General features: G+C 39.2%; 4 protein-coding genes, 1 long non-coding RNA gene, 1 other non-coding gene and 1 pseudogene across 10 annotated transcripts in view; 2 read left to right on the top strand and 5 right to left on the bottom strand.

Annotated features, from left to right (window-relative positions):
* The window catches only part of LOC148879077 (uncharacterized), a 4,721-nt gene extending 487 nt beyond the window's left edge, over positions 1–4,234 (top strand). Inside the window, exons 3-6 of the mRNA XM_088960474.1 lie at positions 1–32; positions 120–326; positions 521–721; positions 1,255–4,234. The exon at positions 1–32 is cut by the window's left edge and continues 27 nt beyond it. Coding sequence (XP_088816600.1) covers positions 1–32; positions 120–326; positions 521–721; positions 1,255–3,941 — 3,127 coding nt within the window. The 3' untranslated portion in view covers positions 3,942–4,234. The remainder of the gene's footprint in view (positions 33–119; positions 327–520; positions 722–1,254) is intronic.
* LOC148879076 (uncharacterized) lies at positions 316–4,991 on the bottom strand. The gene is made up of 2 exons (XR_016104102.1): positions 4,510–4,991; positions 316–4,300 (listed from the first exon to the last, which is right to left on the bottom strand). It is a non-coding gene; the product is annotated as an uncharacterized LOC148879076 (long non-coding RNA).
* A 9,853-nt stretch (positions 4,992–14,844) lies between these two features.
* LOC148879075 (small nucleolar RNA R71) lies at positions 14,845–14,951 on the bottom strand. The gene has a single exon (XR_016106054.1). It is a non-coding gene; the product is annotated as a small nucleolar RNA R71 (small nucleolar RNA).
* Positions 14,952–49,378: 34,427 nt separating this feature from the next.
* Positions 49,379–50,837, bottom strand: LOC148879074 (calmodulin-like protein 11). The gene is made up of 4 exons (XM_088965922.1): positions 50,652–50,837; positions 50,134–50,291; positions 49,961–50,041; positions 49,379–49,795 (listed from the first exon to the last, which is right to left on the bottom strand). The coding sequence occupies exons 1-4, from the start codon at positions 50,725–50,727 to the stop codon at positions 49,661–49,663; spliced, it is 450 nt and encodes a 149-aa protein (XP_088822048.1). The 5' UTR covers positions 50,728–50,837; the 3' UTR covers positions 49,379–49,660.
* A 14,962-nt stretch (positions 50,838–65,799) lies between these two features.
* On the bottom strand, positions 65,800–69,221 carry APG1 (S-adenosyl-L-methionine-dependent methyltransferases superfamily protein). 4 transcript variants are annotated; one of them, XM_088960472.1, is made up of 5 exons: positions 69,012–69,215; positions 68,189–68,890; positions 67,381–67,687; positions 66,221–66,374; positions 65,800–66,186 (listed from the first exon to the last, which is right to left on the bottom strand). In XM_088960472.1, coding segments are annotated over exons 2-5 (1,023 nt in total). In that variant the 5' UTR covers positions 68,749–68,890; positions 69,012–69,215; the 3' UTR covers positions 65,800–66,184. The 4 variants fall into 4 exon arrangements, with proteins under 4 accessions (XP_088816598.1, XP_088816597.1, XP_088816596.1 ...); XM_088960471.1 differs by having other exon boundaries at positions 65,800–66,374; positions 68,189–68,902; positions 69,012–69,221; XM_088960470.1 differs by having other exon boundaries at positions 65,800–66,374; positions 68,189–68,915; positions 69,012–69,217.
* A 752-nt stretch (positions 69,222–69,973) lies between these two features.
* On the top strand, positions 69,974–71,051 carry LOC148879072 (fasciclin-like arabinogalactan protein 2 pseudogene; annotated as a pseudogene).
* Positions 71,052–71,722: 671 nt separating this feature from the next.
* The window catches only part of LOC148879071 (protein LIKE EARLY STARVATION, chloroplastic-like), a 7,485-nt gene continuing 7,118 nt past the window's right edge, over positions 71,723–72,089 (bottom strand). For both annotated transcript variants that reach the window (XM_088960467.1, XM_088960466.1), the window contains exon 4: positions 71,723–72,089. This exon is cut by the window's right edge and continues 194 nt beyond it. In XM_088960467.1, coding sequence (XP_088816593.1) covers positions 71,908–72,089 — 182 coding nt within the window. In that variant the 3' untranslated portion in view covers positions 71,723–71,907.

Below are 72,089 nucleotides of genomic sequence, written 5' to 3'. Positions count from 1 at the left end.
GATGGGCAACGTAAATGCGTCTGGGCTAGAAGGTATGTTACTAGATATCTCCAATGATCTACTTCCATGAAAAAATAGGAACACTCATCTTTTCTAACCTGGTAATTGGATTAATACAGGGCAAGAAAACCCTGATTTTGATGCTTCCAACAAACCTTTAGAAGCATCAGTGGCCTCAGTTAGTGCAGAAGATGTAAAAAGTAAAAATGAACAGATTAGTTCACCAAAGGAAGAGGACTCTGATCGAAAACATGCAGGCTTAGCTTCTGAGAATCCATCAGGAATAAGTGATCCACAAGAAGAGAAGAAAACATCTGGTGGAAAAGGTTTGTAACTTCTATTAGGATTTCCAGCATCCGCTTTATATAAATTGGATTTTTTTCATCTATGCAACTTAATGGATTATAGGATTGCATTTCCACAAAGACTTCGCATATTGTAAATTATCTATCTATCTATCTATCTATATCCATTTATCTAGATTATTTATTTGTCTAAATCTGGATTTCTATTAATTTAGAACAAGAGAAAACTGAAGTTCAAGCTCCCAAAGTATCTCCTTTATTGGCTTCAAATGATGAAAATGGCATAACCAGTGGAACACAGTTAGTTTCACCAACAGAAAATGGCAACATTCATGGTCACACAGGTTTATCTACTGAAGAGAACCTGTCAAGGAGAGAGGACCACCAAGCTCAAAATCAAACATCAATAACAAAAGGTTAGTATCTCATTGGTTTCTTTCTGTTCAAGAATCTTATGGTGATGTAACTACCAGAGTTGTTTTCTGTTAATTTTGCTAGGAAGATTTGAGTAGTAATAAAAAGACTGTTTGATAATATATTCTTAACCATCTCTGTAAGAGAATAAATATGTACCTATTCAGAGACTAGATCACTTGATCAAACAGGCTCTTATACCATCTAAGTAACCTTTTCAACCTAAAAGCTTAAGCTGTTAGGTGAGGTCTCCAAATATTTATTCTCTAGCAATCTCTACCATTTCATCCCATCCTAAATGTGTATGTTTTTATCAAAATAAAAATGGAAATTCTATAGGATAGAAACATGTATTTCATACCATGAAATCTGTAAGTATTGAACATGAGCTCTATGATGTTGCACCATGTATGTTTACAAAACCAATGCTGTATAATGTTGCATTATTGGTGGGTTGCAATTGGATATATGTATTTACATAAATATGTAGCTATGTACGTTAGTTTCTATGTATTGATTAGTAGATTTTCAACAGAGGGAGAAGTGGAAGGGAATTCATCTTTAGATACAAAAGTTACACCACACAGTCCTGAACCAAAGATATCTGAAGATCTGAAGTATGACCATCAGGAATCTACCATAGCTCATGCTGAAGGAGAACTATATTCAGAAGATGGTTCCAAAATGCAGGCTAGTAATGCAGACGTTCTCAGACTGAACGAATCCCATGAAACTAGGGAGGAAGGACCACTAGAGAATGAAGCAGTGCAATATCTGGATGGAAGCATTTCCCCCAACAGAAACTCAGAAGCAGCAGAAGACGGGGATGGCATAAAAATGGAAAGCATGGAATCCCAAGAAGAGAAAGTTCCACATATGAACAATACCAATGGAAAGAAGCTTGAAACTATGGAAGTTCAGAGCAAGGTGTGTCATATAAATGCACAAGTTCTGTCCAGTGATGTTGATAATAAGGGAAATGAAGAACAATTACCTGTTGAAATGGATTTAGTTAGAAATGATGCCATGAATTTACAATCGGAAGCAGTTCTGGTTACAAAACCACCAGAACCATTCCAGCTAGAAGATGCTGAGCCTGACGACAAATATATAGTTCTAACTGATGATACAAGAAAGATGGAGAATGGGTCAGGATTTGAACTCAAAGCATATGATCCTGACTCATCTCTTCTCTTGGGGGGGTTAGTAGAAGAATCAAAAGTAGAGGAGATGGAAACTTTTAAATCTGATTGCGGAGTGATGGGTGCAGCATATGATCCTAACTCATCTCCTCTCTTGGAGGGGTTAGTAGAAGAATCAAAGGTAGAGGAGATGGATACTTTTAAATCTGAGTGTGGAGTGATGGGCGCAGCATATGATCCTGACTCGTGTCCTCTCCTTGAGGGGTTAGTTGAAGAATCAAAGGCAGAGGAGATGGATACTTTTAAATCTGAGTGTGGAGTGATGGGCGCAGCTTATGATCCTGACTCGTCTCCTCTCTTGGAGGGGTTAGTACAAGAATCAAAGGTAGAGGAGATGGATACTTTTAAATCTGAGTGCGGAGTGATGGGCGCAGCATATGATCCTGACTCATCTATTCTCTTGGAGGGGTTAGTAGAAGAATCAAAGGTGGAGGAGATGGATACTTCTAAATTTGAGTGCGTAGTGATGAGCGCCAAGTATGAAGAAAACAGAATTGGAAGCAACTTTGATGCACCGTGTAAGTTGGAGATTGAGAAAGATTTCCAAATGGACGATATAGAGGTGAGTGAGAATGATTACCAAGTTGATTTTCCTGACCACAATTTGACTTCAATTTCTCAGGAACAATGCATAGGTTCTGAGGAATTGGAAGTGGATGCAGATGGCAGAGTTCCAACGGAGATGGTTACTATCATGGATAGCAAGCATGCGGAGGAATTTCCTACACTCACCTCATCTTTGAGGGATAAAATAGAAAATGAAGATGCCAAAGAAATGGTGGAGAAAACAGAAAATTCAGATTTAATGGAAAAGAATACAGTTGAGGAACAATCAAAGACGCCAGTTTTATCTCAATTTCATCCTATTGAAGCAGTGGAGGTTCTGCTCCCACCATGCCCTGTTTCTCCACCTCACTCCGAAGATTCAAAACAGGACAACCCAATGGAAATCAAGGGTACAGAAAACGGAATCAGATCAAGTGAAGAACTAAATCTACAGAATTGCAAGGAGGTTGTTATGAATCAAGTTCCCCAGCACGATTCAAGAAGCATAAATATGAAAGCATTGGTCTCAACACCTGAATTGGAAAAGGAAAAATCAGTGCAAGACCATGTGAAGTGCCCAGAGATGACTGCAATGGTAGCTGGACCATCTGATGCTTCAAACTGCTCTCCAAGACAAGAATCAGTATGTAATGCATCTGACCATGCTTCCAAATATGGTCCTGTAAGGCCAGTAGAAAGTGGGAACTCTGCTGATGAGTTGGATCAAGAGAATCTCAAGACCAAGTTTGATATGTCCTGTCCAGTTGTAGAAAGTAAAGTTCCAGCCAGGAAGTCACATGAACAAAGTTCTGAGCAGAGCCAAATACTTAACCAAACAAGAAGTGCAAAAGGTGAATTTTCTGCATCTACAAGTTGTGATATTGAAGCTAAAGAAACCATGCAGAGATTCAGTACTGAATCGAATCCAGAAAACATTAACTTCCATGAGGTAAGTAAACCTGCTATCTTTGATTTTGAGTTCCCCTTTGAAGAGAGGACTGAATCTGATAGAACTCCATTACTGCGTCAAAGGTCTGAAGTAGGAGATGTATTTGAGATTGAACTTAATAAGCATCTATCTGAAACATCTTTAGAAAAGGTTGATGTTAGCATTGAAAACCCAGTTCCAGAAACTGAACTGCCATCACCTAAAGATTGCAAGGAAGAATCTGATCATGACCCAGTACAGTGTCAGAATGTGTTAATAGACAAGCAAGACCCTACATTGGAAAAAACTGGCTCAGAGAAGTTGAGAGCCCCACTTCAAAACTTCCTGAAGGAAGGAGAAAGTCATGTGAAGGTATCATCCCAGAAAACAGAGGTCCCTGTTCCTGTTGCAAAGACATCAGAGGAAGATGCATGGAACTCAAAGCCTAGTAAAGTAATAATCACTTCAACTAGAGCTAAAGAGAAGCGGAAGCACAAGTCCTCTCTTTTCGGCAATTGCATGTGTTGTACAGCGGTGATAAACTAAAAGGCTTTCTTCAAACTTTTAATTGTTTCCAATGGTTCTGTGATTGGGGTGCTGTTGAAGGATGTTTTTGATGAAGGAAGATTATTGGTGGGTTGTAGATTTAAAAGAAAAAAAAAAGGAGAGGGAGAGGTCTTTTCTTTTTTTTTTTTTGTTTATTTATTTATTTATTTGTTTGTTTGTTTGAGACTACTCTGGCCAAGAAAGATTGTATTCTAAGCAGTTTTTCTGCTTGTGATTGTTGTAATTTCTGTTTTACAGATATCTAAGGCATTATTATTTTTTAGATTTTTAAACTGATAAATTTTTATTTTGGTATACAAAGGAGAGCATTATCAGCAACATCTTGGGGTAGAGCAGCCCTACAAATCATCACAATTACTCTTTCTCAGTCAAAGTTCCATTTTTGAGAAATACCAACTGAGTAGTAATAAAAGGATCTGAACCTAATTGTCCAGATCTCAAAAATACGAAGGTTGATCGGATATGGTTCAAATGAGAACCAGTCCGATACATATAACTCTATTTCTATTGATCAGAATAAGCATACAAATACAGAAAATTATCTTACCTCCTCCAGTAGACATGACCACGAAATTGATTTCTTGTTTGATGAGAAATCCAACCAAATCAGTGATCCTGCATCTACGTTCTTGGTCAACAAAGAACAGATCTCTGGTACGCCGTCTATGCACAAGTATGGAGTTTTTTTTTTTTTTGTCTCTTTCTCCTCTCAAGTCTAACCCCTCTAGAGCTTTTACGTTCAAGAAAAGTGATAGGGCGCCTTCTTGAACGTTCCCTTATGAATAAGCTCAATCACTAAACTCAAGGAGAAAACTTTCCTTTCATTTTTTCCCACCTCTTAATTAGTTCATCCTATCAATGAGCTTTCCAATTTAGTTGAGAAAAAATCTCTCCAAATCCCATCACCTCTTCTAAATTTTCTCCACCATTCAATTAAATTTGAAATTAAAAATCAAATTTAAACACACCCCTACAATTATGGGATGATTGTGGAAGGTTTCAAACTCATTCCCAATAACCTAATGTTGGGATCCCTAAAATGGTAATGACCTCCACTATTGAGGGCCACAATCTGAGTCATTCTTACAATCTCCCACTTGGCCCGAATAGTGGACATGGAACAAGATGCAAGCTTAATCAGAGCTATGGATTTGGATTATGGTTACATCACTTAGGTAATTGTTAAGTATGACATAGATCATGGTGGTTCCCTTATAGGTAAGGCTTCCTTCAATGTATCATGGCATCATACATCACAACCGTCAGTGTTAAATATTCGTAGTGTGTCCTCTCTTATACATCTGTCCATAACAAAATTGTGCACAATTGACAGATTCAAGACACAAGGAGATAAAGCAAATTAAATTGAACAAAGACATGTGTCATTATATCAGATTACATTAATAATTGAACTGACTACTCCCATGTCTTTTACATGGTTCAAAAATGCTTTTGGAGTTAACCCCTTAGTCATGGGGTCAGCAATCATTCTATCAGTTCCAATATGTTCAATAGTAATCTTCTACTCTTGAATTCTCTCCCTCACAACCAAGTATTTTAAATCTATGTACTTGTTTTGACTGTTACTTTTATTGTTCTTTGAGAAGAACACAGTTGCAGCATTGTCCCAAACCAGCAGTGAATTTCTTCAGCCACATTGCATGGGTAGTTGCATCATGACACCCTATAAATTCTGCTTCCATGTTGGAGGATGCTCTTAGCTTCTGTTTTGAGCTTCTCCAAGACATAGCTCCCCCTGCTAGCAGAAATACATATCTTGGCGTTGACTTTCTAGTGTAGGGGCATCCACCATAGTCGGAATCAGTATACCCCAAACAGCTCCAAGTTATCCCCTCTTCTATATGATAGAACAAATTCTTTTGTTCCCTGTAGATATCTAAACACCTTCTCAGTAGCTTTCCAGTGTTCCCTTCCTAGGTTACTTTGGAACCTACCCAATACTCCCACTATAAATGCAATGTTTGGTCTTGTGCAAACTTGTGCATACATCAGACTTCCTATAGCTGATGCATAGGGAATTCTGTTCATGTCCTCCATTTCATATTCTGTTTGAGGACTACTCTCGATGCTAAGCTTATCCCCTTTATTAATTGGCACTACATTTGGTGCACAGTGTCCAATACCAAACCTTTTCCAAGACCCTTTGAATATATGCCCTTTGGGATAAACCCAACACTTTATGGGCTTTATCTCGTTGGATCTCAATTCCTAGAATATAGGATGCTTCTCCCATGTCGTTCATGTCAAATTTCCATGTAAGAAATTCCTTAGTTTGGTATAGTAACCCCATGTCTCTGCTGGCAATCAGAATGTCATCAACACACAAAATTAGTAGGACAAAATTGCTCCCACTAACCTTGAGGTATGTACATTGATCTACAACATTCTCCTTATAACCAAATGAGGTAATTACATTGTGAAACTTGTAATACCACTGGCGGAATGCTTGTTTCAAGCCATATATCGACTTATTTAACCTGCATACCAAGTGTTCTCTACCCTCCACAGTGAATCCTTCTGGTTGGGCCATGTAGATTTCTTCCTCAAGTTCCTCATTTAGGAATGCAGTCTTAACATCCATCTGGTGCAACTCCATATCATAATGAGCCACCAATGCCATTATGATTCTAAATGAATATTTCTTAGAAGCAGGTGAGAAATTCTCATTATAGTCTACTCCCTTTTGAGTATCGTACCCTTTTGCTACCAATCTGGCCTTATACCTCTCAACTTCACCATTAGGTGTTCTCTTTGTTTTGAATATCCATTTGCATGGAACAATTTTAACACCCACTGATTGCGGCACAAGATCCCAAGCACCATTAGTAGCCATAAAGTCAAATCTCACTCTTCATGGCATCTAACCAAAAGGCGAAGTTAGGGCTATCCATGGCATTTTTGAATGTTAATGGATCTTCTAAGAGATCTACACCAAAATCAGATTCCTGGAGGTAAACGTAGTCTGAGAATGCGATGCTTCGTCTAATCCTAGTGGATCAACTTGGCACAAATGGAACCTCCTGCACTTCATCCTGATTTTCAAGATCATGCTATTCAGGGACAATGATTGGCGATTCAATCACAACAGGTTGTTCTATTATAGGTTGTTGTTCTTCTTGTACTTCACTAGAGTTTGTAGGCAAAACAATACAAGAGTTCCTAACCATTGTATTGACTTCTTTGAATTCAAGGTTTCTTGGAGTTCTACTCTCACTTGCCAAGTTATCCTCTAAGAACCTTGCATTTCTTACCCCACAAAGTGGCCACTTAGAGTTCTAGGGCCCAAATTTCCTAAATGAGGATTATACACCCTCACCTCTGCATTACAACCCCATACATGTACATGGTTTAAACTGGTATTCTTTCCAACCCATAACTCATAAAGAGTCTTAGAGACTGCCTTAGTGTGCACCCTATTTAAAATGTACACAACGGTTTTTAGTGCTTCTCCCCACAGACTTAGGGGCAAGATGGTGTTGTTCATCATACTTCTCACCATTTCCATGAGTGTTTGGTTTCTCCTTTTTATAACTCCATTTTGGTTTGGAGAACCGGGCATGGTGTACTGAGCAATGATGCCTTACTCTCTTAGGAACAATGCAAAGGGTCTAGGGTTTTGACCCACCTCTGTGTACCTTCCATAGTACTCACCCCCTCGATCAAACCGTATAACCTTAATTTGATATCCTGTCTGTTTTTCTACTTCATTCTTAAAAATCTTAAACGCTTGTAAGACTTCAGATTTTTCATGAAGTAGATATAGGTACATATACCTTGAATGATCATTAGTAAAGGTAATAAAATACCTTTGACCACTCATACAAGGGGTAGGTAATGGTCCACATATATCTGTGTGAATCAACTCTAACTTTGTGTTGTTTCTAGTGGCATTCTTTCCCCTCTTGATAGTTTGATTTCCGTTTATGCAATCTATACAAGTGGGAAGTCTTCAAAGTTCATGGGCTGTAAAATCCCATCATTTACCAACCTTTTGAGGCAGTCAATTGAAATATGATCCAATCTCCTATGCCATAGAAACAATGAGCCCTCTTTAGTGGAATTTCTCTTAACACCTATCGTATAAGAAACTAGGTTTTCTAGGTCTGATGAACAGTCTAATCTATATAGATTATCTTGTAAGCTACCAAAACCAATTAGTTTATTTGATTTGTAAATTTCAAATTTAAAACCACTAAGTGCAAGTCTGGAAACAGTTTTAACCTTGCCTTTTGCCAATTTACGGCCCTTTCCTTTGTTGCAGGACCCTTCTTATTCTTATAACCTTTTATTACAAGATTGATGGTTTCCCGCCTTTCCTGTTCCAGCCTCTCTTCTTCTTCTACACACATTGTGAGGAGTTGGTTAAAACTCCATGTTTTCCTTTTATGTGTTATAAGACACTTTGAATAGCCCATACTCGATTGGAAGAGAGTTCATGATGAAAGTGATAAAGAAAAGAGTCAGTGACGGTTACTCCTAGGTTGCTTAATTTGTCGCTCACGTCTTTCATCTCAAGGATGTGTTCCCCGATTGATTTGGACTGGTTGAACTTTAACTTATTCAAGAGAGTTTGTGATAATATTTTCTCGGACATCACAAACCGTTCTTCTATAGCCGCAAGGTATTGGCAAACTGTTTGCTTGTCACCTCTTATATTTCTACTTATGCGGGCTTTAATGATCATCTTGCAGATACGGTTGGACTTTTCCCAATTTGTTAGGAGAGTCACTTCAGTTGGAGATGATTCATCAGTGACAACGGGCTTATCCTTTACCCGCAATGTGAGATCTAGGTCTCTCCAACCTAGATTTATGGGAAGAATCTACTTCCATTCCGGGAAATTGTCTCCCTCTAAAAGGGGAATGGAGTTCAAATCAAGCATATCAATAGGAGCTGTAACATATTAGAAGTCACAATCAGGATTACATATGTCACCAACAAAACGTAATTAGGTTCTTACCTTTGGGCATTCAACCAATTGCTAAATAAAAGAAATGTTGTTTGGATGTGAATTTTGTCTCATACCTTTAGGCATTTGGAACTGTTCATATCCAAACAATTCGCTATGACACAATGAGGCGTTCCACAATTAGATTAAGTTTGTTTGCCGTTGGGCCCACACAAACAATGTCTAATTATTAAACACCTTTAATTGGCATGCTTGTCATAGTAGTGAATCGCCTAGGTTGCTTTGGCTACACCTAGGTTAGATGAAACCTACATATCTTGTACCATAATAGGGTGATTAGAACCGGGCCCCTTTAACATTCTCATGAGGTCAAGGTTGTCCTTGAATGACTAGTGCGGTCCATTACTGAACCGGACCCACTACTGGTGTAAACCAGTGCATATTACGACATTAGTGATAAGTGCCCAATTTTAATCAAGGCCCACCAGGTTTCTATGCATCAAATCCAACAATCACAAGGGCTCAAAACCATAACACTAACTAATTTGTTGGATTGATACATATTCAGTCAAGATAGCAGTTTCAACAGGCCCAAACAAATTTAATAAATTAATATTGATCATAAAACTAATTTAAAAGGTCACATCATGGCTGCACCCGCATCACATGTAAAAGTTTATAGTGTTTTTCCCCAATACTAATTTCAGCACAAGAAAAATTGCAATAACTGATTCAGTTTGATCTGAAACATCTTATGGGATTCCTTAATAACCATATTAATATTATTATCTTTTCAGCCTAGTGCTTTTGAATGCACGAACCAGAGCTGTATTCGGTAAGATAATGAGTAACAGATATGGTTGGTCAATTCAGACCATATCAAAGATCTATTGGAACTCCCATGAGCCCTAATATGACATTCCGGGTTCGGCCATTCACTATCAGCCCACATGGGCTTTTGGCTGATTGTGTTGAAATCACTTTGGAAAAACACTACGGCACTCTACACATGCTCAAATATGGTAACCAGACAAGGCTAAAAGAATGAATTCACTGTCACAAGGCAACAATTTACAAAAGGAATTCAACTGAAATATAACTGTTAATGGTGGATTTAACTGGCCCATACTCATGGCTTGTTACATCAATAGTGCCTCAAAATATGGCATTTGAATTAAAATTACATCACCAAAGAGCAAATACAGGGAAATGATAATTACAAAAAAAAAATTCAAGCCATGAATCAGTAGCCATAACCACGAAATTGATTTCTTATTTGATGAGAGATCCAACCAAATCAGTGATCCTGCATCCACGTTCTTGATCAACAAAGAAGAGATCTCTGGTACGCCCTCTATGCACAAGTATGAAGTTTTTTTTTTTTTTCTCTTTCTCCTCTCAAGTCTAACCCCTCTAGAGCTTTCACGTTCAATTGGAATACTGAATTCCTTTTGGCGTGCTGAATTCTCTCTCCTTCTCTGGCCTGCTGAATTCTCTCCAACAAAGAAGAGATCTTTCCTACACTTTCCTTGACATGAAAGTGCTCATTTGGAATACTGATTTTAAACTGATCTTGTTTCACCTTTCATTTGACAAATGAATTAAGTACTTCAACAATCGGATGATCATGAAGGAACTTATGTGGGATACTATATATAAAGGGGTAATAACATGCGCGTTTAACGGTTTAAGAGTTTCTGCACTTTGGAAGACGCAATAAGAACACCTATAATCAGAGGCCAGAGACCCTGAGCTTGGGAAACTGAAGAAGGATACTGTTGAAAAGTTAGAGTGGTAATTCTATAATTTTTCTTTATGTTTTGTCTTTTGTATTAAGTGGGTTGTCTTAGGAGTTGGTATTTGTAAGACAGCTCAAGAAGTTAAGAACAAGTAAACCCAAGACTCTACGTGAGCTTTCTTTTCATCTTTTCTTCTCTCCATTTCATATTCCTCTTCTCTTCTTCAGATTTTTTTTTGTTCTTCCTTTGATTTTTACCACCACACTTCCGTTGCTCCAACAGATACTTCAGTAATAACCTGTTTGGTAGCCAAACCAAATGGAATTGTTTCATTTTAGTTTTGCTTGTCAAAGTTCACCTTTACAGGCAACGGACGCAGATAAATCTAGCCCAACAGACAAGAGGGCCAGATCAAAGTTACGTAAGCTGAATTCATAGAACTAGGGATGCAGTTTGGGCAGGTTCGTGTTGGGATTTTGTTAAAATTTGGATGGGCCTAGCCTGAAGGCTGGAGGGTCAAGTAGTGTCAAATGCTAACTTGGGCCAGACCAACTCCAGTTGTACCCCTACATCTACATAGAGCCCTTAAGTTAACAGCCTTGGTCTTTGTGGTCGGTAGGCTCCTAATTTGCTGGCTGCTTCAACCAGTAAAGACTATCTGCAATTTCTTGGTCTTTCTGCAGTTGGTTAGGTAACAGTAAAATTATGTCAGTAGTTAAAAACCTTAACAATGTGAACACTAAAGGTGCTCGTATGTTGGCCCAGAAAGCTAAATGGATAGATCATAGATGACATGTGTTATTGGTGGGACCATCCACCTGTTTAGCTGGGATTTCCTCACAAAATCCTCCTCATGCCCATCTTATTGCACATTGCAGCCGTACATTAAATCTCCTGTATTTGTACATTTTTATCATGGGGACATGGGAAATGTTCTCAAATCTCAAAACAAGACTGCAAGTGCTGCGAGGTGTGATGATGTGAGGAGGAAATCCGGATTCAAATAATTCGTTCATGATCTTTTTGAGCAGTTAATGATATTTCAATTATCAGACAAAAAAATCTAAACCAATAAAAGATTGGTTGGGCGTAGCATTTACGTAGGCTTGGCCATATGAAGAACAAAATGTTGAATTGCAATCCATAGGCCCCATTTGGTTTGCAGGATTAGGGGTCTGGAATTGGAATTACAATGGACTATTTTGATTCTTATGTTTGGTTGGGAGGAATCGGAATACCAGTCCCATTCCTGTTGGAATGGCATTTCCTCATTTGAGAGAATGGCCATTCCCTGTCCCTCCCTTGGGAATGAAATCCCATTCCTGCTCATTTTAATTCATATTCTCATTCCTGTTTGAACCAAACAAATTATTGGGAATGGACCATTCTGATTCTGATTTTGGAGGATTTCGATTCCAATTCCGACTATGAACCAAACAAACCCTTTTTGATGTAATATTGAAAAATTATATGGTAGTCAAAGTAACATTATAAGTTGACAACAGTCCATATATTATTGAAGTAATATGGCAGTCAAAGTAACATAATAAGTTGATAACAGTCCATATATTATTGAAGTAATATGGCAGTCAAAGTAACATAACAAGTTGATAACTTCCTGGTCTAGACCTTTGCTGATGGTCTGACTGGGGGAAGGATTGCAGACTTCCCTTGTAAAAAAGTATGGATTACCTCTCTTCCCCTTCCAAAATTAACTTCTTGGTCTGGACCTCTGCACTTGGGAAATGCCTAACAAGAAGTGATTTGGCTAAGAGGGGATTCAGTTTAGAGGACCTAAGTTGTGGAAACTATGGTCTGGTTGAGGAATCCATAAACCACCTATGCATTCATTGTGATCTTTCCTAGAAGATCTGGTCCCATTTCTTTTCTGTTGTGGGTATATTCTTGGGAGTCCGGATCTCCTGCCCACAGCTTCTAATAATATTTGTACATATTTTCATACCTCAAACTTGATGATTTTGGGTAATAATGTTTTGGAATTAGCAAGATATTGCACTAATTATGATGAAATTGCCATGGAATATGATTTGAAGCTTAATTGTGCAATTTTAAGGAGGAGTTCGATTTAATTGATCAAGATAATCGTAGAGGAAGGACCAAGCAGCAATGATGTTCCATGATGTAGCCATGAAGGAGAGAATCCATTGAAATCGGATTTGATATGTATGCACAAAAATCGGGAAATTTTCTGTTTTGATATAGTTTCCATATTTTGGGCATAACTTTCTTCTTACAAATCGGTTTGAGGTGATTCAAATGGATAATTAAAACTAAGAGATAGGGCTACAACTCTTATTTTTATCACTCAAACTAATTCCGCTGCCAATCAAGTGCAATTCGAGCTTCAAGTTTCGAGTCTGACAGTTGGCAGTGCAGAAGAAATAGGAATTCAACTGAGATAAAGACTAAGAGACCTAATTTATGTTGAATTAGGAGTCTTCATTGAGAATCAATTGAGGGGAGACTACACTATAAAAAGGACCATATATTCAAGGCAAGGGGGCACATCCTTGGAGAGAATTCAGTAGAGAAGAGAAGAGGAAACAGTCTCAACACATCAGGAGAGAAGAGGAAGCAATTTCAGCACGCCAGAGAAGGAGCAAAAGAATCCGAAATCAAGAGGGATAAAGACTTAGTTGCTACACTTGTCTTCTACCTTCAAAGGCTAAAGTTTTCTTGTTATTCTATTCATTCTTTGATGTGTTATTGCTGTGTTCCCCCTTTAATTTTCTTGAGTATGTTGAATTTAGTGATGTCTGGCTAAATTCTCTTAGTTAGGGTCTAGATGGATTTTGATCTTAAGATTATATAGTTATTTATTTAATTCAAATCAAGACCTTTATTATTTGCATGATGAATTTTTATTGCTATGCTTAATGCTTTAAAATAATTGGTCAATCTTTTAATGATTTAATGATTCATGCATGACTGACCAAAGGATTGTTATGAATTAGATCCCTAGGCAATAAAAATCTAATGATAGACTAGGACATCAAAAGATGATTAGCTCTTGTGTGGGAACCAATGAAGCTCAGTAAGTCAAATCCCCTTCTACGATTAGAGGTTTCCAAAGAAATTAATGCTTATTTTTCCTTTTGACAACCACTTAGAAAATTGATGGTAGAATTGGATTAATAAAAGATTAATATGACTTGAGAAAGCTTATTAATTAATTTAGGGAAATCCACCATCACATGCAAATAACTTTAATATACCTTAGGGTAATTTCGGTCTTGAGTTGGATTAAATAGGTAACTATGTAACCTTGATTTAATGAAATCTAAACCCTACCTGCATTCATCCATCAATTCAGTTTTTACTAAGTTTCTGGATTTGCATTAATTCTTTTAGTTTTTATTCATTCAATTGATTCACGAGTTCAACTTAGGTTAGTTTATAATTGATTTGGTACTGTGATCTAATCTCTATGGGATCAACACTTTTCTCATCATTATACGCACATTTGACTAAGGTACACTTGCCTGAATTAACTGTGCATAAATCACACAACAAGTTTTTGGCGCCGTTGTCGGGGACTAGTTTATTGCATATCAAAACTACCTGAATTAACCTTAGATTGAACATCTATTTGTTTTATTTTCATATTTAAAATTTTCCATTTCATTTTTTGTTGGGTTCGGCTTTATAAAATTTTTTTAGGAAATTTTTAATTTTTTTTCTCTTTCTTTTTCTTTTCTTTGAAGGTTCCTAGTGCATGACACGTACTAGTGGTGGAGAATTAATGCCCATTGATCAAGAAATCGAAAGGACTTTGAAAAAGTGAACGAGGGAGAGAAAGAACAAGATGACTCAAGACCAAAATAATCCAAGGACATTGATTTCCTACGCTATACCTACTCTGGGTGGTACTATATCAAGCATTAGGAGGCCGAATGTGCAAGCAAACAATTTCAAGATTAAGCCTGGAATTATTCAAATGATCCAGATGAGTGTGCAATTTTCTAGCCCCAATGATGACCCTAACTCTCATATTGCTAATTTTCTTGAAATATGTGATACTTTTAAGCATAATGGAATTAGTGATTATGCCATTAGACTTAGGTTATTTTCTTTCTCCTTAAGGGACAAAGCAAAAGATTGGCTTAACTCTCTTCCTGCATGTTCGATTACTACATGGAATGACTTGGCACAAAAGTTTTTATCTAAGTATTTTCTACCTGCTAAAACGGCTAAATTAAGGAATGACATAACAAATTTTTCTCAATTTGATAATGAAACCTTATATGAGTCGTGGAAGAGATTTAAAGAACTGCTTAAGAAGTGTCCTCACCATGGTCTACCTGTTTGGATGCAAGTGCAAACTTTTTATAGTGGCATTAATCAATCTAATTGTTCAATGTTAGATGTAGTTGCAGGTGGTACTCTTATGAGAAAAACTCCCAAAGAAGCATATGAACTTTTGGAGGAGATGGCGGTCAATAGCTATCAATGGAGCAATAAGAGAGCAAATAAAAAGGGAGTTGGAATTTATAATGTTGATTCTATCACTGTTTTATCGGCTCAACTTGCTGCATTAAATAAGAAATTAGAAAATTTGGGGGTTTCAGCTATGAGTGTTTCTTCTGTTCCCTTCCCTTCTTGTGAGCTTTGTAGGCAAGGGGGACATGCTAGTGTAGACTGTCAAGTAGGAAATCTATTTTCTTCTTTTTATGAACAAGCTAATTTTGTTTCTTATGGTGGCAACAAGTCCAATTTCAATCCCTACTCCAACACTTACAATCCAGGATGGAGAAGCCATCCAAATTTTTCTTAGAGTAATAACCAACAAAGAGCACCTCCCGGCTTTTAGCAGCAACAACAACAAAATCCACAAGAGAAGAAGCCAAATTTAGAGGATATGATGGAAAAATTTATCAACAGTACGAAGGCAAGAATTCAAGGGTTGGAAACTCAGATTGGACAACTCGCTCAAGCAATTTCGGCAATACCATAGGGAGGATTACCTAGCAATACCGAGAAGAATCCAAAGAAACAAGTAAAGGCCATCACTCTGCGAAGTGGAAAAGAACTTAGAAAAGAAGAAAAAGATGATGAGCATGTAAAAGAAGAAGAAAGTCGAAACATTGAATCCAAAGAAGGAGACTACGAGTCATCAATGAAGAAAAAGGGAAGTTCTTCTACTATTAACTTAAAATCCTACAAACCCCCTCTTCCTTTTCCTAAAAGATTTCTTAAGGTTAACTTGGATAAGCAATTTGCTAAATTTCTAGAGGTGTTTCAAAAGTTGCATATTAACATTCCTCTTCTTGATGTTATTTCTCAGATGCCAAGTTATGCCAAATTTTTGAAGGAAATAATTTCAAACAAAAGAAAGTTGGAGGAATTTGATATGGTAAAACTTAATGAGGAATGCTTAGTAATCCTACAAAATAAATTACCTCAAAAACTCAATGATCTAGGGAGCTTCTCTATTCCGTGCACCATTGGCGAAATTAATTTTGATAAGGCTTTATATGATCTTGGTGCAAGCATTAATTTGATGCCTTTTTCTGTCTTTAGGAAGCTTGGGTTGAAGGAGCCAACACCTACCACTATTTCTCTTCAATTAGCTGACAGAAGTATCAAATATCCAAGGAGAGTAGTGGAAGATGTTTTGGTAAAAGTAGATAAATTTATTTTTCTTGTTGACTTCATTGTTTTGGATATGGAAGAAGATTATGATATGCCCCTAATTTTAGGGAGACATTTTCTTCCCACAAGAAGGGTTTTAATTGATGTCCAACAAGGAAAACTTAGCCTTAGGATTAATGATGAGGAAGTTATTTTTAATGTGTTTAAGGCTATGAAACATTCTAATGATGAAAAAGAAGTCTTAGTGATAGATTGCATTGATGATTTGGTAGAAAGAAAATTTCATGCATTTAAGTTAGATGATCCTATAAAAAATTGCATTGCTAACTCTTTTAATGTGAATGAACAAATTTTATATGAGAGGCATAAAGAGGTTGTAGGCTATTTGGGAGAAAAGCAAAGAAGATTCGTGACAAAAAAAGAAAAATTTTTGCCATTGGATATTTCTTCCTCTTCTTCAAAAGCTAAGTCATCAATCAAGAAGCCTCCTACTCTTGAACTTAAACCTCTTCCTTCGCATTTAAAATATGTTTATTTAGGGAATGCATCTACCTTACCTATGATTATTTCTACTTACTTGACAAGTCTTGAAAAAGAAAAGTTGATAAGGGTGCTTAGGGAACACAAAAGGGCGATTGGATGGAGCGTTGGCGACATTCAAGGAATAAGTTCATCAGTTTGCATGCACAAAATCATGATGGAAGAAGGATTCAAACCTACGGTAAAGCCCCAAAGGAGGTTAAGTCCTAATATGAAAGAGGTAGTAAAGAAAGAGGTGATAAAATGGCTTGATTCAGGTATTATTTTTCCTATATCTGATTCTTCTTGGGTAAGTCCTATGCAAGTTGTGCCAAAAAAGGGTGGGACCACTGTAGTCGAAAATGAAAATAATGAATTAATCCCTACAAGGATAGTAACAAATTGGGGAGTATGTATCGACTATAGGAAATTGAATGATGCTACTAGAAAATATCATTTCCCCTTCCCTTTATTGATCAAATGATTGAAAAACTTGTTGGTCAAGAATTTTATTATTTTCTTGATGGTTATTCTAGTTATCACCAAATTCCTATTGCTCCTGAAGATCAAGAGAAAACTACCTTTACATGCTCTTATGGAACATTTGCATTTAGGAGAATGCCTTTTGGTTTGTGCAATGCCCATGCTATTTTTCAAAGATGCATGATGTCTCTATTTTCGGATTTCATTGATGATTTTATGGAGATATTTATGGATGACTTCTCTGTTTTTGGATCTTCATTCGATGCATGCTTGTACAGTTTATCCTTGGTGCTTAAAAGATATGAGGAACCTAACCTTATTCTTAATTGGGAAAAATGCCATTTTATGGTTAAAAAATGAATTGTTTTAGAACACAAAGTATCTTCTAAAGGTATTAAAGTGGATAGAGCTAAAATTGAACTAATTGAGAAACTTCCCCCTCCAAAATCATTGAAAGAAGTTAGGGGTTTTTAGGGACATGTAGGTTTTTATAGAAGGTTCATTAAGGACTTTTCTAAAATTGCTAGGCCTTTAACTAATCTTCTAGTGAAGGACGCACCGTTTGTGATTGATAGTGCTTGTTTGCATGCATTTAATTGTTTAAAAGAGAAATTGATCCAAGCTCTCATAGTTTTGGCCCCATTTGGAATTTGCCTTTTGAGATCATGTGTGATGCAAGTGATGATACTTTGGGTGCAGTTTTAGAACAAAGAATAGACAAGAAATTTCATATTATTTATTATGCAAGTAGAACCATGAATGAGGCACAAAGAAATTATACAACTGAAAATGAACTACTTGTTGTAATATTTGCTATTGAAAAATTTAGACCTTATTTGATCTTGTGTAAAGTGACTGTCTATACTGACCATTCTACATTAAAGTATTTACTTGCTAAAAGATATGCAAAACCTAGGTTGATAAGATAGATTTTATTGTTATAAGAATTTGACATAGAAATCAAAGACAAGAAAGGCATCATAAACATGGTAGCTGATCACTTGTCTAAATTAGACGAGGAGTATGTGGAGAGCATGGATGAACACTCTTTGCATGATGAATTTCCTAATGAGAAATTATGTTTTGTGCATGATAATGGTGAACCGTGATGTGCTGATTTTGTTAATTTTCTTGTAGGTGACGAGTTGCCCCCTAACATTTCTTTTTATCAAAATAAGAAATTTTTATCTGATGTAAGGCACTATCTTCGGAAGGAACCGTATCTATACAAGATTTGTGTAGATGACATGGTGAGAAGATGCATAACAAAGGAAAACGTGCGGAATATACTTAGTTTTTGTCACGACAAAGAAGCAGGTGGACACCATGGACCATCCAAGACGGCATCAAAGGTTTTACAAAGTGGATTTTATTGGCTTACATTATTCAAATATGCTTATGCCTATGTAAGTTCTTGTGATCGATGCCAACAGACAAGTAATATATCAAGGAAAAATGAGATGCCCTAAACAATATTCTTATTTGTGATATTTTTTATGTTTGGGGCATTGATTTTATGGGTCCTTTTCCAAAATCTTTCAATAATGAGTATATACTTGTTGCTGTTGATTATGTGAGTAAATGGGTGGAAGCAATTGCATGTCACACTAATGATGCTAAGGTTGTAATTAAATTCTTGAAAAAAAAATTTTTACTAGATTTGGTACACCGAGGACTATCATTAGTGATGGAGGTAAACACTTTTGTAATAAACAGTTTGATAAGTTATTAATTAAATATGGTGTTACCCATAAAATTGTTACCCCCTATCATCCCCAAACGAGTGGACAAGTAGAAATTTCAAATAGGAAATTGAAAGGTATTTTGGAAAAGATTGTGAACTTATCTAGGAAGGATTGGTCAATGAAATTGGATGATGCACTTTGGGCCTATAGGACAACTATCAAAACATCCACTGGATTGTCTCCTTATAGATTGGTGTTTGGTAAGGCTTGTCACATCCCTATTGGATTAGAGCATAAAGCATATTGGGCAATGAAACTGCTTAACTTTGATTTGCAAGTTGCAGGTGAACAAAGAAAAATGCAATTGAATGAACTTGAAGAATGATGGCACCAAGCTTATGAGAATTCTAGAATTTATAAAGAAAGAACCAAGGCATGGCATGATGCACACATTAAAATTAAAGAGTTTACAGTTGGAGACAAGGTTCTTCTTTATAATTCTAGATTGAGGCTTTTTCTCGGCAAGCTAAAGTCAAGATGGAGTGGTCCATACATAGTAACTAGTGTTTTTCCTCATAGTGCAATTGAAGTATCTAATGAAACTAAGGGGACTTTCAAAGTCAATGGGCAAAGGTTGAAGCCTTACATTGATGGTGGACATAATCCTTTCTTCAATTCCACCATTCACTTGAAGGATCTACGAAAATGGAAACAAAGTCAAGCTAAAACTATAACTTAGAACTATATTTTTCATTTATGCACTTTAGGAATTCTAGTTGTTTCATGTTTCTTTATTTCCTTTTAAGTTTTGTTTTAATTTTTGCTTTCTTTTGTTATTATTGTTTCCTTCTTCTCTTCTGATTGATGAAAGGTAGGTTGCAATTTTGGAGTTTATGGATAAGAAATTTCAGCATGTATAGCTGAAACCAAGACCAACTCGAAAGGAAGTTTATTTCCCTTCTTTTTGCTCTTTAATTTACTTAACATTGAGGACAATGTTAAATTTAAGCTTGGAGGGAGAAGATTGCAATTTTTTTGAAAATTTTTGTGAACATGAGAGCATAGTATGATTGCACAAAAAAAAATTTTTCAAAATATGCTTTAGCTTAATTTTGTGATTGCTGAATTTTTCTTGATAACTAAAAGCTTATAATAAATTCTTGATTGAAATTGAATATGACTTAGAAAAGGAAGATAAATTCTAATCCTGAGGATTGATTGATTCTCATGTTGACTCTATTGTCTCATGAAAGTTGAAATTCTTGAGCACATTATGCCATCATCTTGTGAATTGTGTGTAACTTGGTGAATAATTATGTGAGTTATATGGAACAATATGATCATTATGTGATATTCTAGAACTTGTTTAATTAGCCTTTGAGGTGAAATCCTAGAAAACATATTACTTTGGAGATGATTTAGGCCATCTTTGGATCATTTGAGCCTTCTCAAGCCAACATTGATATATTTCAATCCTTAGTTACCCTTTTGAGCCTTTTCAAAAGAATGGCATATGCAAAGCATATGATTAGCTACCATTCGAATTTTTTTCTTTAATACATTGTACTTAACCTGTCAAACCCAAAAAACCATGATCTACCCTTCAAAGAGAGATTAATTTTGCACAATGATGTTGATAAATGAAAGAAGGGAAGATGAGAGAAAAAGAAACAAAAAAAAAGTGTTTATTCATTATCCAAGAAGATCAAAAGAAATAAGTTTGGGGATTGTAATACATGTGAAAAATAAAGAATATGGGGATATCTAGAGAGTACATTTATATGTGTATACTCTTCTATACTCTCTTGCTTTGTAATTCCTTATCCTTTCTTTGTTAGCCTCTGCATAGGCCTCACACTACAAGCTTAATAAAGACCTATTGATCTAAAATTTTATGATTGTCTACATTAGTGAAGAAGGACTATGAAGAGCAAGCTTATGAAATATTCAAAAATTTCAAAGATCCATTGGTTTGCATAATTTGAGCTAAGAAACAAGTAGACACTCGAAAATTGGCAAAACACACACAAACACACACTTCAGTTTTCATGATGAGATTTTGTTAGCATAAGATTCACGATAATTCTTGAGTAGTATTTTGAATGCTTTCTAAATTATATACCTTATACAATCTTTGAGACATATACTTTGGAAAATCAAGATAAGCAAAGCATGATCAATTCATGAGCTTAAGTATGATTTTATTCATATTTTGATCGATGACGATCAAAAGCTAAGTTTAGGGGTATTTTATAAGTCTATATTTGTACATATTTTCATACCTATAACTTGATGATTTTGGGTAATAATGTTTTTGGAATTAGCATGATATTGCATTAATTATGATGAAATTGCCTTGCAAAATGATTTAGAGCTTAATTGTGCAATTTTAAGGAGGAGTTTGATTTAATTGATCAAGATAATCATAGAGGAAGGACCATGCAGCAATGATGTTCCATGATGTATCCATGAAGGAGAGAATCCATTGAAATCGGATTTGATATGTATGCACAAAAATCGGGAAATTTTCTGTTTTGATATAGTTTCCATATTTTGGGCATAACTTTCTTCTTACAAATCGGATTGAGGTGATTCAAATGGATAATTAAAACTAAGAGATAGGGCTACAACTCTTATGTTTATCACTCAAACTAATTCCGCCGCCAATCAAGTGCAATTCGACCTTCAAGTTTCGGGTCTGACAGTTGGCAGTGCAAAAGAAATAGGAATTCAATTGAGATAAAGACTAACAGACCTAATTTGTGTTGAATTAGGAGTCTGCATTGAGAATCAATTGAGGGGAGACTACACTATAAAAAGGACCATATATTCAAGGCAAGGGGGCACATCCTTGGAGAGAATTCAGTAGAGAAGAGAAGAGGAAACTGTCTCAACATATCAGGAGAGAAGATGAAGCAATTTCAGCACGCCAGAGAAAGCGCGAAAGAATCTGAAATCAAGAGGGAGAAAGACTTAGTTGCTTCACTTGTCTTCTACCTTCAAAGGCTAAAGTTTTCTTGTTATTCTATTCATTCTTTGATGTGTTATTGCTGTGTTCTCCCTTTAATTTTCTTGAGTATGTTGAATTTAGTGATGTCTGGCTAAATTCTCTTAGTTAGGGTTTACATGGATTTTGATCTTAAGATTATATAGTTATTTGTTTAATTCAATTCAAGACCTTTATTATTTGCATGATGAATTTTTATTGTTATGCTTAATGCTCTAAAATAATTGGTCAATCTTTTAATGATTTAATGATTCATGCATGACTAACCAAAGGACTGTTATGAATTAGATCCCTAGGCAATAAAAATCACATGATAGACTAGGACATCGAAAGATGATTAGCTCTTGTGTGGGAACCAATGAAGCTCAGTGAGTCAAATCCCCTTCTACGATTAGAGGTTTCCAAAGAAATTAATGCTTATTTTTCCTTTTGACAACCACTTAGAAATTTGATGGTAGAATTGTATTAATAAAGGATTAATATGACTTGAGAAAGCTTATTAATTAATTTAGGAAAGTCCACCATCACATGCAAATAACTTTAATATACCTTAGGGTAATTTCAGTCTTGAGTTGGATTAAATAGGTAACTATGTAACCTTGATTTAATGAAATCTAAACCCTACCTGCATTTATCCATCAATTCTGTTTTTATTAAGTTCTTGGATTTGCATTAATTCTTTTAGTTTTTATTCATTCAATTGATTCACGAGTTCAACTTAGGTTAGTTTAAAAATGATTTGATACTATGATCTAGTCTCTGTAGATTGACACTTTTCTCATCATTATACACACATTTGATTAAGGTACACTTGTCTGAATTAACTGTGCATAAATCACACAACTTCCTACCCACATCCCTGCCCACGTCACCAATTTTGGACACATGTCCAATAACATGTGCCTCCTCTTCACATGTGCAGAATTGCATGTGAAGTAAAGAGGATGTAATGGGATGGATGTTAAGTCCATTCCGTTAGAACTCAGATTTCACCCATCAACCCAACTAATATTTTTACCTTAAAAAATCACTTTCCCCTTCCCAACAACCCTAATAGTGTTACGTTCTCTCCATTCATTCTTTATAGCATACTGTTCCAAGAAACTTCACAGGCAACCGGCGATGTGTTCATCGGCATCTTATTCTCTCTGTACTCCATTGGTTAACATTCTTCTTCTATTCTCCACAGCTTCCTATTCCAAGAGATTCCACCAACATCCAGCATCCAGCAATCAAGGACATGTTCACCGACATCCTATTCCAAGAGTAACCTCAATCAATACAAGAAAAAATTGAGCATTATTTTCTTATAGTTCTTCCAACCAAGTTCTTCTCACCGGTAGTTCTGCTCTATTTTATTTGATTCACTTATTTTCTGTTTTCTTCTGGCAAGGCATAGTAATCTCTTCAATTTATTCTCATATTATTTTTCCCATATTGATGATTTTCTTGTATTATTACACGAAATTCCAAATACATGACTTAAAGCTACGATATGGTCGAGATCCTGCAAGCTACAACTGATCTCATAGTTTTGTGGAGTTTGAGCAAAGAGTTTTATTATATGGGTTGTCACTACATTTTCCCAAGACTTGCTTCCTAATTAATTCAAACATAGAAATTTCTCAAGCTTCATAAGGCAACTCAACTCCACTATGAGTCTCTCTCTCTCTTCATTGTTTCATCTTGGGATGCTAGTTATTTCATTTTTGTTGCTAGTTTAGTTGATTATGATTGAATGATTTATGATATTCTTAACTAGTAGTAGTGAACAATTGGAGAAATTTAATCGTTAAGGGGAGTTATAGTCAAATTTTCATCTCTTGGTTGTGTACTTGTATACAAAAGTAGTGCTTTGGAAATTCAAGCTTATGGTTAGGTGGAGCTCGGTTATTGGGGAGAAATCTGAATTGCTCATTCAGATGGATTCAAAGGAGTGCCAATGAGTTTGATGATGAACTAGCCAAATCAAGGGTATCAATACAATGTTTATTCTAGGACCTGAGAACGCAATGAGTTTTCTTTATGATGACAATAAAAGAAAAATGACTTATGATATTTGTTTAGTTGCTTGAGGATACAATCCACATTGGAATTCATTTTCATTTTCCTCATTTTGCTAAGGGCATCTTGATGATCCTATGGTCCTATTGGATTACTATTAAGTTAGTTTAATTGATACACTTATCGGTAAAAGGAACATAATTCTTTATAAAACTTGAGGGAGAGTTGCGTCTTCTTTAGTTTTACATCCATGGAGAGTTTACATAAAAAATCAACTAATTGTGCGCAATCTAGATGCACCTAGCTGGACGACAGCTTGGACGGCAATTTGGACATCAGTTGCTGAACGAGACGGGCGGATTGCAAGAAAACAGATCAGAGAACCTGGGGTGGTTAACCCAGTGAGGTCACTCTGATGCTTAAGTTAGTATTCTTGTTGTGGTTGCGAGCTAAAAGCTTGAAAGTAAGAGAGCTAGAGTACACTTAATCGTGCGTACCTAGGTCTTGGGGTTTTGTGCCCTTATATAGTAGAGTGTTGTGGGTCACATGAAATGTTTTTGGGATCCACTCCCGTGTTATTAGGAGTCTATTCCACACCGGATAGTAGTTATCGTGTCTTTAGATGATGCTCATCGTGCCCACCCAAATCTGGTGGGTTGAGGGTAAAGCCGACAGTTGCGAGGCATGATCCCATAGGTGTCGGAGATAGCTGGCAGGCTTTTAAAGTCTACTATGTATCACCTCGGCAAGTTGGGGTGTCCCGAGCTGCTCCTACCTCAGTCATAGCCGAGATGCCTGAGGTACCCAAGGTGGCTCATCATGCCGAGGTGGCGGGGAGCGTTGAGTCATCATCTTGATGTCGAATCGCATCCATGTGTCCCTTGTTCAGTAGGTCGGACTGAATCAGCCTGCATCAATTGCCCCCCACTCTCTATGCTAGGGGGTCCCAACCTGGGTGCGGGGAGTTCACAGCTAGCTCTGGCAGGATCGACTCTATTTCCTTCCGGTTTGGTGCTCGAGCCGATGGTCAAACCGCTATGACCCACATGGCTCAATTCACGCTCAACTGAACCCGGCCTCGGTAGTCACAAAACCGGTTTCTACAATGACCATCAGATCATGCTGATCTGGACCGTCGGATGCCGGGTATGGTGGCAATAAATAGGGGGCCCCAAGGTCCCATTTTCATTGCCATATTTCGTGCATTAGAGTGCTTGAGGTCGCGCATCTGTCTCCAGGTCAATGTTACATGCCCTTGTATCCGAGGTCACCCACTTTCCTCTAAAGTTTTCGGTGAGTTTTCCTTGTCCTTACTTTTCCCCTTTTTGTTCGCTTGTTCTTAGTTTTAGTCACGTCTAGAATTAGTACGAGCAACCCGTTTGATCAAACTAGTGAGTCAGAAGGCACCGAGGTGGGGACCTTGGCACCCGTCAAAGAACCGAGTCTAGGCGAAGTGAGCACTATGTCGCATGACCCCGACTCTGATGCGTCTAGGGAGGATGCACCTCGGCAAGAGCACCAAGCTTCTAGAGAAGGAACTTCCACCTCTCATCGAAGTCGGGGGATAGATAGCTTTGGTCCTTCAATTATGACAGCTGACAGACTTCCCATGTTGGCAGCTCACTATAGGTTCCCGAGCGATCTTGTACTTAGCATTCTTTTAGGTTAATATCCTTGGGATCACAATCATGACGAGATCGTGGTGTTTGAGGAGCAGCTCGTAGAAGGGTTGTGTTTCCCCCTTCATCCTTCCATCATCAAGGTAGTCAAGTTCTTTGATATTTCTATAGATCAGCTCTACCTGAACTCGATTCGCACCATCATAGGCACCATCTCCCTCTTCCATGTCTATAACCGACCTCTGAGCCTTGACATCTTTAGTTCAATTTGCTCCATTAAAAAGAACTCCACCTATGTTTTGGCCAAGAACAGGCATAGTTACTATATGTTTCCTCGGCCTAGGTACAAGATTCTACACGAGGCTCCTAATAAAGCTCAGGCCTGGAAGAGACGTTACTTCATGGTTCGTAATACTGTGGGATGGCCTTTCCCAAATCACTGGAGGTCGGCCATACAAGACCTCGGCATTAGGCTGAACCAAGAGATAAAGGTGGTAATCCACTCTTGGGAGCAACTCAACCTACAGATGGCGGACTTCTTGGCCGAAGAGGAGTTTATAGGAGCCAGGCGAAGCCCTTCCAGTAGGTTGTCACCTTGGTGTATATGCTCGGTCTTCTTTTGGTTCGACTTTAATTTGCCTAATTGTTCTGTGTTGCCTTCTGTAGTAACCATGGACGACATTCCCAACAGTGACCTACTCAAGGACATGAGGAGGGGGAAGAAGAGGAGGGCTTCCAAGAAGGCCTATCCCCAAGACTCCCCCACCCCACATACCACTGCCCCTTCTGTCATCGATGCTCCTTCTACCGAGGACCCTCCAGTGATCAACCTAGTCAAGGAGGACCAAGACGAGGTTCCCCAGCCTATGAGGTGATTCCAGAGCCCGAGCTCCAGGCTACCCGCAGGGCCAGCTCTTCTGTAGAGGGCCCCGAGGACTAGCCAAGTATCATGAACCCGAAATGCAGCCTCTGCAAGAGCAAAGAAGCAGTTTACCCCGAGGAGATCGCTCACTTCTCCAAACTGTTAATTGGTCAGCTCGGGCAGAGGGCTGCTAGTCACTGCATGGTGGTACGTTTCTGCACTTTGGTCATCGTTCTCTATATTCTCTTTCAGTACTGAGACTTCATCGTCTTTCTTTTGATAGGTAAGCACTATGATCCATGCTCTGGTTCAGTAGTCCGATTGGCATTTGTCAAGGGCCTTGGAAGCCAAGAGTTCCTCCGTGCACTCTCAACACGAGCTCAACGAAGCCTTGGGTCAAATCCATAAGTTGGAAAAGGATGCTCAAGCTCAAAAGGACCTGATCGAGCACTTGATGCGGGAGAAGGAGGATTCGAAGAACAAGAAGACAGACCTCGAGAAGGAGAAGGAGAATCTGGTGGTCCTACCACATGAGCGCGGGGCGATCTATGAAGAGGCAATCAAGGAGGCCGGGTCTAAAGCCATCGATGCTTACAAGAATTCAGAGGAGTTCCGCGAGTTGAGAACTAAGATCGACTTGTCTTCCTACCGAAAGGGCTTTGAACTGAGCAGGTGGCTAACTCGGCATGAGTACCCCGACCTTGATCTTAGTGTTGTCAGCACACTCTGAGTCACTCGCGAGATGGCTGAAGTGGCGGCGAAGGACCCAAACTCGGAGGAGGGAAGTGACAATGAGGAGACCACTGAAGGAGATGTCAAAGATGCCAAAGACGTTGTTGTCGAGGACACCATGGAGACCAACCAGCCCGAGGATGTTGTTGGTGGGGGCGAGGAGTTCCTAAATGACTGATTCATCTTGCCTCTTTTCTTGGACCTTTTGTACATATACGATATCCCAAGCCTCTGAGATCAGTTTAAGCATCTGAACTCTCTTTATGCAACGGGATGTAACCGAACTTATCTTCAATGAAATCTCTCTTTTTATGTGGAGAAATCTGGATATTTGACAAAAAAATTTCTAAGTATGGGTTATCCCGAAGTGCCAAACTGAAAAGTTAGGTGTGAGTAGGGATAACCCAATATTAATGTAAGCTGAGGTTCGAACAATGTAGGGTATATGCCCAGCTTGTTCTCAACACCGATGAGGCTACACATGAACTAACTCTTAGTTTGCCCATGCAAGAAATGTGACTAGGTCTTGTTTTCCCATGCCGAACAGGCGACTGGGGTTTTTTTTTTTTGGCCCATGCCAAAGAGGCGACTGGGTATTCATTTGGTGCCAAGTCTTTTGCAACTCGGAACCTTGGCCCTTAGGCATTGGGAGCAACTGGTAGTCCACTCTCCATATCCTTGGCCAGCTCGGTTGCCCTTGGTACTTTACTAAGTTTCGTGAACTACCAATGTGTGAGCTCATAGGTAGTATCTCTTGAGGTTTTCGATGTTCCAGGCTCGAGGTACTTTCTTTCCTTCCATCATTTCAAGCACGCTCATATGTTCCTTCTCCAAACACCCATCTTACCCTATACAGTCCTTCCCAATTTGGTCCAAGTTTGCCTACACTGGGCTCTGGTACCACTACCTTTTGGAGCACCAAATTGCCAACTCGAAACTGGCGTCTTTTGACCCAGGTATTGTAATATCAAGTTACTCGTTGTTGATAAGTCACAGTCTGAATATAGGCTAAGTCATGCACTTCTTCAATCAGATCCAGGTAAGTTCAGAGCTCGTCGTCATTTGCCTCTTCATCATATGCATTGAGCTGCAAGGTCGGTACTTCGATCTCGACTGGGATCACAGCCTCTGTTCCATACGTTAAGTTAAATGGTTTTTCCCGGTTATAGTCTTGATAGTGGTTCAGTATGCCCAAAGGATGCTGGGCAGCTTGTCCACCTAAAACCCCTTAGCTTGTGTCAAGTGAGCTTTCAGTCCACGGAGGATAGCCCTATTCATCACTTTAGCCTGTCTGTTCGCTTTAGGGTGTGCAACTGAAGTGAAGTTCTTTTGGATGCCCATATCAGCGCACCAATTCTAATATTTGATGTCTTCAAACTGCCTCCTGTTGTCTAAAATCAGTACCTTGGGTAGTCCGAAATGACACACTATGTTCTTCCAAAAGAAGTTCTGCACGTTCTGGGCTGTAATCATCACCAGTGGCTCGGCCTCCATCCACTTCATAAAGTAATCCACCACTACGACTAGGAATCTTCTCTGCCCAGTTGCCAACAGAAACAGTCTGAGGATGTCTATCCCCCACTACGCAAAAGGCCACAGGCTGGTTAAGTACTTCAGATTGGTGGCAGGTTGGTGGAGGATATTAGCATGCCTCTAGCAGTTGTCGCATTTCTTGACGAGCTTGAATGCGCCTGCCTTCATGGTGGGCCAGTAGTACCTTTGTCTTAGTGCCTTCTGGGCAGGGGCTCTTCCCCTAGATATCCTCCACATAGTCCTTCATGGATATCGCAAAGTACCAGATCTGCTTCTGTAGGTTGCAAGTAACGTAGGTAGGGGAGCGTGAAGGATCTTCTATTCAGTTGCCCGTCAATAATAATGTACTGAGCTAACTGACGCTCTACCCTCCGAGCTGCATTGGGTTCTACTGGTAGGGTCCTATGGAGTAGATAATCGACAAGTAGATCGATCCAGCTCGGTTCTGCTTGTAACACGGGAGTGACCTCTTTTGCCCCCCCCCCCCCCGAGAATGCTGGGCCGAGGTAGGTCTTCTATGTACACCATTCTTATCATATTGTCACTGGTACTAGCCAACTGCAATAGGGCATCACCCTCAGTGTTCTCTAATCTCGATATCTGTTGAATGAACCAAGAGCAGAAGGCTAGCAGGAGTTCTCCCACTTTAACTAAGTAGGCGGCCATAATTGGATCTCGAGCCTTGTAGTCACCATTGACTTGGTTTACCACCAATTGAGAGTCACTCTAGATTACGAGGTGTTTTGCCTCAACTTCCTTCGCCAATCTTAGCCCAGCTATCAATGCCTTGTACTCCGCCTCATTGTTCAATGCCTCGAATCTGATCTAGAGAGCGTACTCCAGCTTTACTTCACTTGTTCCGTACAGTATCAACCCAGCACCTTTTCCTCATTAATCAAACGATCCATCTACGTGGAGGATCTAGGGCTCCTCGTCCTAGGTCGGCATTACTCTGACTGGGACCGATGCTACACTGGTTGACGCGTTACTGGCTTCAATCAGTTTAGGGGTTGGCGTGCTGAACATGCATTCTACCACAAAATCTACCAAGACCTGAGATTTGATCACTCAGCATGGCTCGAACCGGATGTCGTACTCTCTCATCTTGTTCACCCACTTCGTCAATCTACCAGACACCTCGGGCTTTAACAAGACATGCTTCAAGGGTCTATTGGTGAGGACAGCGATTGTGTGGGCTTGGAAGTACGGATACAATTTTCAAGCTGCAATTACCAGTTCATATACCAGCTTTTCTATGCCGAGGTACCTGGTTTCTACGGCCTACAAAACCTTACTTACATAGTAGATGGGTCGCTGAACCCGTTCCACTTCTCTGATTAGTATCGAGCTGACTACCTCGTCACTCACGAAGAGGTATAACTTCAGTTCGTCGCCTTCCTCAGGTTGGGTCAAAACCGGGGTGGTACTTAGGTATTTTTTTAGCTCATCAAACACGAGCTGACACTCTTCGATCCACATGAAGTCTTCGTTTTTCGTTATTCCCTTAAAGAAGGGTAAGCACCGACCCATCGATTTAGACATAAACCAGTTTAAGGCAGCTACTCGGCTAGTTAGTCTTTGTACTTCCTTAACTTTTTGAGGTGGTCGCATATCTAGTATGGCCTTAATTTTATCCAAGTTGACTTCAATGCCGCATTGGTTTACTATGTAGCTAAGGAATTTGCCCAATGTGACCCCGAAGACACACTTGTTCGGGTTGAGCTTCATGTTGTATTTTCTTAAAATTTGAAAAATGCAATTTAATTCATCAATTGAAGAATTTCAAAATTGGGTCTTCACGACCATGTCAACAACATAACATTCAATTTTATTCCCAATCAATGGTTCAAAAATTTTGTTTACAAGTTGCTGGAAGGTTGCTCCAGCGTTTTTTAGTCCGAAGGGCATCACTTTATAAAAGTACAGCCTAAGCTCGGTTACAAAGGCAACCCTGTCCTGGTCAGTTACATCCATTCTAATTTGGTTGTAGCCAGAGTAAGCATCCATGAAGCTCAGAAACCCGTGCCCCGATGTCACATCTACCAAGCAATCTATCCGGGGAAGTGGGAAGCAATCTTTCAGGCAGGTTCTGTTGAGGTCGGTGTAGTCAAAGCACATGCGCCACTTGCCGTTGGCCTTCTTCACGAGCTTGGGATTTGCCACCCATCTCGGGTAATGGACCTCTTCAACAAAGTCCACTGCAAGGAGTTTCCCGACCTCCTTGTCTACTACCCTCCACCGCTCCGAGGTGAGGTTCCTTTCTCTTTGTCTAACTGGCCTGACTAAGGGGTCCACATTAAGTTTATGAGTAATTAAACTAGAGACAACAATGGGCATTTCTACCACGAACCAAGCAAAAACATTTAAATTACCAAGTAAAAACTTACTAGTTGAGATCGGAGAGGTTCGTTTAGTAGAGTGCCGATCTGGATGGTCTTCGTCCGCTCGGCTTCGAAGACCAGTACATGGACGGATTCCTCCACCCGGGCAACTCGCTCCTCGGTATGTTCAGGTGGGGGCTCTAGTTTGACATCTTCTACCATCTTTACCTTACCCTTTAACACTACTACATAGCACTTGCACGATTCCAGTTGGTCATCTCGTACTACCCCCACTTCACAGCTTGTCAGAAACTTCATTGACAATTAATAGGTCAACACAACAGCTCGGAGGGCATGAAAAATGGGCTGACCTAAAATTGTGTTGTAGGGGGATGGAGTCACGACCACAAGGAAGTTGTATTTGAAACGCACTAAATTGGGCCACATTCCTACTGCAACTGCCACTATGATTCGGATGAGGGGCAGAGGGGCCTGACCACCTCGCCACTAAACCCCACCAGAGGTATTTTTGTTGTCTCTATGTCGCTTCGCTACAGCTACAACTTGTCAAAAGCTTCAAAAAATAAGACATCGGCTTAACTTCTTGAGTCCACTAGTATTCACTTCATCTTGAAGTCATTAATCATGAGCTTGACAACCAAGGCATCATCGTGCAGATATTGAATCCCACGTGTGTCATTCTCGGTGAAATAAATGGGCACTTCAAGCCGAGGTTTCTTTGGTGGGTTCTCTGTTTCTTGCTTCAACTCTCAGACCGAGGTCTTCCTTGTTGCCGTGGTACACCCCGCAACAATGGATCCACCGGTGATCATGTTAATCACCCAGCGGATCGGCCTATCTTTAGGTGGATGTGGTTGCCGAGGTGATGGTTCATTCCTCTTGCTTGATTCTGGGGCTTCTCTTCTTTGATTGGTTTGTCGGTCTATCATCTCTCTACTACCATGCTGAATATATTTCTTCAGATATCTGTGATGGATTAGATCTTCGATTTCCTCCTTGAGGTTTCTGCAATTTTTTGTACTATGCCCGATGTCCCGGTGGAAGTGACAGTAGACATTCAGATTCCTTGTCACCGGATCTCCCCACATCCTTGGTGGCCACTTGACATTAAGGTTGGAATCCTTGATTGCCATCAATATTTTACCCCGCTTCGCATTGAAGGGGGTGTAAGTGGTCCTTTCAACTAGCGGGGTTCCAGATCACCGACTTGACCCAGCACCCCAAGGTGGCAACTTACTCCTCTTGTGCAGGGACTTGCTCCTCCTCGAAGGCTTGCTTTTCCACTGCTAATGCTTGCTACTATTGGTCTGCTCGCTTTCTCTTTTCCTTTTTTCTCCCTACTAAGGCTCCTTTTTGAGCTCTAGGGTTTCCTTTGTCTACATGTATTTCTCGACTTCGGCGAGAAACCTCTCTATAGTTCTGGGGGGTTTCACTCCGAGGTGCCAAGAAAACTTCTCGTGTCGAACTCCCTTTATCGCCACAGTGAGTCGCACAATTGGGTCGATGTTGGGGATTGGCAGGCACTCTTCGTTGAATCTACTGATGTAACTTCTGATGGTCTCATTATCCCTCTGCACCACACCCAGAAGGCCTGCTACCAACTTCAGACACTTCTTACACGTGATGAAGTGGGCAGTGAATTTATCGGCGAACTGCGCCCAACTCTTAATCGAGTACGGCGCTAGATTCATGTACCACGTCATAGTTGTACCCCTGGGCGTCTTCGAAAAGGCTATGCACATGCAAGCTTCATCCACTCCGGCAAGTAACATTATAGACTGGAAGGTGTCAACGTTGTCATTCGAATCTCCCTTCCCACTTTAGGTCTCCATCATTGGTGTCTTGAACCCCTATAGCCTTGGGGCTGTGAGGATGTCTTGGGATAGAGGGGAGGGCCAACTCAACAATACTGGAGCCAGTTGTGCAGCAGTAGATACCGGGCTGCTCTTAGCTAATACCCAATGGGATCTTCGACGTCATCGCTTCCTTGCTACCTCCACGTTGGTACTGTTTACCTCAGTATTATCTGGTACTTCAATCCTTGTTCGTTCGCACTCTCAAACATTGTCGTGAGGTGGGAGCTAACTTCTGCCTCCCGTGTCTTCATGGTCTCGAGCATAATGGTGGTTGTTACGGGGGGCTGAGGGGTCTCTCCATGAGCCTACTCCTCTGTCCCTGATTCGATGGTTGTTGTCTTGCTGATTGCGGTTCTCAAGTCATGAGGGTTGCTGCTAATTGGTCCTTGTATGCCAACTCTCCTCGGGCCAATCTTTTTGGTTTCCCCTATGAAAAGGAGGGGGTGTGCGTTGACCATCAACCCTATCCTGTGGTGGAGTCCGACCTCGGGAAGGAGTTGGGACCCGAGGGTTCTCTACACCCTGGTGGGGAGATTGGTGCACATTCTCATTTTGACTGTGGTGCTGGTTCGGATTCTGATTCTGGTTCTAAGGCTACAGCGGTGGAAATTGCTGCTGGTATTGCTAGTAGAAATAGTACTGTTGAAACAGTTGAAGTCGTTGTATCTGTTGCATCTGCAACTACATAGCTCGAATGCTACTGACCAATTCGTCAAACTATTGGTTCCCAACTCCAGGGGGAACCATAGAGGGCTTTGGCACGGAGAAAGTGGTGCTTACCCGAGGAAACAAGGCGTGCAAAGGACTGGGTTGATGGGGCCCCCGAGATGGTCAGGGGGATAGTTATTTGGCTGATGGTCACGGAGGAGCCTTCGGGATACACTGGAATGCGGTCTTGTTCCCCAGTAACATTTACGTCGGTGGACTTATTGGTGTTGCTTGAAGATGCCATTGAGACAAAGTAGAAAACAAGAGATGAGTAGCAACTTAGCTTTTGTGTATCTATCCCACAAAAGACATCAATTGATTGTGCGTGATCTGGATGCACCTAGCTGGACGGCAATTCGGACGTTGGTTGCTGAACAAGATGGGTGGACTGCAAGAAAACAGATCAGAGAACCCGGGGTGGCTAACCCGATGAGGTCACTCCGATGCTTAAGTTAGTATTCTTATTGTGGTTGCGAGCTAAAAGCTTGGAATTAAGAGAGCTAGAGTACACTTAATCGCGCATACTTGAGGTGGCCAAGGTACCTGAGGTGGCTCGTCCTGCCGAGGTGGCGGGGAGCGATGAGTCATCATCTTGCTATTGGATCGCGTCCACATGTCCCTTGTTCAATTGGTCGGGCCGAATCAGCCTGCATCACCAACCTCACGCTAACAGGAAGTAATGTCAAGGTCACAACTAGAGGAGCTAGTTCTGGTCTTAACATCCCCTGTTGGGTTAATGGGTGAAATTTGAGTTTTGACAGGATGGACTTAATATCCGTCCCATTACATCCTCTTTACTTCACATGCAATTCTGCGGGCTTTAACGTCTATCCCATTATATCCTCTTTACTTTACATGCAATTCTGCATATGTGAAGAAGAGGCACATGTTATAGGATATGTGTCCAAAACTGATGACTTAGGCAGGAATGTGGGTAGGAAGCAGTGGGCAAGAGATCCGGACTGTATTCTGGGTTATGCCGAGCAATGTAAAGGAGCTGTTAAAAGGCTGGCACCTTCCGGTCTTATCAAAGAGAGGCAAGCTCATTTGGAGATCTATCTCTGCGGCAGTTATCAGCTCGATTTGGTATATATGAGAGGAGTGACAGAATCTTCAGAAGAGAGAAGAAAATCGCTGAGGTGTTAATCCAGTGTATTGTGGTAGGGTAGCATCCTGGACGTCAGTCCTTCTTGAGTTCTGTGATCAGAATGTATTGTTGATGCTAAAGTCAGTCAGTATATGGGATCTCTGATCTCTTTGTGAGGGGGATCTGGCTTCTTCCCTCTTTGTATGACTATTTTTCTTATTAATAAAATTTATTTCACCTTCTTCTTAAAAAAAAAATAACAAGTTGATAACAGTGGTTATAGTGGAAATTAAGGTTCAAATTATAGAATACACCCCGTATCATATTTTTTACATGTCGATACACCTATTTTTTTAATAAGTAAAATAGACCCAGCCTGAAACTTTGAAAAAGAAAACTAGTTTAGTAAATTTTAATTCAAAATAAAAATATTATAATATAAATGAGAAGTAAAATTCTGATTTAATTTTGTTTCAGATTTGACTTTGTGTTATTTGTAAAAAGTAAAATAGGAAGAAAGATGATATTACTCGTCACGAGTTCAGATATCTTGCACAACACGTCTTGTGTATATTTTACAAGTGTAAGAAGATTAATAGCGTCAAATGTATTTTTCTCTTATTTTAATGAATAATAAAATATATTAAAATTTTAAAATAAAATAAAAATGAAAAGATTGATAGTTGAGATGTGAGAAGGGTGTCTTATCTTCTTCATTAATTGGCTCAACTCTCAAGGGTTTATACTCCACCAAAACAGTGACTAGACACCGCCTGAGCAACCATGTAGGACGCCAAGTGACGGTACTATCATCTCCTTCTCCACAGTTGTCAATGTCTAATTACCCACCACTGCCATTAGTCCTGAGTTCTGAAGCATATTATCCCTCTCCCCCACTTCCCACACAGCCCAAATACGTATGTGATTTCCAACTCCGCTGGGTGGCGGTGCTATAAGAGGAACAATCTATCAATAGATAGTCTGGATTAGCTGCCCACTCAATGAATGCTTTGGATCATCCATGAGGAACAACATCTTAATGAAAAAGATAAATATCTTTTAGAGAGAAAACTACGATTAATAAGGCATAAGTAAAAACAAGTGTACAATAAAGAAGTCCACACACGCACACATTGAATGGATAATCTAGCTCAGCCATTGGATTCTTCATGTGATAAAATACAGGTTAGAGTTATAAATTTATTGGATTTCAATTCAATTCTATCCAAATTCAAGTCAATTAGGAAGGAAAAACTTCCTATTGTATCTTGAGGCGGCCCTTCCTATTCTTCCTTCCCCAATGTTGACCTTGATCGATAAATCTTGTCGATTTAAACTGATGGCAGGTGTGGTGATGGAACATATTGAGATTGTGGATTCACAAGATTAATGTGACAAAGCAGGATTGAATAAGTGCTGCAAATTCAATTGTGATCGCGATGGTGGACAATTGGATGTGGACGATGTAAGTGGAAGTCACGGTGGAGAAGGAGATGGTGGTGCCGACAATTAACGTCCTGCACAATCACTTAGGTTGTGGTCTGCGAGTGCTTAGGTGAAGTTCGAGCGGAGGTGAAAAACCTTGAGCCAACGAAGGAATAAGGTAGAGAGAAGGGCACGTGGCACCCTGTAATTGGGAGTACATATTTTATATCAAATTTTGAGATGCAAAATTTACACTAATAATGAATACAAATGAAAAAGAAAAAAAAAATTACAATTTTTTTATGGGATGAGAATATAGATCCAGATAAATATATATATATATATATATACAAAATTTGTATTCTGTTACAACCAACAGGTAGAAGTGAGCATGGGTTGGGATGGGCCGGGCTTTGGGCCTATGCTTTTAATATCTTATATTATAAAACATATAATATGTGTATATCAAATAATATAACATGATATATATTATATGTTTAATGTTATAAGATATATATAATATAAAACAAAATAACAATATATATAATATATGAATTGCAGTTATATTGAACCTGGTCCTAAGCTCAGAAACTTGCTGGCTGGATAGAAATGATCACCTCTAATAACTAGAGAGCTAAATTCGTGTATCCTTCAGGAAAATTTCGGTAATGTGACATTTTACCAACTTTCAATCAAATGATACAACGGAATATTAATTAGGTGCACTAGATCATCATTTAATCCTTGTGCCAAACCAAACATATGGGGTCTAGTTTTTCATTATTTTCGTAATTTTATATATTTTTCTTTTTTATGCGTCTTGGTCTTGGGCAAGGAGTAAGGAAGAGTGGAAAATGATACAATGTCGGTGATGAAAGAAGCAAAAATTATTATTAATTTTGTTATTGGCCTTATTAGAAGACACATCAACTGCTGACATGGCAAATCTAAATCATCATGAATTAATAAAGGATCGTTGAACGAACTTTGACTCTAGGTACAATTACTTTTTCGCAGTGGATGTTAAAACTATTTCATTTAACATTCAAAATTAAATTTTGACTAAAACAAGGATACGTGGAAACACGAAAGTCTTTTTTTCCCAAATTACTAAAGTTGCAGCTACAGCCTGGTTTCTTTGTCCATGTCAGACCCATACCTACTTATCTAACCATGAAAGGTCTACATGATGGAGGAGAGTAAAAAGACATAATTTGATGATCCCCATTGTCAATTTGAGAATTTTGAAGCCGTGTGTCTTAGAAGATAAATAGATATATAGCCATTATTCATAACAAGATAAAACATAAAAGCACATATGTGGAAAGTTGAGTATTGTACTGTTTATTTTCTTTCTGTCCAGTATCCTCATAGTCAGGTTTTGGTCGGTCGGTAGATCTTAAGTCGGGACTTTGCCACCATGGGGGTACATGTGAGACCCACTGGCCATACCATGAAAAATCCAGTTCTGGGATCGCAAAACCACAATTGAGAGTTGTAGACATTGCCGAGAAAATGTAGATTCAGATAATATTTTTACTTTGTTTGTTTTCTGGTAAGTTATTTATTTGGGTAAATTCAGTTATTTAAATAAGTTTTTTAGAAAACACTTATTCGTACCTATATTCTTTAATTTTTCATGTAAATAAGGCAATGACGATTTTAATTATAAAAATCCATTATTAGAAGTGATCTTTTTGTCCCATTCAATTAGTGTCAACTTTCCCTTTCCACCTAGAATATCGGTATCACTTTTTCTAATAAGTGGTACCCAGGAAAATAAATTTTCCCTATTCCCTACATAAATCTGAAAAAAAAAAAAAAACATGAGATTCTTGATCAATAGAAACCAAAATCCCACTGACCAACATTTCCCCCTCTCAAAATCTTTAAAAAAGAATGCCCCTTTGTATTAAATTCAAAATCCTAGAGTTATTGATTTAGTCAGGATGTATAGTAATGAACTATTGGATCACTCCTGCATTTCCACTTTGAGAATAATGATGAAGTGACCATCTCAACTACCAGATCCTGGGTGAGCATTGTACTAGTGTGCAAATGCAAATCAGTTCGATTCATGAAAATATAAATATGGCTTGATTTTGTATTGATAAATTTTGTATATTTATCAAATATATTTGATTATGATGGATGGAAACACGAATTATAAGACCAGAATCTATCTTATTTACATTGATCAATATTGAATGAAAAAAATTTGCTTCCATCTTGAATGTAAAAATTTAAGGAAGAAAACAATTATTTTCATTTTCAGTACAAAATTTGTATTTTCACCAAATGCCTATCAAGCTGAATTGATGTACAAATTCACTTCAGATTAATATTTCAGTGACAAATACTAAAATGCAAACAAAATGACAAAGGTTATAAGGTAAAGCCAATCCCACTCGTGAATTTGGAAAGTCACCACCTTTCGGCCTCTTATAAGCCGATGACAGTGGAAAAGGAAGACCGAATTTTGTCATTTGGCTACAAAAAGGTGGCATGATGTTGGATTTTAGAATCTTAGATGAGGAAAGAATTTGGCTGGTTGAAATCATCTCATTGTCAAAGCGAAATGCCACATTACCATGTGAGTGGATAAATTAGTAATTGCCGTCTATTTTATTTTGACCGGTTTCAAAGATACACTTGTACCTTATTGAGTGGGTAACAGCCTGGGTTGGTCAAAAAAACTTTGACTGTTGGGGGCCAACAGCCTATATTATTGACAGCGTTTTTTGGGAATGTCACTTACCATGAGTGGATAAATTAGTAATTGCCCTCTATTTTATTTTGATCAAATTCAAAAATAAAAATAAAAAGACATGGACATGAATAAGTAAACGCGTCCAGCCAAAAATGCTCTCAACAACATAAATTGTTGGCCCCCAACGGCCAAAGTTATCCCATGTTGGCCGAATGCAATGGATGTATGACCAATAATAGTTTCCCACATTAATCATGCATACGAAGTAAAGAGATTAATTGATTAGACTTACACAACCTTTAACACAGCCATCATGGTCAGCTAATAGAGATTAATTATTATATCCTACTATAAACAGGGTAAGAGTGTAAGACCCGTGGAAAATACATATAAACTAGAACACAAATTAAGCAAGGGATACATGTACACCCACACTGTTTGACGAGGTATGAGCAAGGCATCCAAGAGTTGCATAAACTAGTTGCTACCACCTTTAGGCTGTATTTCGTTTGAAGGAAAAAGTAGAGAAAAGAAGGGAAACCTTTTCCTTCAAACCAAACATAGCCTTAATAATTTACATTTCGGGTACATTTTGCAACCCATGAACATGAACACTACTCAATAGACACTACTCACACCCTATCCAATTCTGTTGTGAATAAAAATATACAAGTATGGGAGATGTTCCCAATGTACAACTATAATGTCTTGTGGGTAAAGTTTGCATTGCAATCTAGATCTCTCTCGTAGTGCTGCCTTTTGTAAATATTGAGTTAGTCAAAGTTGGCCCAAATATGTGTCAATAACGTTATACATTGTTTCTGTTCGGGTGATGGTTGAGCTGGCCAAGGATGACATGTGGCAATCTCCATAGCCGTCCCCTTTCTCAGGCCACATCAACGCCACACGGAACGGAAGAGCATGACTAAGAAGGAGTGTCCTATACGGATAAGGAAGCGAACTCCGTCGGGAAAGAGGAAACCTCCTTAAGACCTCTGTAGATGCCGACACAGACACCCAACTATAAGTAGGTATTCCTCGCCCAAGGTAAGGGACTTTTGTGGACTACACTCTTTGAATACCTCTTTGCACTATCTCTTCGGCCAAGACCACTACTATTTCAACCTGCTCAGCCCGGCCCCATCCTTCTTGATCCTACTTACTTGAGTGTCGGAGTACCTACCTAAGGAACAACTCGTCAACCCTCTAACCTTTCTCTTGGTTGTAGATCCTGGTACGCGGTTTCATCCTTCCACTATGGCCTCGTCCTGTTGGCAGGACTATATAATTGTGTCCACGATTCAAAACACTTCAGAACGGACAACATCATATTGGCATCGTCTGTGAGAAACGAACAAAAAGTCATTTCCCAAAACCCTCTCTGTACACCAAAAGCAACCATGCCTAAGAACACATCCGATCACTCTGCAGCCCATTCCCCATCTCAGGGATCCCGCTCACTCTGCAACTCCCCACCTCGAGAGCCCTAGCACCAAGTAGCTATTGACCCCGCACAGTTCCAAGCCATGCAGCAGAAGGTCGACCATCTCCTAGCCATGATGGAAATGCCAGGGCAATCGGCGCACGACCCCCAAGTTACTTGCCCTATTGCTTAGGCACCTACTATAGTCGGTCCTCACACCAAGGACCCAAAAAGAGCCATGTAGACAAGCATAGGGCCCAATCCGACCGCGAACGACTGCAGTTGTCTAGATGATCTAACTCCCCAGCCCAGCCTTACATGCACGAAGGTCGTAATAGATCCCATTACTCCGCTCGAATGCTAGTAAAAGAATGGCTCGTCCAACGTCTGCAACAACCGTTGATCTTGAAAGCAAAATCCATCTCAGTCTTAGACCAACCTGCGATCCCAAAAGGGGAAAAGTCTATAAACATGGTTCCAACCGACAGAGATACCGAGATCAGAGAATTGAGAGAATGACTAGCCGAACCGGAACACAGCCAAGCGAATAGAAGCACAACCCCTCCAACAGCCCGACCAACAAAGAAATGTCATGGTCAATAGCTCACAAAAGAGCCCATCTTTGTCCAAGAGATCGTCAATGAGCTTTCCTCATCTGGATGGTGACCTCCTTAGTTCGAGAAGTACAATGGGACATCAAACCCAAACGACCAAATTGAAGGGTTTAAGGCGATAATGATGATGCACGACTCTTTCGAGGACTTCATGTGTAAGGCATTCGTTGCCACCATCCACAGAGTCACCAGAACCTAGTACATCTTCCTTCCTCTGCGATCCATATCCTCCTATGAGCAATTGAAGACACAATTCTTGGCATAGTTTACTACCAACCAAAGGCACTAGAAGACGCCAGCCAACCTCATGCAAGTACGACAGAGGAAAGGAAAGACCCTGAGGTAATACTTGGCGTGGTTCAACACCGAGTCCCTTCAAGTCTGGACTCTAGACCAATCGATGGTCGTAACCGCCATTATGAGAAGGTTGTGCTCCTCAATGTTAGCTTCTCTTTGCAAAAGAACCCTCCACCCAACCTGACCGCGCTCAATAAGCACGTGCAGAAGTATATGAACGTCGAAGAGGCCCAAGCATTGCGCAGGGAGGATGAAGACCAACACAATTGACAGCACAGAGACCACGACGGTTGAAGATTGGACCGAGACGCCAAGAGGAAAGACCACCAACCCAACTGTAGACTGAGCACCCCACCACCGACATATCACAACTTCACTCCACTCAATGTTTTGCAAGCCAACAAATTGATGTAAACACACAACCGCAGCTTCGCCAAGTGACCTGAGAAGATGAAAACCCAGTGCAACAAGAGAAATCGAGACAAGTATGGCGATTTCCATCGAGACCACGGATACGACACCGACAGTTGTCACGACCTTTGCCACCACCTGGAAGACCTCATCCAACATGGATACCTTTGTGGCTTCATCGATTTCAAAGAGCATAAACCCAGAGAAGAGCTGCACCACATTGATGAGCCCTAACCCAAGATCCCCCAGTCAGGGTCATCGCCATCATCTCGGGTGAAACGACCCTTGAAGGGGGGAAACTAAGCATGAAAGGCCTACTCCAAGGAACTAGAGTGCTAAGGCTAGAATGTGCTGATGACGTCAGTGCCGAGCATTAACGGCGATTGGGCTATACAAACTTAATAAATAAATAATTACCTTTAAGCACAAACGACCAAATGCCCACATACAACCCGACCAAACTCCACGCTGACTATCAGCACCCGACTTTTGTTCAATCTACCACCTGAACCCCCAATTTACCCCAAACACACAATCAAACCCATCCAACCTCTCTGAAATACCCCAAATACCCAAAAAGGCCAACTTTCACTCGAGAGCCCTTAGATCTACTATTAAACTTGCTCGATACCTACACGATGGCCCCGATCGACCCCCATTTATACATCAATCATTAGATCATGCACAACCATAAGATATAGGACCTCCCAAAACACCTACCCATGAAATTTGAGCTCAAGATTCCTCGGTTTACCCCCTCATCAAACGAATATTCCATTTCGATCTCTCTCATTTGCTTAAATGCTCAGAACCCAGATTCCCTTGATCATGACACATTCAAACCGATCAAACCACACTATTAAACTTTGGATATATCAAAACACCTTACCATAAAGTTTCAACCCTAGATTTCCCCATTTGCCTTTTCATCAAATCGAGATTTTGTTTTAAAATATCACATTGACCCAAATCCCTATGATCCTGGCCCTCCAAGACTAATCAAACATCACCATCAGATCATGGACACCTCCAAATGCCCAACCAAAAAATTTAAAATTTTGGCCCAAAACACCTTTGTTTACCCCTCCATCGCACATAGATTCCATTTCAAGGATTCAAATTGATTGGATTCTGAATCCGTCCAATCTGGGCCCCATAAACCCAATCTAACCTTACCAATCATCTCAGACTACCCAAAAACCCTACCTTGGGAAATTTCATCTAAAATAAACCTTGTTTACTCCTTGATTACACACAGATTCCATTTTGAGCCCTTAAATTAACCGTAGGGTTGTTCACGGGTCGAGTTGGGTCGGTTTACTGATGTTTTTCCAACCGACCCTACCTGGTCAGGTTACCAGAAATTGAAACCGAAACCAAACCTGTGTTAAGCAAAACCGACCTGATCGATTATCTGAGAACCTACCAAAATCAGCCCATCAGGGATAACCTTCAAGGCTAAGAGAAACTAGTATTTTATTTCCATTTCTTAGTTGTTCTTTTGTGCTTTATAGTCTACATTGTTGTTAATAACATGAGTCATTTCTTAGAACATGGTAGACTCTTTGTTATTGGATTGTTCTTGCAATTTTTGCCATAATACTATGCTTTGGGTTGATTAAATAATTGTGATTGTACTTGTTTTAAATTCTCATGTGGGCCCCACCTATTGGACCCAGGAGAGAGGTGCCTAATCCCTTTCCTCTCCCTTTCGAGTCTTACCCGAACTAATTTAGTCAGTGCCTTAGGCTATTAGAGTTACTATTGAACCAAAACAATTTTTATACCATTGTCAGAGGTCCCATCACCTCCATTTCCTAATCTGATGGGTGACGACTCCAAATTCTAGCCTAAGTAGGTCGTTTCCCAATGCTCACACTGACCAATGGTCATAGTGTGATGGCAACCTCATCAAAGACCTGAGAAACCTATAACAACCAAGGCCCAACAACCATCATACGACATCCCAGCCACATAATGGCAAGAGAACGGCCACCAAACTCCATGCACCCTCCCAACTCGCAATCGGGGCAGAGCTAACAGAGGACCATGGCTAGCCTAGTCAAAGAGCATGAAGCTTTCCAAGACCAGGTGTTGTCGAGCTCCCCAACAATGTTGGCAGATTGGAAGCACCTCGGCCAGCGTAAAACCAAGGCCACAAAGCCGAAGACCTTGCAGCATAAAACCGAGGCCACTAAGTCAAAGACCTCGGTCAGCGAAAATCAAAGCCACAGACCTCGGTTAGCAAAGGCCAAAGACCTCGACCAATATGAGACCAAGGCCACAAAGCCGACGACCTCGACCAATATGATACCAAGGCCGCAAAGTCAAAGATCCCAACCATCTAGCATCAAGTCCAAGACCTTAATCAACATGAGACCGAGGCCATCAAGCCGAAAACCCCTACCACATCGTCAAGTCTAAAACCCCAACTAGCCTAAGAGCAAGTATAGGAATATGGCCTATGGTCCCTACAAACCAACCTAATTCTGAAGCACAACAACTTAGAAAAAGAAGGGAAAAACAGCATAGAACATGCTTGACAAAAATACTAAACTTCCATTAATGAAAATGTTGATATAATCATTATAAGCTTGTCATACCAGGATGTGTAGAACGAAAAAAAGGATGGGAAGAGACAACACATCAATTTTCCATTGGGAGTCCTTGGCATGTTCCTAGGCATCAGCAACAACAACATCTTCACGATCGGGCTCTTCAGTATTGAATGGGCCAAACCCCTAGATGACACTAGCTACCTCTAAGAACTAACGCATCACCCTCTGTTGACAATGAGCAAATACCTTCTGCCAAGAGTCGATAGCTTAGTCGTCCAACTCATTTTGATGAGCCTTTGAAGCTCTATACTCGGCGATGCCCTCCTCTTTCACTCGAGCCATCTTTGCCTCAGCCTCCTCAAGCCCCTTCCTCAGCACCTCCCACGCCTCTTTGAGATGATGGACATGGCCCTTTTGCTTGCGGACGGTGTGGTCCCTCTCATCGACGCAACATTTTAGCTTGGCCAACTTCACCTTCAGATGGGCGTTCTCAATCTCATGTGACTCATAAAATCGCCGCAACCCACAGAAGTGGTCGACAAGGCCTACAACCAAACAAATCAGCTGTAGGGCACCGAATAGTTAGTACAAAATAAGATAAACAAGGAAGAACAAGTAAAGTTGAACTTACCGCCATGACCTGATTGAGAGTCACGCATTCCAAGAAGTTGTTAGTGTAGCTACTGGTTTCCTTCCTACTACCAGGGAGCATCACACCCTAGGCAAGCTGTTTAGCCACTCCCTTTGTTTCAAGGATGTCCTCTGGCTGAACTAACCATTACGACACATACACACCGACTAAGCCCTTAGTCGAAGCATATTCTGGAGCATCCCCCTCTGTGATGAAGACCACCTGAGCTAAGTCGTGGCCTCCTCGGATTCAATTACCATGACTTCTTCCATTGACCTCGGCCTCTTACCCTATCGAGGCGTGCACTTTGCCAAACACCGTTGAAGCTCTACAACCCCGGGCTGCACGCCCGAGGTCCTAGCTGCTTATGCCTTCTTCGCTACCACAGCTTGCATATGCTAAGCTTTCTCCTTAGCACCAACCATGTCTAAATCTGCACAATTCACCACAATGTTAGAACCAAGTAAAGATAGGCTCACAAAAAAAGGGAGACCACACAGCCCATAAACCAAGCTAGGATTGTTCGGTCAAAGGGCACATCAGCCCAGCCAAGGTCAGCAATCAGGATGATGTGTATTCCCTGATGTGCTCCACACTATCCTCCTCATAGCAGCTATCTTCTCCTTCGATAGCTCAACCTAGGAAGGATCCTTATCCTTGGTTCTTGAAGCAGACAGGGTGAGGGAGAAAAATCAACCTCCTCGGCACTTCACAAAGAAGAAACCCTCTTTCTAATGCTTAATGGAAGAGAGAGCCCCGACGAGTAGCTTGGTGTTCAGCCTAGCCGATAGGTAGTAGTACCCTTGTTTATGCTTCTTCAAGTGGAGAAAGTATCTAAACATTGGCAGGGTGATCTCAATATCCTTGAGAATGCAGTAGCAGAGCAGCCCGACCAGGTACCAAAACAAGTTCAGCATCAACTAAATAGGTAGGACCCTGTACCACCTTAGGACGACCACTACCCTGGAATCTAAAGGGAACCTAAGGTTGGAAGTCAAGCTATGGACGTACACACAAATCTCCTCAAGATCTAAAGGGAACCTAAGGCCGGCAATCAAACTATGGAAGTACACACAAATCTCCCTAGGATGGGCCAAAGTGGCCCTCTCCCCAATCCTAGGACACCTCAATTTGTACTCCTTAAGAATGCGATACACTTTCCAGATTTGAGCTAGGTCAGTTGGAAAAAGTCTATACGGAGCCGAGGCAAACCGCTCCCTAAATCTCCTCTTGAGGGCTTGCTCTTTTGACCCTACATCGGCTTCAACCGCCTTATCGGCACTAGTCTCCCAAGCACCAATCTCTTGGACCTCAGCATCGCCCTTGTCACCAACCTTAGCCACATCGGCATCGGTCACCGGTACTGATAAGTCTATATTTGTACATATTTTCAAACCTCTAACTTGATGATTTTGGGTAATAATGTTTTTGGAAATAGCATGATATTGCACTAATTATGATGAAATTGTCTTGCAAGATTATTTGGAGCTAAATTGTGCAATTTTAAGGAGAAGTTCAATTTAAATGATCAAGATAATCATAGAGGAAGGACCATGCAGCAATGATATTCCATGATGTAGTCATGAAGGAGAGAATCCATTGAAATAGGATTTGATATGTATGCACAAAAATCGAGAAATTTCCTATTTTTATATAATTATCGTATTTTGGGCATAACTTTCTGCCTACAACTCGGATTGAGGTGATTCAAACGGATAATTAAATCCAAGAGATATTGCTAAAACTCTTGTGTTTATCACTAAACCTAATTCCTCCACCAACCAAGTGCAATTCGAGCTACAAGTTTCGGGTCTAGCAGTTGGCAATGCAGAAGAGATAAGAATTCAACTGAGATAAAGAATAAGAGACCTAATTTGTATTGAATTAGTAGTCTACATTGAGAAGAAATTGAGGGAAGAATGCACTATAAAAAGGACCATAGACTCAAGGCAAAGGGGCACATCCTTAGAAAGAATTCAGCAGAGAAGAGAAGAGGAAGCAGTCTCAGTACATCAAAAGAGAAGAGGAAGCAATTTCAGCATGCCAGAGAAGGAGAGGAAGAATCTGAATTCAAGAGAGAGAAAGGCTTAGTTGCTGCACCTGTCTTCTACCTTCAAGGACTAAGTTTTCTTGTTATTCTATTCATTCTTTGATGTATTTATTTTGTGTTCCCCATTTAATTTTCTTAAGTATGTTGAATTTAATGGTGTCTAGCTAAATTCTCTTAGCTAGGGTTTAGATGGATTTTGATCTTAAGATTATATAGTTATTTATTTAATTCAATTCAAGACCTTTATTATTTTCATGATAATTTTTTCTTGCTATGCTTAATGCTTTATAAGAATTAGCCAATATTTTAATGATTTGATGATTCATGCATGACTGACCAAAGGATTGTTGAGTTAGATCCCTAGGCAATAAAAATCGCATGATAGACTATGATATCGAAAGATGATTAACTCATGTATGGGAATTAAGGAAGCTTAGTGAGTCAAATCCCTTTCTACGATTAGAGGTTTCTAAAGAAATTAATGCTTATTTTTCCTTTTAACAACCACTTAGAGATTTGATAGTAGAATTGGATTAATAAAGGATTAATATGACTTGAGAAAGCTTATTAATTAATTTAGGGACATCTACCATCACATGCAAGTAACTTTAATATACCTTATGGTAATTTCGGTCTTGAATTGGACTAAATAGATAAGTATATAACATTGATTTAATGAAATCAAAACCCTAGCTGCATTCATCCATCAATTTAGTTTTTATTAAGTTCTTGGATTTGCATGAATTCTTTTAGTTTTTATTCATTCAATTGATTCATGAGTTCAACTTAGGTTAGTTTAAAATTGATTTGGTACTGTGATCTAGTCTCTGTAGGATCGACACTTTTCTCATCATTATACGCACATTTGACTAAGGTACACTTTCTTGAATTAACTGTGCATAAATCACACAACAGGTACCCTAACCTTAGTCGCTTCACGTCAAGGACTACCCCCAATCTCATCCCTCAAAGTATATCAAGTGAAAAGGGAAGACAGGGAAGACGTAGTAGAAGACATCTTACCGAAGAAAAAAGAAGTTCGGGACACCTAAGATATCAAGCAAGGGACGTCAGCCGAACTCCAAGGCATAGACTCTTCCCAAATGACAAAGTGAAATGGCTCGTCCACCCCCTTTTTATAAGGGCAGCCAATGGTCCAAATCAAATCAAATCAACGATGTAGATTTGACGCCGCACTTCGCACGTGCGTAACCTCAGGAAGACGAAATGACATGTCTGCCAACCCGTAACAGAAATGACACGAAAACCGCTACACTTCACACGTGCGTAACCGCAGAACACTTCCACACCCAGCTGCAGTCAAGCACTACATTCCTCAACTTCGGAACTAGGAGAGTGGTGTTTAGGTGATTGCTGAGCTAGCCAAGGATGCCACATGGCAATCTCCACAGCCGCCCCCCTTCTCAAGCCACGTTGATACCATGTGTAACTGAAGAGTACGACTAAGAAGGAGTGTCCTACATGGACAAGGAAGCGAACTCCGCTGGGGAAGAGGAAACCTCTCGAAGACATCATTGGACGCCCTCGTCCCGACAATCCCGAAATCGCTATCCATCTAGGACACGGACACCCAACTATAAATAGGTATTCCCTGTTCGAGGTAAGGAACTTTTTGGGATTGCACTCTTTGAATACCTTTTTGCACTATCTCTTCGGCTTGGACTGACGCTATTTCAACTTATTCATCCCAACCATATCCTTCTCGATCCTATTGACTTGAGCATCAGAGTACCTACCCGGGGAACAACTCTTCGAGCCTCTGACCTTTCTCCTAGTTGTAGATCTCGATGCACGACTTCATCCTTCTACCTCAGCCTTGTCCGATTAGCAGGACTATCTGGTTGTGTCTTTAATTTAGAACACCTCGGATCGAACAACATCAATTTCAATTACATCTTGTTGTAAAAATAAATTTAGAATGATTTTCAATATTTTTCCTTAATTTCTATTTTTATTCCTTTTGATTTGAAGAATTGCACGGCTGGACCGTACAATTGTTTCGCATGGCCCATCTGGTCCAGGCCTGACAAAACTTCTTCCTTCCATGATATTTAGTCAAATTAGGGAGGGAAAATGTAAAAATGAAATAAATAAGAAGATTCAGAAGAAAATTCCCCAAAGAGTGGGCTAGCTTTGAACAAGAAGAAAATGTATGTGCAAATAGCCCATTAACATCCATGATAGAATCATATATATAGGTGCCGAGAGGAATCAAACTCCACCTATTTTCTATTGAAAAGTAAAAGCAAGTCCCAAAGTTTGTGGGCCCTAAATTTCTAGTCATCCTTTGATGATTGTACTAAAGATAAAAGGGATTTAAGATGCCTACACCTTGAATATACCTTATAAACATTTAAAACTCCCTATCCCCACCAACCAAAAGAAGATGAACAAGTCAAATCATCTCCAATAGTAATAGTAGTCCAACTGGGGTCCATTCACTCAAGTCCATGTGATGCCAAAGCTGTTCAAGGGTCGGTAAGGGAGTTTGCGGTGGGATAAGTTATATATTAATTAGTTTTTTAATACTTTCGAAAATTAATAAAATGTCACACGCTGCACCAAACCAACACCGTATACATTGATGAATAAAAAGTCAAAATTTAGAAAATTAATAACCTTGAAACTCTGAACTACAAATGAATAAAAATACTTGAGGTAAGACAGATGTTCCTATTTTCTTGTTTATTGGAGTCGTTTGTTTCATACAGAAGAAAGAATAAGGTGATCATCTACTTGAACACTCTTCTGTTTCAGCACTTTCGGGAGTTACAGAAATCTAAAGAAAAAAAAAATCAGCATTTTGATTAGATAACACAGTAACATGTCAACCCAGCGATCAAACGGCCATCATCATCCTCACGAATTCCTCGTAATTGACTTGGCCATCACCATCTAAATCAGCTTCCCTAATCATCTGTTCTACCTCTTCATCAGTCAATTTCTCTCCCAGATTGATCATTACATTCCTCAGCTACATATAAACAAGAGGATATCTCAGCTTCAATCTTTTTTGTCCATTTAAAATATAACTAAAATGCTGCTTAAACAAAACTAAGATTTGCTTTGGCTGATGTTCATTGTATGAGAAATGCATCTTTTTGTTCATTTATATATATATGGTGAATGACAAATCTACCTCATTAGCTGATATGTATCCGTTTTGATCCTTGTCAAATACTTTGAAAGCTTCTTTTAGCTCTTCCTCTGCGTCAGTTTCCTGTAAAAATACATACAAATCAAACTTCTAACTAAAGGTTCTTCAGCTTTGCTGTGACAGAAAAATTTCTCTGCTTGTAATGTTAATGCTACCTTCATTTTTCTTGCCATGAGACTTAAAAACTCCCCAAATTCTATGGTCCCATTTCCATCTGCATCCACTTCACTTATCATGTCTTGGAGTTCTTCTTCAGTCGGATTCTGATCAAGTGACCGGATTACTGTGGCCAATTCTTCTATGGTAATGCAACCTGCACACAGTAGACCAATTAATCAATAAATTTCTAAATTCAGCTATAAGACTTATATCTTTAAAAATAAAGAAAGAAGAAGAGCTCATCATGAACTCCAAATGACAGTAAAGTAATCAAAATGCATAAACCCAATTATCCAGAGATTCATCAAAAGGAACTCAAGTAAAAAAAAAAAAAACAGTAAAATACATGTTATATACAGAGAATCTTCACATAAAACCTTCGACACCGATCAATTCAAAACTCACAAGAAGACTATGTATATTTTAAAAAACTATGTATATTTATAAAAAAAAATACACAGAAAACATGAAACATATGGAGTCAAGACTCAAAACAGGGTATCGTAGAACATACCGTCTCCATCTTTATCGAAGAGGCAAAATGCTTCCCGGAACTCAGCAATCTGCTCATCAGTCAAAACATCCGCCATTAACGTATTGATCTTGAAGATAGAAAGAAACCGATAGCTTTCTGTAAGAGAGAGAGAGAGAGAGAGTTGAGAAAACAAGAAAGAACTTTGTTGAAGTTAAAAGGCAATGCTCAAACCTCGTTAGGTAGATTTGTATATATACTAGGTGGACTGGAATAGGATAACATAAGGACAGAAATACAGAAGTGTGTAATCGACCAACTTTTATGTTTTTTTTTTCACGGTCAAATATGCTTTAAGAAAATTTCCCTATTTTTTTCCGAATTTTGTCGAGGTGGGTTGAATCATGAATGGGAAATTGGGAAGGATCTGAAAACAACTTTTATGATTCGATCGGTCCGGTCGTCCACCGAACCTAGTCGAGTCGACTAGTCTAGACCATGACTGAAAATTCTTTTTAATTTTCTTTTTGAAATAAAAATTCCTATTATTATTTATTCACCTTCATATATATATATATATATATATATATATATATATATATATAAATATATATTTATAAATTTATTTTCTTTTTTATTATTTTGGACAGCTGTAGGGTTGGATAATCTCAGACAAGAGCATTCAAAGTGAAGACCGGGGAGACATGGGGACTCGTGTACTTTGGTTTCTGACTCTTTGGTCTTGGCCTACCGGCTACCTCAACCCCCGGATTGCTTTGTGCTTTTTGCTTGCTTTTGTTGATTAATTCGGTAAAAAATGAATTAGTTACAGTGGGTAAAAACGAAATTGGTGTCAAAACCGAGGGTTAAAACTGGATATATAATTGTTTATGTTGGGAAGCGTTATAAAAAAAAGTTATAGACCCTAAGTAGGGACTAGGGCCCTATGAATAGCATAGGGACACCAGACACTACCTATGAAGGGTGTTGTCCATAGTTTGTTGTTGGTCCCATGTTGAGGATTCATTATGCATAAAACGTTGACTCAGCTGGATAAACAATCCGTGGTGGATGTTATAGGCTGTGGGCTGTGGGCTGTGGGGCAATGTATTAGGTTCTAGGGTTTGATGGGCCCAACCTCACTCTCAACTGGGCACTACTCTTCATAAATCCAACCAACAGGGTGTATCTTCTCTGTTGGCCTGCTCTAGCTCCAATATAATTTGGGCACTCTTACCATTTTAAAATTTAGTCAACTAAAGCTCAGTATGTTAATCTTTCTCTCTCTCTCTCTGGCACTTACCCACTTTGTTCTGTTTGACAAGTTCTTGGCTATTAAAATTATTAAGCATGATCTCACCACTATGTTTTGTTACAGAATGCAATCTCAATTAAGCTTCAAAGCAATTAAAGTTTAACCATTTTGTAATTTGTAATGACAGAAAAATTACAATTGACTGCCTCGTTAGAAAAGATTTTCCATCGACAGCCTCAAATACAACGTATAATTTACAAATGTCCTATTCTATTTTTAGTTTTCTGAAACACCCAATACAGGACAGGGTACAATTACAAAACCATGCACTAAAATCTAAAGTCATCGTCGTCAATTAACGTAAGGAAGGGAGCAAGAGTCACATTGGTTCGTGGGAATCCTCCCCACGGTGTATGATGATGATAAAAGACGGTGATGCGTGACATGAAACGGCCCCATCAATGTAAAATACAAAAAAATCTTCTAAATTTTCTAATAATTATAAAAACCTTTTCTATAGTTTTATTATAACAAATACTTCACCAAAATTCAGAAATTTAACAAAAACCTCCCTTTGATCATTGATTTAAATGCAAAATATCAACATTTACAAAATTACCCCAAAAGTGTCATTCAAATAACGTAAACCCTAACACTTGCAGGGTGCCATTGCTTAGAATATTCGGCTTCTCAGAGTATTCCATTTGTTTTACAGCAATTGTTCTTCACCAGTGACTATTCTTGACCGGCGATTTAAAATAAACGTACAACTTCGACTATTCTTTACCAGTGAATATATCTGTTTTTTAAAGCTTCCATTGTTCTTCATCGGAATATTTCATTTCTTCCCTAGAATCAAGGGTTCAATTGAATCTGGAAATCTAAACCTCTTCAAGATATTTGGCTATATGCATAAAGTGTATGGATATGATTTAAGAATATTTTCTATCAACTTCGTTGGTTATTTTGTAGATGTAACCATACTCTGATGGTATTAACCTTGAATATCAAATGGGTTCCTTTATTCTGTTTCAAAATTTAAGATATATTACACTCCAAACATATACACTTTTGCTTTTCACTCTTGGGAAGAAATGAAAGAAGCAGTCATTATTATTAATGTTGTGTAAATTTAGTAAAATAGTGGGAAACTGGGAACTTAATTGGAAAACAGTTCAGCACCAACTGTTCAATACTTCAAGTACGTGCAGAAAGATACAGAACATTTGAATCTTCTCTGGTCTTTATTCTAGACTTTCAGTATCCATGTTGATCTGTATATTAAGTTATTAACGTGAGCAGCCAAAGCAAGGAGCTCTTTTTCCTTCTCATAGTTCGCTTGAAGAAATTGTACATCTGGATTCATCTCTAAAATTGACATACCTGTATAAAGAAAAAGAACAAAACAAAAGTCTAGATTTAAGCCCGTAAAACCCTTTTCTTTGATTTTGGTATCGAGTTTTAACTTTGGAAGAAGCAAATAGAGAAAAGAATGGCACTGATATTTGCTTCCTTATGATGAATAATGGTAGAGATTAATCATACCTTCGGATGGAAAGCTTTGCATCCTCCACAGAGTCCACAACAACAAAGTTTATCTCTTGCTATGGATCAGGGTTTAAAGGGTTGAAAGATTAAGAGAGTCGATGTTCTTTTGGGGTTTCTCTCTTCTATTGGGATTTCAAACATGGTTCCTCTCTGAGTCATATATCTTGGGGTCGATTGGGCATTTTGTTGAATTTAAAAGTGGGTTATTTAGGTAATATTGTATGTAAAACAATTTACAAAAGGATAAAATTGGTATATAAAAAAATTGATGCATCGGCTTGAGAGGTTTTCGTTGAGTTTTTCAAAAATAAAGGTTTTTGTTGAGTTTCTCAAAAATACAAGTATTCACTACAATGAAACAATGGGAAGGTTTTATGATTATCAGAAACTTTCGAGGGGGTTTTTTGTATTTTACGCTTTTTATTAAATCAGACGATGGATGAATGGATTAGATTACTCAAAATAATATTAGTATATGTGGTCATGGTTCGGATATATATGAGAATATTTTATTTCATTTAAGAAGATGGGGCCCACTTGCATATCGTGAACTGACTAACTGGTAAGGGATCTGATCAGACATTATTTTAATGCGTACACGTGTAAACGCGGTTTTTGATCTGCTTCTTGTCTGTGTCACGCGGCTGTTGACTGTACACTAAAGTAGTGAATAGCACAGAGCACAGTAGGGAGAGCAACACATCAAGATCAAGGTAATTAATCCATAACCCGTCCGTAGAATAACACGCTCCAGCGATACCGAACGTGCAACACAGATCCATCATCACCAAGTCCAAGTGTGTTCAGAGTCGGACCGCGGACGGACTGGTTCAAGTTGAAGCCATCCCGAACCCGAAAGAAAGTTGAAAGTTGGAACGCATAAACCAGATGATCGATCGAGATTATGTCGTAGTCAATTTATTAGGGATGTCCAGTAGTGGACCATAAAAAGTAAAAGTTGTTGAGACCTTAAAAGTACTTTGGATTGGAGGATCCGGTAAAAGGCACGTAAGTTTGACGTTTAAAAATTTTACTTCAATTTCTTCATCCCCACAAATGTATTTTCGCACGTGGCCCTATTGAGATGGTTCAGAATGTAGACTCATTCATACTTCAATTTCTCCTTAATCATCGATTGGCTACTTTTTCCACGTAAGTAATCAAGCTCGACCCAAGACTTTGAACTTTTACGAGTTTAACTAATATAGGACCCACCCTATACGTGGCATGTGGCATGTTGCACAGCCAGGCCCCCAGGCCCAGGGGTGCCACTTCAATCGCCCATTTCTTTCTAAATATAGAACAGCCTTTCTGACATGCATCCATTCACCACGTGTACAATTTATATATATATATATAAATATGCAGAGTGTAAAATTTTATAATTGATATTATTTTGTATGTATTTATATTGTTTATATTTGCTTTTCAAACTGAACAAAAAGTACAAAATTCACTAGGATTGCAACCTGGGATGGGTTGGATTGAGAACTTGTTAAATGTTTAATAGGCCCAAACCCAAGATTAACATGGGCAGGCTCGGTTTACTATGAAAAATCTTCGAAATGGGAGATGCACTCTTACTTAGTGCAATGGTAAAATATCATTAATTGGAGAAGAAAATATGTTAGAAGCTGGCTTACCAAAAAAACACATATCATGTAGCACCTTGCGTACATGTGAGCACAAGCACATGACAAACTACATAAGTGATTATACATCATCTAAGTTTTATCACAATTATATGAGATTGGCCATGAATCCTGTTTCAGATTTCACCATTCCATTATGTTTAGAACAATTAAAGAGAAAGAATCCAAAATCAACATTAATCCATTTTGAGATTCCGACATCTGTTTCATTTAATGCTTATCTTTTTTATTGTGTATGTGTTTAGAATCGTGGGTATTTATTTATTTAATATTTATAAATTTATTTATAAAATCGAGAAAAATAATAATAAATCTAATTATTAATATTTAAGCACCATTAAGCATCACAGTTGCAAAACAGTGAATAAACATTTATCCATTGAAAAAAGCACTAAAATAAAACTTCCCCAACAATAAATACACATAAATCAATACTTGCTTTTATAAATTTTTATATATATAAATCCGCATAATAAAAGAAATGGTAAGTGATGCCTCTATAACAGCGTTTGCTCAATAAACATACTCTTTTACACACTTTCTGTATTTTTTGTAATCTTCGCCTTTCCAGCTTCCACTTCTTTTTTTCTAATGCAAAAATATTATTTTCTAGTCTCATTCATCTCAATTTATGCTCAGCCTCTTTTTCCTGTGTTGATTCACAACACAACCTTACATGGAAATTAATCCCTTTATTTATTGTCTCTAACCAAAAGAACAACATAACATTGTTTGTACAGATTGTACAACCAATAAATAAGTGACAACCATGCATATTGCGCGTGAAGGTATGATATATCTGTCAGTCCCAAAGCCCTCTCTCTCTCTCGACAAACTTGTCATCTAACTGATAACAATATCACCCTCCTTACCGCATGACTGTAGGTAACTAGCTATCACCGACTAAGCAAACCGAAGACCACCACCAAGCACCGACCAAGACAAGACTGACAGAAACCAAGACAAAGAAGCAGACATAGGCAACTGTGCCTCGAACACAAGAATTTGCTCCATGATGATATTTGATCAAAAACCATGGGATCGAAGAATTCAATGGCAGCGTTCTACCATAACTAGCTACTATATATGTTAGTGTTGCAAATAATTACGTGTATAGAAGAAAAGAAAGCATGCGTCAAATGGTTGTTGATATTGATAATTTATATTATCGATTATATTGATGGCGTGTTTATTCCTTATTGGATTTTGTATATCTTTGTTTGTAGCAAATGCAGAGTCATTTGAGCTTGCAATATCATCAATTCATCTATGGCTAGGCATTTCAAATACAACCCTATCGATGACAAAATAGCTATAGTGAACACAGGATATAAATCATTTTGGAAGCTGTGCGGGTAGCATCGTTATGTGTAGCAGATTAATCAGGAATCAGTTACTATGAGGACATTGTATGTGTTTGGTTCTGTGAATACTTATTTATAAATTGGCTGTTTATTTATAATTTTTTATTTTATATTTTTTACTTTAAACATTTTTTGTATTTATTGTTTGATTGAATTTTACTTTAAATACTTTTTATTATGTATCTCAAATTAATACCCATTAAAGTGTATCACATCAATATCTAATTTCAAAAGGTGTTGAAGAAAACAAAAATTTGATGTTTCTCCGAATACCTTATACATAAAAATCAAAGCATTTCAGTTTTCTACAATTTATTTAGTAAATGGTAAAACAAAATAATTGTTTCATTTTGCTTCATCTCCAATAAATGCTAACACTTATATAACACTGATATGACAGCATTTTTTCAATAAATACCCACAATACCAAATACAGCCATTATCGACCAATACTATTTTCTAAATCAAATGCATGATTGAACGAACCATTCAAACTATCAGCTGTCACAATTTCGATTTGGTTCATCTAAAACTTGGCTTTTGTGGCTTTTGATCAAATAACATGGTTATAAACCGTCTGAAGTCCGATGACTCTGTAGAAAATCCAGTTTATTTCATAAGACCCTATATAACTAGGACCATCATTGGGAATGGCTATTTTTCTCTCATGGACCCCGGTATGCATAGCCTATCTCTAAATTATATGGGAGATCTTGATTGGTTATAGGATTGTTCTGTTGATCTATTAACGTAGAGTGCCAATACTTACCTTGGCCTTGGGTACAAACCGCCATAATTAATCTATATATTTTCCTTCTGTCTCTTTCCAATCTCCATCATATCCTATCTCCAAAATATTAATATGCTCGATATGCCGGTAGAGATGTATAGACAGTATTTATGATTTTATATATATATATATATATATATATATATTATATTTTAAATTTGATTCAAAGGAATCTGTTTAAGATTTATTCACCCCTAAACCAGTTAAAACCCTAATACATTCTCTATAGGAGCATATCAGAAAGCTTCCGATAGGTATCAGAAAGCTTACACCTATAAATGCATGTGCTACTCAATAAAAATTGATGGGTTTAAGGATGTCAGTAGATTGGGTTAAGTGATAAACCAGCAATGACCTAACGTTCAGATTAGTCTTAGGCTGCATTCCTTATTTTAAAGAGTTATTTCCTTTTTACATTTAAAATACGTTTGAACATTGAATTTTTAACTGTAAAAAAAATAAATTCTTAAAATAAGGAATGCCAAATGCAGCCTTAGTTGGGCTCAGGTTGGGCTCATGATGGGGTTAATCGGATAAAAACATTGCACTGGCTGTTAAGGGCCAAAAGCATGGGCTGTTAAGTAGCTTTTTCTGGATGACGCATTATCAAGGGTGAAGGGCCAAAAAGTATTTGACCTCAATATTCTTTTGTGAAAAAGATAAAATAGGAGACTGAATGGGTTGATTTGTGAGAACGCCATGCTTGTTGGTTCCAAACAGCCAAAAGTTTTATCCAGTGATGAAGCTGTGTCAAACTCGGCACGTAGACATTGGTGCAATGGAATTGTATATAGGCTTAATTTCGGTATTGTACATTAATTGTTTGTTGCAGATTGAATATGATTTGAGTGAAATCAAATGGATGCATGGTACAAATAAGCTGTAGTTTCAGCACTGCACTTGATGATTGATTGTGCTCCATCTTAATTAGGCTTTGGATTGGTGGTAGTTGTCTGGGCTTGTGTTGATTACACGTTAGAGAGAGGGAAATAGGACAAATTGGGGAAGGGGCATCAAATTGGCATTCAGTTTTTGTTCGATGCATCAACCTCTTAAAATTTTATTATTCAGTCAATTATTCCATACCATTATTATCTACCTCATCAACTTATTTTGTAAATGATCTATATCCTCTCATTAATTCACATCTCTTTCGTTCAAGCAATGAAGTTTTCAGTTACTTCAAACGACAAAGTTTTTCTTTATAATTCATATAATATATTCATAGATAGTAAAGGAGATATTATAAAAGGCTTCATTCCCTACAATATTAGTAAGGGGGAAGAAGTCATAAGCACACTCATTAAGAAAATGGATTTCGTTGATAGGGATTGAGAGAAAATAACACAAAAACAGTTGAGAAAGAAGAGAACGAGCAGTGCAGCGGAAGAGAAACAAAAAATGGATTTTGTTGATAGAGAGAGATGATTGTGAGAGGGAGTTCTTTGAGTAGAGGGAGGCAACTATAAGAATGAGAGAGTGAGAGGGAGATCAAGGGATAAAGGGAGCGGAAGAGAAATTGAAACCTTTTTTTTTTGTTTTTAATTCACCCAACATTAAGGGCAATTTGAGTATAAGCATTTTGTTGTATTAAGGGTGTTAATGGACCGGTAGTCCAGTCCAAAACCAATTTGGATGGATTGGATAGACCAACAAGATATATTGGATTAGACCAATCCAGTCCAAAATATTTATTAGATTGGATTGGACCCGCTTCATCCGAAATACATTTATATTGAATTGTATTGGATTAAGCCAATATCTAGTCCATTGATATAAGATAAGAATATAAGTATCAATGGATTGGGTTTGGGTTGAAACAAATCTAAGTTAAAACGAATTTGAATAGATTGGATGGTCCAAACATTGAATTTGATCGGTTCAAAATGGTCCAAAATATTCATTGGATTGGATTGGACCTGGTCCATTTGTAATGGACACACATTAGATTGGATTGGATTGGACCAAATCCAATCCAACTGACACCCCTATATTGTATCCAATATGGATTAAAAGTACTATATTGGCAATAGGTAAATAAGCCCCTGATGGAAGATGATTTGACCCAACCCATTGAGGCGATGACACGTGAACCTGACTCGGCACGAGCAACAGCTCAGCACCGCAGCTTGACTGCGACTAAGTCATAAGCTCACTGTAGGGGGAGGTCGCTACAATGCGAGCTCAAGATCCCCTGAGCTATCGAAAGGGAATACTCCAAGACTATCCTAGCTCGCAAGCTAGAGTAACCAGCTCACTCCAACACTTAGGCGGAAGAATTGCCCTAAAGAAAATCTTGATAAGGGCCCACCTCGAAGTATCCCTAAGAGCTCGCTACAAAGTAGCTCGGGATTAAGCAACGCAATGCTCTCAAGAAGCTTCTATCTAACAAGACCGTACCCATTAGACTACGCCATGTCTCTCAACTGACAATGCAGTCCCTGCCTTTTTGACAGTCTGCACCCACGTCTCTCGACAGATGGTGGCATGCCTGTCCCTTCGAGATGTGTCACTCACCCAAGAGGATGGTACCCTACAACGATCACCTGCGCAGCCCTGGCAAGTAACAGCTCCAACAGAAACCCAGTGGCGGTTACGCCCGATTTGACAAGAATGCCCCTATAAAAGCCCTTTAGTCAGAGAGGAGAGGGCTTTCGGATTACCATCTGAACTTGAATTATCTTACTTGCTCTCGAGCTAATCTTGAGAACTCAGTGATCCAGCGCGACCTACATTCTTAGCCTCTTACACTCCTTTCTTTCTCCCTAGCATTCTAAATTAAGCTTCGGAGTATTCCCGCCGAGAAAATCCCCCGGGAATCCTTCACTTTCGTCTTCTCAGGTACCATCTGTTGCCAGCAAGGAGCCAGTCGGCAGCCAGCTAGGAGTGCTTGGATCGGGCTGCATCATTTGGCGTCGTTAGTGGGAAACGCTTCAAGAAGCCTTCCTCTAAGCTTTTACAGTTTTATTTTCGGAAAACTCAACATTCATGGCTTCCTCGAGCAACGCCGGACGTGGTGTCAGCCAAAACGCTTCTGGGGAGCAACCCCAACTTCCTACTGTCTGTATTGGGCAGTTCACCGTCCTCCTCTCCATGGACGGAGTTCCCAGTTTGAATGTTCCTCTCACAGTGGCACCCGCGGTCGCTCCACTCCCTTCCATAGTTGGAACAACCTTTGCTGAACCCTCGGTTGTGCCCCCAGCAGCCAACCCGAACTAGTTGAGGACTTAATGTAGTGCATGCGAGCCATACAAGCTCAAATGCAACAATTTCAACAATTCCAATTCTACCAACAACAAGTGTTGCACCAGGTTTCCCAATACCAGTATCAGCAGCAGTTTCCTTCTTTGCCTCAGGCCCAGTCGTCGCTTCCCCCTCGGCATCCGGCCACGAAGCAGACCAAGCTCTCCTGCCGGAGTGAATGACCTCACCGGGGACAGGCCTCCCAGGTCCAGGAACCTGCCAAGAGCCAAGCCTCTTCCCATAGCAAGAAGGAGAGGCCAACCACCCCCGCCTCACAGCCTGTGGGTAGGTCGAGGGCCTCCCAGCCAACCAAGCCAGTATCGCCCCAACCTTTGCAGTTCAAACTCCCACTCGCAGAGAATCTGTTTGAGGTCTTGACCGTGGACTATAGGCAGGGCCCTTCGGTCCAGAGTCACCACTAGCAGTCTGAGCCCATTGAGCTTGGTGACACCGAAGCGTTAAGCACCAACGCCGAGCCAGCAAAGCAGCAACGAAGACGCCGGCAAGCTCACCGAAGTGCTACCCGGGTCTCTCCTAAGCTCAAAGGAAAAGAGGAGGTATGCTCAGGTGAAGTGAAAGCCACCCCTCTCCTCTCAGTTTCTTCCCCATTATCTCCAAAACTCCTTGTTGTCCCCATGCCCAAGGACTTCAAGCTCCCTCCACTAGACAAGTATGATGAATCCTTCGATCCAAATGATCATATGGACGACTTCTAGTACCAGATGCACCTGGCAAAATCCAGTGAATCCTGCATGTGTGTGGCCTTTTCCACCACCTTCAAAGGGGTAGCCCGCACATGACCGTAACCTCACGCTTGGTTCGATAAGAAGTTGGGCACAGTTCATGCAAATTTTCACCTCCCACTTCGTCACTACTAAAAGGTGTCCGAGAACTCAGGAAAGCCTCATCGGCATAGTCCAAAAGGAAGGGGAGTCCATTCGGAGTTACATCAAGCGGTTCAATGATACTTGTTTACAGATACCCGACCTAGATCCCACAGTTCGCCTCACCGCAGCCAAGCAAGGTATCATCCACAAAGAGTTCAAGTGGCACGTGGTTGTCAATCAAGCCAAGATCGTGACCAAGTTCCTCAAGCTCATAGACCGGTTCATAGGGACGGAGGAGGAAATCAACTAGAAGGGCGAGCAGGCCCCAGAAAAAAGGAAGAGGGAGCCAAAGCCCCCATCTCAAGGCAACAGTAGGAAGAAGAAAGACACAGCTCGGGGGGCAAGGTCAGTCCAGCCCTTCCAAGCTCCGACAGTAGAAAGGGACTACACACCCCTCAATGCAAAGCAGGTCGAGATCCTCATGGAGATCAAGGATGCTCCGTACATGAAGTGGCTGCCTCGACTGAAGGCGGACCCTAATGTTAGAAATAAAAATTTGTACTGTAGCTTTCATAAAGATCACGGTCATAGCACCGAAAGTTGTAAAAACCTCCGCGATGAGATAGAAGAACTCATCAGTCGTGGATATTTGAGAAATTTTGTACAAGGCAATAATAATAGTAATAAAGTAGGTCGACAAGGGGAGCAAAGTAGAGACACTCCCGAGTCCAGCAGGCAAGCGGAACAGCTGCAGAAGCAGCCCCCCAAAGAGAGACCAGTTCGGGGGACCATCCATGTCATAGTTGGAGGTTTAATTGTGGCGGGCTGCATCTCAGTAGCAGCTCACGCATTAGCCCGCGAGGCTGGTAGGGAAGAGCAGAACCCTCCGAAGCGACCAAGGACAGAAGACCCCATCTTCTTTACAGAGGATGACACGCACGGGGTCCACTACCCCCATGATGATGCGCTCATCATAAAGGTGAATATCAACGACTTTGAAGTCAGGCACGTCCTCGTCGACTCAGGCAGCTCAGCGGACATCCTCTTCAAAGCAGCCTTTGACCAACTCCAACTTCAGGAGAGTGACCTAAAGCCCGCGAACACTCCCCTGGTAGGCTTCAGCGGAGATATAATTTAAAAGGAAAATTATAATCAAAGTCGGTTGTACATTTAAAAATAGGTTGCAAGTTTGTCTAGAAACCAACCAAACTCTGAAAACCGGCTCTACATTTCAAATTATAAAAACCCCCCGCCATGTCATTAGAGGCTTATGTGGCTGTTGCCAACATGGGACTCTTATTCCATGTTGGACACAACAGAAAACTTATATAGAAAATAGGTTTTCAGTTTCTCTCCCACTCCCACTGTTTCTCGATCTCTCTCCCTTCTCTCTCACTCTAACAATCATCTTTTGATCTCCTGCTCCCTCTATCTCTCCTACTCTCTTTGCTTCAGTTTGTAGCCAAATCAAAACTTCTCTCTCTGTTGTTCTCCCTCAATCTTTCTCTCTCTCTCTCTCTCTCTCTCTCTCTCTATCAAAATCTCCTTCTCCCTCAATCTCTATCATTCTCAAATTAATGTAAATTTTATAGCCAAGAGTTTCTTGTGAATTTTATCAAATTGGTGTAATAATTTTTGAACCAAACCAAGTTGGTCTCATGTTCTTTTATACGATCTAATTAATATCATATAAGTGTATAAGAAAATAAGAAGATAACAAAAATAAAAAAGAGAGAGGGAGAACGATAGAAATTAAGGGAGAATGAAAGATCGATCGAGAAAGAGAATGAGAGAGATTGAGGGAGAACGATAAGTAGAGAGAGAGAATGAGAGAAATTGATATAGAGAACGTAAATACAGAAACCAAAAACATTTTTATTTATTTTCAAATCACATAGTTGTTGAATAGTGTGAGGGAGATTGAGAGAGAGAGAAAGAGAGAGACTAAAAATCCTTTTTTTATTTTCCAATCACCCAACATTAAAGGGCAATTTCAATGTAAGCTTTTTATTATGTCCAATATGGATTAAGAGTCTCATGTTGAAAATAGCCACATACCCCTCCGATAACATGGCGAGGGATTTTTTAACTTGAAATGTAGAGCCGTTTGTTAAAGTTTTGTCAATTTATGGACCAACTTGTAACCAAATTTTAAATGCATAGCCGGCTCTGGCTATAATTTTCCCTAATTTAAAGCAAATCCAAAAGCAATGCTATTTCTTATCTAGATGGTGGGTCAATGATCCAACTTTTCAAAAAAACGCATAATATCATAATTGAATAATAAATATTTAAGTTTATTTTTAATCATATTGTTTTTTTTTTAATTTTCAATTTCTATCTTAACTATAACATATCTAAAATTCAAGTAATTAATATGAAGAAAAATTTCTCACATGTAACGCATGTACTTAATTACTAATAAATATAAACTAAACCAAACACCCTCCAAATCATGGTTGCCGAGGCTACAATCTACAGACACCCTGCTCTGTTCAATTAAACATCCTTACTTTCTGGTGTGAAAACTTTTTATTTTACTCTTTTTTTTTTTCTTGTTGTGCGAAGTAAAAGCTTAGGCCACAAGGGAAGTCGGCTATATGGCTGATTGGCTTTAACTCTTTTGTGCGTTCAGCATCAACACCCGAACAACAGGCTTTATGTGTCTCTTTAATCTCCTTGGGCAAGTAAAAAATGAAAAAATTCTCCATACCCAAGTTGAGAGAGACAACTAATCTGATTTCATACTTATTTTGTGGGTTCGGCTATGATATTGGATTATTGGGAAAACTTATAATCAATCGGTTACATCATAAAAGTGGAAACCAAATATGGTGAATTTTCATCTTAAAATGGTGAATCCAAGGAAAAAGCTTTGGCTCCTGTTTGTTTGAGAAATGTGTCCGACCAATTGCTTAATTTTAGGGCTTTGGGGTTAAGGATCTAGGACTTAAGGTTTAGGATGTACGGCTTAAGGTATATAAAAATAGGGCTAGATTGGTTTTAGCGTTTCCATTTTGCCATGGAAATTTCATCGATCAAACCATTTGAAATTTTCTAAACCATTGAAAAAGTGAGCATCAGAAAAGGTGATTATTGATGTAAAACCTCACTCCATTGAAATGCCAACAAAACTGAACCAGTAGCGACATTCTACATTCCATCCAAACGCCAATAAAACCAAACCAGCAGTGACGTTTTACACTGCAAACAAAAACAGCCTCAACAAAAGAAAAGCAACATCAACATTAACAGTTAGTTCAATGTTGTCATTTTTTAAATAAATATAAATAATATAATATTTTTAGTAAATGATATTTAATTTTGATTAAACTGCGGTTGGAAATCCACCGATACTATGGTGATATTTAGTTATGTGGGTGATTATTAAAAAAACGTCACAACATCAACACCACATAGGCGTTGGTGTTTATTGTACTTTATTATGTATAAAACCACTGTTTGATTTCACCTTTTATCAAGTAAATACTAAAAAACTGAAACACTTTGATTTATGTGCATGGGACATGATCATTACATTTCCTCCGATGCCTAAGCATTTCTTGCCTAAGCAACTTTATGGAATATTACTTAAAATGCCCAACCAAATAGAAAAAACAAAAAAGTGTTTAAAGTAATGTTTTTCAGATAAACATTTATCTAAAAAGCACCCTTCAAGAAATACACACAGACCCAAACATATACTATTATCATAACGTAATGCTAATTAATAGATACTGAAAATTATTTATAAACTAGTTATAACTTATAACTGTTAATTTAATTAAATAGTTTCTCTGCCGCCCAAGCACCAAAACATATCTTTCGAAAATTATCCATGGGAAAGATCAGAAAAATAATAAAAGAATCTTTAATCTTCAATTTAGTGCATCCATAAAAGAGCAATCCCAGGTTCAATCATCCTTGTTAGAGATGGATGATGGGAGAATAAACAAACTGGATTTACAGCCAATTGGCCGGAAAAACATCCGTCTCCAGTTATGCTTGTCATTTTTACAGTGGATGGGTATATCCTGTCTTGTACTGTTTAGCTTCGATTACACGTCTAAATGGCAGTTGGCCATTAGTCTATCTATTATGCAACAAACAATACCCAAGTTTTTATATCAGTGAGCACTGTTTTCAAAATTGGACAAGACTGGAGGGTCAAACCGGAAAAACTGAGAACCAATCACCTGACTGATTCCGTTTTTCTCCAAAACTGCTTTTTCCTCCAAAACCGTTGATTTTGATAACAAACTGCTGAACCGGCCAATTAACCATTAAAACAGTTTTGACTGTTTTTCAAATTTTTAAATTTTTTTATTTTTTTGTCAGAACGGGCCAACCATTCAGATTGAACGGTCGGACCATTCAAACCAGTAACCGGACCCTAACCGGTTCGATCACCGGTTTGATCCTTACATGAAACAAAATCATGAACGTGACATATAATGTATTTAATATAATTGATAAATGGACCATGAGAAATATAAACCAATAAAGAGAAATAAACCATATAACGTCTTTGACTGATTGATATTGAGATTTAATGTATCACAAATGAACCATATTCATTTCTGCATCGTAATCACTCTTTGGATGGAGAGATAGATACAGGGATATACTAATCATTGCCCCGGTCTCCTATCCACATGTCTACCCACGAAACACCACCACCATATATAGGGAACATCTCCCCATGAATGACAAGGAGATATTCCCAAAGCGAAGCTATAAAACCCAGGGATGTGGGAACAGCTCGTGGGCAGCAGATCCAAGCCCAAAAGTCAATGGAATTATTTAACATAAAGAAAGAAAAGCTTATCAAAAGCAACGAGTTATAGCCTTACAGTGAACAAATGGGCAAAGAAGCTCTCTCTCTCTCTCTCTCTCTCTCTCTCTCTCTCTCTCTCTCTCTCTCTCTCTCTCATATAGGCTGACCTTTGGGAACAATTTGATCTTTGATCCACATGTAAATAGGAACGAGGACATAGTATGTTGCCGCCATGGCACCTAGAATAAACCGCATAAGGAACATGAATGGATTCACAGGCTCCTTTACATCCTCCACTTTTGGGCCAAGCTGTATCAACAGAAAGTATCTCAGATGTCTCATGCAAGTAAATGATAAAAAAAAAAAAATACAATAGTAAGCCTTAACACCAAACCAAGTCTTTATACCTCTATCTGCTAATTAAAAGAAAACTAAATCAACAGACTCGTTACAAAGTATGTGAAGAGACTAGAAGCACACCCACTTAGTTTGTATAAACTTGACACTGATTAAATGACCTGGTTCACAGCAAATGAAAAAGATGGTAACTAATCTACCAACCAGCAAATAAAAAAGATGGTAAAAAACCTACCAACCAAATCTTTACTGCCAACCTCTCTCAACATGAGCCCTTGGAACAAAATTTTCCAAAACATAGTTACCACCCAAAACCAGAGGAGGAAAATTTCAGAGTATGCTTACACACTCACACACAAAATCCTCCATGTCCATCAGAAATCTATCATAGTTGATAATTTTATTTGTTTTAGCATTATGTAAGGTGCCTGCATTGTTCTTTTCATTTATCTAGCAGTGCTCATCACCTTTCCTTCTGTGATCATTTGGCATTTGATATATTTTGCCTTATAGATGTTTAGTAACACAATGTTCTTTCTATTTCATGTTGTGCTTCATCTCTTTCTCATAGACATTATTTTGCAACGTTTATAAATATGAAGGTTCACTCACTGTTTATCCCAATAATGAAAACCTTTCAGTCCAATGTAATGAAGCAGTCAAAAAGTCATGATCAGCATCCTACTTATTCTATTTCAATCAATGATTTTATCAGTAAAATTGATCCAACTAGATGATCCTAAATTTCTACATCTCATATTGCTAAGCATTATAATCAACTTTCACATGACAATAGAAAGTTGTGAGCTAGTAGTTGTGATACCTTTTCTATGAAAAGTTGAAAGTGAAAATGATCATGAGAAAATGGCTTAAAACAAAGAAATTATAGGTTACACTTACACCATGAATGCTTCTTCATAGCTAAGTATTAGCAAGGCAGGATGAAAAGATTGATTACCTGCAGGGGAGAGTCCCCTGACCGAGGCTTCACACCTGTCACAGAGCATCCCATAATCAAGCCATGCCGACGGACCCCACGGTACCATTTTGGGCCAATCCTTTTCAGTTGAACATCTTTAAATCCAGCCTTTGTGAACCATTCAATGTATTCTTCCTCCTTTGGGAAGAGCATCCAGACATCTGCAAAGAACCTAGACAACCAAAATGTTGGGTACACAGGGCCAATAAGACATGCTTTTCCTCCTAACTTCAAGACCCTGTATGCTTCCTTGATGCCGCGCTGTGGGTCAGGCCAGTACTCGATACTGAAGAAAGAAATCATAGAATAACTATCAGGAAAATAATCCATTGTGGATCCGCCCCCCCTCCCCCGCTCTCTCTTCTACTGATATTCCAGATAAAATAAATCCACGTTTACTGAAAATAAGAGTAATCAATATATGATGCAACATACCATGGAACTATATTACGAAACCAAATAAATAACTAAAATTTAAGTAAAAATATCTCATAAGATGAATACATTTTGTAAGTTCAGAGGTATGCAAGTCCGAACTCATCCTCAAAAGGGTATAAAAGGAACTACAATAGAATATGCTGAAATGAAATACCCACATATACTGATGCGAGATCCATCTAAGAAAACTCAAGCTCAAGATTCAAGACAATATCCAATTCCAATCCATATAGGTGGAATTTGGCTAAGGAAAAGAATAGGTATCTACTGGTACCTAAACTAAAAGTTTCTGTAGAATTTGACCTGTAAATTTAACAAAAGGAAATAAGAAAAGAAGATAGAAAATTACCTTCCAGCAGATATATATCTGTCGGCATAATCAGTACGGAAGGGAAGATCCTCAGCATCACCTTCAATAATTTTGCAGTCCTTCAATGCTTCCTTCTGCTTGGCCTTAGCTAGCTGATGAGGGGATTGGTCGAGAATGGTAACATTCTTGGCATCCACATGCTTGACTATACCCAAAGTAGTAAATCCAGTTCCACCCCCAACATCTACGACTATCATATTTCGATCATAGAGATCCGCAGGCTCGAGGGCCTCGTCCCTCATGTCCTCAGTCCAGTGGCCAGGGTTTATAACATGGTCATAGACTATGGAAAGAAACCTATAGAACCAGAATGCCTCCTTTTTGTGCTGTATAAACCTAGGCTGAGAAGCGGGCCTTGCAGAGAGACTGCATCTTGGTGCTAGGTTTCTAGCTTTGGGATTAATTCTTCCATAACAGACCAAACCCATCTTGGGGAGATGCTTCCCATGGAAATCAGAACCCAGAAATCCCAACCCATTCGGAGCTATTCCTCTAAAGAGTGTGAGATTTTCAGCACCATTGAGCATTGCAGAACCCATGTGATCACAGGAAGAAAACCCCCAAATAAGAGTTGTGATTTCTAGTATGCAAGGAAAACCCACATGCAAAATCCAGCAATTTTTGCTTCCCCCTGGCAATTGAAGACTGTCGATTCAGAGTTCTTTCTACAACACAGCTTATCTGCAAGTGTACCTATATGGGGTTACTATAATCATTCAATTATCAGCATTGATAAAACTTTATAGACAGCAGAAAGAAAGAAATGGAAAGCATAGACTGCTGGAAAGGTGAAATGGCTTACCAGGGAAGCAATTTAGCATGAGAGATGGAGAGAGAAAGAGAAATGAGTGATTAAGAAGTATATGAAAACTATGCCAGGAGAGGAGAGAGTATGAGAATTGAGAAATAGGTAAAGATGGGAGCTTCTCGTTTTCAGTTCAACACGAACCACTAGTTTATATCGGTGGAGATGCAATACGCTGTGTGTTTTGTGTGACACCAGTATATTCTACGATCTTTTTGTGACCACCGAATTCATAGCTTTAGTATCCAGAGTCTAGTTTTAGATGGGCCTACTAAAAAAGCCCAGAACCTTAGAAATGAGAGTCTCCTGGTGCTGGCTTCCAACATCCTGCCAACATCATCTAACACCGCACATCATACCATGAAATTGTCTGATGAATACCAATGGGTCCTACTAGAATGCTCAGGACTCAGGATAGATTTCCACTTGACTCTTCTAGTGGGTCCTACTACTCTTCTCTGCTTAGTACAGAAATTACTTCCAAGTTGGGTCCCAGTCTTGTTGTTTGGAGCATACGTGTTGAGTCGTAGGTTGATTGGTACATCTGCAGAAGAAGCAAGGCAACTTGTAAACTGCAATTCTACGTACGTGGATGGAGCGCACCTCGGGAAATTTATGGATCAAACCATGATCAAAAACCCGATTCGATGAGAGCCGGATAAGTTCATTAATCATTACCAATTTAATTGTGTAAGCAATCTTTGACTTTATTTGACTTTATTTAGTATTCTTTTTAGGTAAAATACAAAAACCTCTCCTCAATTATAAAAATCATACCTTTAGTTTTACTTTAACAAAATCTTTTTCTGAATATTTAAAAAAACCAACAAAAACCTTCATTCTCTTACTAATCCAGATTTAAACCAGTGCATCAATTTTTTCCAAATATCCATTTTACCCTAATAAAATCGACAACAACACACCCAAAACCACTATCATATTTTCGTTCTACTCAAATAATGCAGCTCTTCCTGATGGCCACCGGAACAATAACCCTCTCTCCCCCTGCTCTTAGTCGAGGTCACCGATGCACACAATATCACGTGCATCCTAGCAAAGTACCCTAAATTCTCCATCTTCATTCAATACTTAGTTGTCACTCAACTTGACGTAGAAATCAACCATCGCGGTCTGCATAGTCTACAATTGCGACATGTCAGGCCTCCTATCCAAACACCTCTCCATTGACACCATCCAATTATCAAAAACGTCCAATCCCTTCATGTTCTCCTTGATTATTTTGGTGCATAGAAGTAGCATCAAATGACAAATGGTATAGTCTTGACTGCCACCATGTTCCAAGCCATTGGCCACTAGCTCCGCCCCCGACACTTCTAGCTTCGTCAAGATCACCAATCTCAAAGGCAGTAAGGTCGGCATCCAACCATGGCAAGGTCATGGCATCGGTTGAAGACAAAGCCCCCACTTCGGGCCCCAGCCAACTAAACCTCACATCTCTAATGTCAAAGCAAGGTTGTAAGGTTTTCACAGATATGCTAGTGGCCTCCGAAGCTGAGCAGACATTTGACAACAACATTGAAGGAGGGTTAACATTGTTCTGCCCCACTAAATACAAGAACCTAAGAATAGATGGAAAGAATTTGTTGTTATTGTATCATGGAATTCCTGTTTACCATTCCATGGAAATGTTGAGGTCGAACAACGGAGTTGTGAACACGTTAGCAATAGATGGTGCCAATAAGTATAATTCCACAATTCAGAATGACGCACGAGTTGGTAAAATTGGAGAAGATCGTGACAGCCAAGATAACGAGGATGTTCACGATTAACAAAGTGTTGTTACTCAAGGAGTTATTCAAGGCTTTGCCAATGCCAGTGCCAACGCTGGCTCCAACACCGGCACCTATGGTTGCTAAGTCTCCCAAGGCACTGAAGCATGTGTTACCACCGATACCAGAGTCCATGTCTCAGAATGGTGAACAGTCTAATCAAACCATGGCTGACGACAATAGCGTTGTTAGATTTAACGGTGAGAGATGGACGATAGCGGTTTTGGATGTGTTGCTGCCGATTTGACTAGGGTAAAATGGGTATTTGGAAAATTTAGGGGAGGATTTTATGATGAAAGGGAGGTTTTTGTTGAATTCTTTAAAAATTCAGGGTAAGATTTTGTTGAAGTGAAACTAAAGGGGAGATTTTTATGATTGTCAAAAACTTCAGGGAAGGTTTTTGTATTTTACCCTTCTTTTTATGCCTTCTTTCGGCCCATCTCACTTTGCTCTAAGATGGCCCACAATTTTTGAGGATGGTGAACACTGAACCAAGGTTGTTTCTATGTCAAAATTGGCTTAAATCGAACTGCATTTTATGATTGATAACTCTGACATATCTAATAGAGTTGGAGTGTACGCCATGCAATCTTTGGATGTTATAGAGAGGTTATTTCATCAAATTTTTTGGGTTATTACAGAAGTCTAGTGCGATATTCTTCGCCAAGCTATATTCATGTCTACAGCAAAAAGTTGGTATCTTTTCCATAATCCTTGAACCAAGAAAACTTCTTAAATTGTCACTGGCGCAGTTGTTCGGAGAGATGGACATATTTTCCTGCAATCTTTCATAGAGAGAACACTTCATTAAAATGTGCAACCGAGCACATAGTCCGATACATCCCCCCCCCCCCCCCCCCGAAAGCCCCAACAAACTGACCAAGAAGCTAATGTTCGATAATTGACTATGCATGCTAATTACTCGTTAAGACGGTGATGCTGATTGATGAGTTAGGATTCATCGTATGTGTAATACACATATAACTTCATCTATCTCACTCAGGACAAAGAAAAATAAGTAAAAAAAAGGAGGAAAAAAAATACAGAAGGAAAAACAAAAGAAGGGAACTCAAGCATGAAGGCTAAAGCTTGTCATGGTTGGTTTATAGCGTCTCAGGCGGCTTCTCAACTTCCCGGAGTTGCACAGAGTTTTCAAAACAGTGCTCAAAACCATAGTGAGGGTGCCTCTCATACCAGGTTTCTTCTTCTACATGTGTGTCCCATTGCTCTCCACTGCTGCTCTTTCCATACTTGTGTATCCATCCGGAGCCATTGTGATGCTCAC

The sequence above is a fragment of the Nelumbo lutea genome, chromosome 1, assembly GCF_056320005.1.
Source record: "Nelumbo lutea isolate HS-2025 chromosome 1, American lotus-T2T, whole genome shotgun sequence".
Classification (NCBI taxonomy): domain Eukaryota; kingdom Viridiplantae; phylum Streptophyta; class Magnoliopsida; order Proteales; family Nelumbonaceae; genus Nelumbo; species Nelumbo lutea.
The sequence above is the reverse complement of the archived record's forward strand: the minus strand, read 5'-3'. Positions and strand labels throughout refer to the sequence as shown.

Coding starts and splice junctions, on each gene's coding strand:
- LOC148879074 (XM_088965922.1), bottom strand. CDS start 50,727: ATGGCGGATGTTTTGACTGATGAGCAGATTGCTGAGTTCCGGGAAGCA. Junction 50,042..50,133: donor TCATGGCAAGAAAAATGAAG/GTAGCATTAACA, acceptor GTATTTTTACAG/GAAACTGACGCAGAGGAAGA. Junction 49,796..49,960: donor GATACATATCAGCTAATGAG/GTAGATTTGTCA, acceptor GTTTATATGTAG/CTGAGGAATGTAATGATCAA.
- APG1 (XM_088960471.1), bottom strand. CDS start 68,748: ATGGGTTCTGCAATGCTCAATGGTGCTGAAAATCTCACACTCTTTAGA. Junction 67,688..68,188: donor AGATATATATCTGCTGGAAG/GTAATTTTCTAT, acceptor TTCTTTCTTCAG/TATCGAGTACTGGCCTGACC. Junction 66,375..67,380: donor CAGGGGACTCTCCCCTGCAG/GTAATCAATCTT, acceptor CTGTTGATACAG/CTTGGCCCAAAAGTGGAGGA.